Here is a 71,516-nt window from a genome sequence, read left to right on the forward strand (position 1 = left end):
AGTATAAAAGGAACGACCTCTAATGGTCCTACTCAATACACTCTAAGTGTACTAGTGTAATTATATAGTTAAGATAAACTACTATCTAATTACACTACGACCTTCCAATGATTTGTTCCTTTCCATCTTGGTCGTGAGCTGCTGTTTATAATTTATAAGGAACCGATAACATGATCTTCTGTGTGTGACACCACACACCATGTTATCTACAATATAAATTAATTGAACAACTACATTTATCATAAATGTAGACATTTGACCAATGTGATTCTTATTTCTAGATAAATGTTTATACCAAAAGCTAGGCTTTTAGTATACATCCTAACAATCATATTATATATTCATCTTGCTATTAAAAATAATACATACTATGCCATACACACATTATTTGAATATGATGAACTTTCTTTTGAAAAGTTATACATTTAATATATGGCATACTCGTTATCATGCATATTTTAATTCTTTGTAATTAAGGACAATGACATTAGTCGACATTTTAGGTAAGATGATCAAATTTAAAATGCTTAGTTAAAGATGCATGATCTCTTAGTTTAAGAAAAAAAATAACTTTACTTCTCACAAGAATAATAGGATTAATATGTGTGTATTGAGATATATTAGACACAAATGAGATATTAGGATGATGAACTGAGTTTTAGATGCAAATTTAGTATATTAAAATTGAGCTAAGTTTTTTTCAAAACACATGGATTTTATATGATCAATCATGCGAAAAGCTAATGTGCAAGTCATGTGTATTTAGCCTATAGATCATAGTTGAAAATTGATTTTGAAAACGATTTCAAAATATTTTGGAAAATCTTGGTAAAGTCTATTTGTTGAGAGAAATTACCATTGATTAGATTGATACAAAGTTTAAATGAAACATTGTAGTTTCAATGTATACCATTCTTTGGAAATAAAATATATTTTCATGGATAACTAATTTTTCTTAATAGTATTTGACATAAGTAATGTCTGGATGAAATTTTATGATTTTTCAAAAAAACATAGAATTACTTAAATATTTTTAAAATTTAATCTAAAAATTAAAATTGCAGTTTCCAATCAATCAATCAACTGATGTTAGTCATCAATTGATTGATGACAATGTTTTTGGCTAAATTGGTTATTTTAGTTGTTTAAACTCACTCCTAGGCATCTTAACTATCCTTAACCCTCTAATATGTTTGGACAAGCATTTAAAGGTGATTTTTTTTTATGAAAATGAGAAAGGAAAGTTAAAAGGAGAAGAATGAGAACTTGAGGGGGAAGTTTAGATTTAACATTGAATTTTTAACCTCATGACATAGATTTTGAAACTTTCTAAAGGTTTAAAACTTCAAATTATTATTGGTGTAATGATAAAAGTTGGAGTATACTTTGGAGGGGAGGTCTATCTTAAAGGAATGAATTATAAATGAAGAGGGGATATTTGAAGGATTGAGAAGAAAGATAATGGGTGTGTGCTTAAGGTTGAGCATCGAAGACAATGGAAGATAGAGAACCTTTATTATGTTGCTTGAAGTTTAAAATGAATGGATTTTGAGAAAATATTTTTAATGTGTGTCAAAGGGGGAGAATATAGGGTTTAAACTAGAAATTCCTCATTTATACTTTGGAATGAAAAGAAGGAAAGTTGGGTTAATGAGTTAGTCTTACTTAAACATATTGTCAAACATCAAAGAGGAAAAAATTATAAGTGCAATCGACCTTTTATCAAGGTTGACCAAGTTAACCAAGCTTGAGTTGACTCAAGCTAGGGTTTCGATATTTGATCAATATATAGTGCAAGTCCTAGTGAGACTAGACAGTAAAAGTCCTAATGGGACTAGGCAAAGGGAAGTCTTGATTGAAAATTAAGCAATGGAAGTCCTAGCGGGGCTAGATAGTGAAAGACCTAGTTAAGAACTAAACAATGGAAGTCATGGTTAAGAACTAGGCAATGGAAGTCCTAACGGATCTAGATAATGGTAGACCTAATTGGGAACTAGACAATAGAAGTCCTAGCAGGGATAAACGGTAGAAGACCTAGTTGGGAATTAGGTTAAGTCCAAAGTGGGTCAGCTAAGAGATGAACACTTGGCACGAGATGGAAAGTTCAAGTGGATCATGATTGACAAGGACACTTGGTGGTCAAAAGTTCAATAGGGAGTTGATATAAAATGAGGAAGTCTCGACAGAGCAAACTTATGAAGACCATAACTTTTGACTCGGATATTAGAATGATGCAATTTTCATTACAAAATTGAGTTCTTTTAGATATCTATATTTGTAAAACTCAAGTATTAGTTAACTGATGGGTTTGATCAATCGACTGATGGCTTTAGAAACTGAATAGAAGTAAGTTGATTTGATTGTTTGACTCAACTGATGACATCAATCAACTAATGGTTAATATCAATCAATTGATGGCTTTAGAAATCGAACATATGTGAGTTGGATTCGCTTGATTTAATTTGATTGATGGCATCAGACTACTGATTGTTCAAATCAGTCAACTAATGTTGATCATAGTTGAACAGAAGTGAGTTAGATTCGCTTGTTCGATTCCACTAATTAGATCAGTCGAATGATAATTTATATTAGTCGATTGATGTTTGAATAATCAACAAAATTAGACAGATTTAAGAAAGTTTAGTAGTCATTCAATAGCCAAATACGATCAATTGATTAATGGGTAAGATTAGTCAATTGATAGCTAAATATTAGCCTCGACCTAAAGGCTTTAAAGAAGGAATTTCGAGGAGTTTTTCAGATGTAGTTCTTGGGGATTTTTGAAGGATATTGTTGCTGTATTTCCGGACCAACAAGAGACATTTTTAAGGTATAAGAGATCAAACAAGCAAGGTTTTAATTGTAAAGTTATTTTCAATTGTATTTTTTTTTTTGCTTTCTTGTTTTTTTTTTGTGTTCTTGAAAGAATGAGTTTGTAAGAGGCTTCTCTATCTCTAGAAATCTTCTGAGAAGGAGAGAGTTCTTAGTGGAAGAGATCGCTAGGAGTGGACCCTTGGATTAGTCACCTCAAGGAGCTGAATATCAAGTAAACCAAGGTATTGTGCATGTAGAGTTGAGATTAAAGTAAGGTTTTCGCTGTGTATTCAACGACAAGCACAAAGCATTGAAAAGAAGTGATCAAAGCTATTCACTCCCCCTCTAGCTCATGGGTTCTAACATCTTTCACCACTTAAGCTTCACTCCCTCAAGATTTTCGCCATGCATTTGTTGGTGCGGTTTGCACTGACAGTCTAATTCAGGTTTTGATGAATGACAAAATAAGGTTAAGTTAGTTTCAATGTGATCTAACACTTTGACGAAGTGTGCAAGAGAAGTCCAGCTAGGTCGACGGGTTGACCTGATAGCTGGCACGAAGTTTAGCTAGGTCAACGGGCTGACCTGATAGCTGGTATGAAGTTCAGACGGGTCAACGGGTTGACCGGACGTCTGACAGGTAAGTTAAGTCACTGGAGGGGAGTGACTTGGTGAGGACGCGTTCCCCGTTTGAGGGAATAGTAGGCGTCGATCCAACTTAGAACCATTTCAGGAATCTAAGTTGAGATCGTGACTAGATTCCAATCTCGGTGAGACGGAATCTAATTACTACTCTTTTGCTATAATTGTGCTAACTTCTGTTTTGCAGGGTAGTTTAACTTTTATTTTGCCTTGGACTAACACTTTCTTGCAGGAGAAGGACTTTCTTGGGAAAGGTGGTTTGGGCGTCCGGAAGGGATCCGGTCGTCGGGAATCAGTCCGAGCGCCCGGAAGGCAAAGACTTATCACATCGCAACGTGGAGCGCGCTGGTTGGCCGGACCTACGTCACGATCTGGGCTCCCGGAGCGTCTTATATAAGGAGGTCTCACCCTGGAACAAACTACAACAACGTCTTCCAATAACTGCTCTACTGTGTTGTGCTCCTGCGATGTTGCGAAGCTTCTCTGACAACCTGCTGCTAAAAGTTTTCTTTCATGTATTGTTGTCGGTATTTTCTCTCTAAATTTCTTGTACTTAAATTTGTAATATGACCAAGTCTTGAGATTTCTTTTTTTTTGTTTTTTTTTGTGTGCAAGGTAAAATGTCTCAAATCGAAGGATTCAGCACAATCCGTCCCCCTCTATTCAACAGTGATAATTTCCCCTACTGGAAGAAGTGAATGGAGATCTATCTGAACACCGACTTCAACCAGTGGTTTAGCGTCACTAGAGGATACATGGCACCGGTCGACAACTTCAGAAATTCATTGGACCCCGAATAGTAGAATCCGGACATGAAAAAGAAAGTCCGGATGGACTTCAAAGCACTCAGCACTCTGCAATGCGGGTTGATAAAGGAATAGCTGAATCAGGTGGGCCCACATCAAAATGCGAAGGAACTATAGGACAAGCTCGTCGAACTACACGAAGGAACGAGCGACGCCAAGGTAACTAAACGTGATCTTTTTCTAAATAGATTATTTAATATTAAAATGCAGAAAGAAGAAACAGCAAATTAGCTCTACACGAGGATCAAAGACATCCTCAACGGACTTCACGCGATAGGCCACCAAATGGAAAATCGTGATTTCATCAGGTACGCTCGAAACACGTTTCCTCGAAATACATTGTGGGCATCCGTCGTGGACTACAAGATTTCGAAGAATCTTTCTAAGTTAAAATTAGACGAGCTATTTTGCGAACTTGAGCTACACGAGCAAACTAATGCTAGAACCGAGAAAGGTATCGCTTTGTTTGCAAGTTCCTCCAAGGAAAAGATAAAGACCAAGCCTGAACTAGAAGATGAGTCTGACCAAGATTCAGAAGATGAAGAGTGTCTGGTGAACTTTGCAAGGAAGATGTTCACCAGGAGGAAGAAGAACTTCAGCAGAAAAGACCTGCAGAAGATCAACTCCACAACTGAACCAAGAAATGTGACCTGCTTCGAGTGCAACAAGAAGGACCACTACAAGCACGAGTGCCCAAAATTGAAGAACGAGAAGTCAAAGACAACCAAGAAGAAGGCACTTAAAGCAAGGTGGGACGACTCATCTTCAGAAGAATCGAAGGTCGAAGAGCTGAAGCACCAAAGCCACCTCGCGTTAATGGCCAGCGAATCAAAATCGGAGGATGAATCAGAAGACAGGTCCGAATTCGAATCGAACCACGAGTCTGTACTCGTCTCCGAAGATCTCGATGCTCGAGGAGGTATATCTTTAAATAAGAAGTTTTTTAAAGTTATTGCATGTTTAGATAGAAAGTTAACTGCAATTGAAAATGAAAATAAAATACTTCTTGAGGAAAACCAACACCTCAAGGAGCAAATTGAAAATTTAAATCCAAATTAAGTTTTAACACTTGAAGAGGAAAATTCAACACTAAAAGCTAAAATTAAAAAACTAAAAGGGCTTTTAGAAAAATTTACAACTAGATCAAAAAATTTAGATCTTATCTTAAATAATCAAAAAGATGTTTATAATAAATCTGGACTTGGATACAAGTCAAATACAAATAAGTCATTTATATCACTAATAACTCAACATAAACAAAAAACTAAATCTTGGATTCCGAAAGCGCACTTAACCACGCAAGTAGGAATTAACCAATATTATATACCCAAAGATAAAATATTTTATGTAAAATCAGATAAACCAAATCAAAAGCCAAAACACAATCCTAGACCAACTAAATCTAAATCAAACTATTTTAGAACCTACCAAAAATATACTAACATCAAGTTAAATACAATTATAAAAATAATCGACAAAAACCCAAAACTAAAACCTAAATCAGATTAATAATTTAGGGGGAGACTCCAAAATAGTTGGCACCTCCAAAAATAATCTACCTGACAGGGTAACCAAAAACTAACCTACCCGTCAGGGTAATTAGGACTAGTTTAAAAATGGACAACGGTTTAACTTGACCTACGGTACTGATGAAGTTTTGGATGATAGTACATTAGGAAAACTCTATCTATGTGTGTCTAGGAAGATACTACACCATCCAGAAGTATCGACCGAACTACTTTGTCTCTCATCTTTAAGAAAGCTACTACACCATCCAGAAGTATCGACCGAGCTCAATCTACTACATATTGTCGGTATATTTTTTTAAGCTTGTATTGTTTTAATTTCCAAAAGATAGTAGTGTGTTACTATCTTATATTCATCATTTTGTACACATTATTTCTTTCCGAAGATTTTGAAAAGAAGAATTCTAGTGGATTGCCCAACGGCGTGATCAATAGATCGTGGGTCTTGGAGTAGAAGTCGACATAGGCTTTGAACCAAGTATCCAACTTATGTCATCTGTATTGCTTTCTTTTTTAATTTTCGGTGCTTATTCTGCTTGTTTTACAAGCAAAATAAAAGTTTTTAACATGCGATATTCACCCCCCTATCACATCTTTCGATCCTTCAAATACAACTCGAGAAAATTTTCACTAAAAGGAATTTAACAGATCTTTTGACAAAGGCTCTACCACAAAATAAGTTTGAGAGTCATGTCTGTGCTTACGGTTTAGGACACTAAGGTAATTGACATTAGGCCAAGTGAGAGTGTTAGATTTTAAGGGATGCCCTAAGGTATTAGGCCTTATGATTTTAATATTTATTTAATAAATATAGATTCACTATTTGAATGCATATTATATGTTTCATGGTCTTAAACTTATTTACTGAATATCCATAATACAATTCATAACATGAGGGAATTTATGATTGGATCATAACTTGTGATTATCTCTATATGTACAATTATGAACGTATTAGAATTTTCCTAGTCGTCGAATTGATACATTCAGACATCATCAAGCAGCTATTTTCTCACTAACTAGAGATATTGGGATGTCGAGAGTTAAACGTAGATGCTAATAATGATAATTAGTTTATTAGAGTAGCTTGCTGTAAGACTTCATATGGTTATCTACATATGTAGATATGTCTGTGAAGCTCTTACTACAGCTCGAGTGCAAGTTTCTTTTGACTTAAGGTATACAAGTCATCTTGGTCTTCGAGACTTATACTTTGACATCTTAAGTAAGCATCTCATCGAGGTGTGAACCTGAGATGATTGGGTATAAGTTGAAGTGCCCGAAGGTGTTTGGATAGTCCATAGAGGATTGATCATTCCTTGCGATGAGACGTATATCTTATGACCGCTCGTTAAGATTATTACTCAAAGTCTTTAGTCAAAGCATCACATGTTAAGAGTATGAGACTCTTAGACATATACGAGTAATTAGAATCTGTAGAACGATGAAGTATTACTTATGCTAGATGTGATGTAGTCAGCTTAGTGGGGACTCACACATATACTATGTCCTGAACTAAATGGGTATAAGACGAGTGAAATGAACGAGACACGACTTACTGTTGCTGCTGAATGGTTCAGAATTAATTCTGAAATCAACTCTGATTTTTCGACTAATTGGGGATTATGATGTACTATTAGGTGTCACTCATGATCGTTCCATAATTAAGTAGACAACCAAGATAAATCAAAACCTATTGAGTCATATGCACTACGAGTCTTTAAAAGACGTAAAATAAGTTAAATAATAAGATTCTTAGATCAAAAGATAAATATTTTGGTTGGACCATACATAAGACAAATATAGAAATATTTGTCGAATCAGAAACATGGATAAGCCACATCTCTTATGGAAGAGTTATACCCTATTTGGATTAGTCATGAACTAACTTGATTTAGTTGTGAACCAAACCAAAGGGTTAATGAGCTAATTTTTTGTTTAGGGATAGTGAGTTGGATTTAGGATTTCTAGTATAACTTATTAATGAGGGTTATATATTGATATGATTAAGAGAGAAACATATATCAATTTTCATTATTTGGTTGATTGAGTTTTTAGAAGCCAAATCTTCCTCTCCTCTCTCTAGCTCTTTCCTTGCCGCGCTGACCTCCAAGCAAGGAAGAAGTTCTTCCTTGTTTTGCTTCCTCTTATTGTCTTGATTTCTCTTCTCTGCACATGACTAGTAACTTCCGAAGAAGAGGTTTGTACTCATGGAATTGTCTTAAGGAGCTCGGCGTGGATACTAATAGAGGCGAGGTGCCCTTCTCGTTATAGGTCATCCGTAAGGTATACCTAGAATAATTGTTATTCGTTTTTTCGTTTTGTTTTATGATCATGTCTAGTACGATTGTATCATGCATACGTGTGGTATGTGTTGTAATAAATTAGATTTATTTATGTTTAATTTTTCACTGTGCATGCTTACAAAATGTATTTTAGTACATACTTCATCGGACATATCCCAACAATAATGATCTTGAACGAAGGAAGTGGGAGTTCTTAAAAGAGTGAATTCTAAGTAAAAAAATTTAAGTAGGTCAAAAATGATCGGATGATAAATTTATTTTTAGATTTTATTATAAAATATCTTATTTTAATAAAGATATCTTACATCTTTCCATGTATGATTTTTTAATATATTTTTAACACATATATGATTTAGTTATAGTTTAATCTTTTACTATAACTACTCGTTTTGCTGGTTTCATTTTGTGTTTCGAGAAGGGACTAGGAGCTTCAATCATTAATCTAGATATCCGCGTCACACTGATCGATGGGTTGCAATCAAACAAACGAAACAATGACATAGAAGACGAAGAAGAATACAAACGAGTGAGAAAGACTTGCGACATTCAAACAAAGAATGAAAACTTACTAGCATATTACGTCGTAGCTACTTGAGATTAAGGCTAAAGTCGAGAAAGAAGACAATTTTTTTTTTTTTTTTTTGATGAGACTCAAGGGTTTAGAGGTTTTACTCTTTACAGAGAAATTCTTCTTCCACCAAGACTTGTGCGATCTAACTGTGTACCGTTCCGTTATCTTCCTATGACTGTTTCGATATCTTAATTCTGGTTTTCTAAAGCCCACGCGTTAACTAAGTATCCGTGTCAATTCTTGAAACATTGGTCAACCAGTAGAATCCCAACACGTGATCCTATATACTAGTCGATGCGCGCATCTGTTTAGGTGAGAACAGGGGACAGACATCAATGCTTCGGACCCAGGCTAGCTCGCTTCATCCTTCACCTACGTGCCGGTGGATTTAGTCGATAAAAGAAAAATGGCGTTTCTTATGACGATGGAGACATCCGATCCGAATGGGAGCCGCAGATGCAGCAGTTACGTCCGCGTGGAAACGGCCGGCCAACAACCGGTTGTGCTCCACGCCGCGCCCGAACGCATTCCGTGCAATTGGAAGCTACATCCCTCCACGTGTCACCGCCATGCGTTTCTCCTCCGCTTATTAATACGACCGTTTGTTTCCTCTTTTGGGAAAATTGGCTTTGGAACCGCACCCCCTTCTTCTTCCTTCGTCCCCAAAAATTACTCCGACGCCGATCTTTGAAGCCGTTCGCCGAATCGAGACCATGAGAGATCGAGAGAGCGAGAAATCGCATAAATCGAAGCAGCTTTCAGATCTCTTCGACGCCGACTCCATGGTCCACTCCGAGGACGAGCTCCCCTCCGGCAGCGGCATTGCTCCTTCCTCCGCCGACGCCAGCCCCGGCTACTTCTCCGACAGGAATATCGCTGGAGGCTCCGTTTCCCCTTTGGATTTCTCTCCCTGGACCCCTCTTAACGCCGTTTCCCCGTTCGTCAAGTCGCCCTGGGCCTACCTCCCCCTCCTCGCCGACCCCGCCGCTGACCCCACCGACACCGGGCTTGTTGGCACCCTTGTCCGCAAGGAGGGCCACGTGTACTCCCTCGCTGCTGCCGGCGAGCTTCTCTACACCGGATCCGACAGTCGCAACATACGCGTGTGGAGGGGGCAAAGGGAGCTGTCCGGGTTTAAGTCCAGCAGCGGTCTTGTTAAGGCCATTGTCATCGCCGGCGACAGGATTTTTACTGGTCACCAGGACGGTAAGATTCGTGTGTGGCGGACGTCCGCCAAGAACCCCTATTCGCATAAGCGAGTCGGGACGCTCCCCAGATTCAAGGACTTCTTGAGGAGTTCTTTGAACCCGTCGAACTACGTCGAGGTGCGGCGACACCGGAGAACCCTGTGGCTCCGCCACTTCGATGCGGTGTCCTGCCTCAGCCTCGACGAGGAGGCCGGCATCGTCTATTCCGGATCGTGGGATAGGACCTTTAAGGCGTGGAGGATATCGGATTTCAAGTGCTTGGAATCCGTCAAGGCGCACGACGACGCCGTCAACGCGGTGGCGACCGGGTTCGGCGGCCTGGTGTTCACGGGCTCGGCCGACGGGACGGCGAAGGTGTGGCGGAGGGAGTCCGCCGGGCGTGGAGGAGAGGCCACCAGGCACGTGTTGGTGCAGGTGATGCGGCGGAAGGAGAGCGCCGTGACGGCGTTGGTGGTGGCGGAGGCGGCCGGGGTGGTGTACTGCGGGTCGTCGGACGGTGCGGTGAACTACTGGTGGTGGGAGGGGTGGCGGAGGCAGCTGGCGCACGGGGGGAAGCTCCGGGGGCATCGGATGGCGGTGCTGTGCTTGGCGGTGACGAGAAGGCTGGTCGTCAGCGGGTCGGCCGACAAGACACTGTGCGTGTGGCGGAGGGAGAAGGGCAGCGCCGGCGGTGCCGGGGGGCACACGAAGCTAGCGGTGCTAACGGGGCACGAGGGTCCGGTCAAGTGCCTAGCGATGGAGGTGGAGGAGGACGGCCCGGTCGCTTGGCCTCTGGGGCCGCGCTATGTTGTGTACAGTGGGAGTTTGGACAAGTCGGTGAAGGTGTGGCGCGTGTTTGAGTGGGAGGTATCAAGGGGGGCAACGCCGGCGGAATCGTGGAGAGAGATAGAAGCCTGCGACGGGGAGCGGCCGCCAACTTCTCCGTTTCCTGGGAGAGAGGGGACCAAAGTGATACGGCGGAGGAGCGGCGGCGACGGCGACCGCGGCGCGGCTGTGAGGTCGGTGCCTGCTCGTTTGCAAGCTACTGCATGATGATACATTGTACATACCATTTAAGTTTATTATTATTATTTTCCATTTTTAAAAAAATAAAATAAAGGTTATCGTGAATTTTTTATGCAATTTCATCTAAATTGTAATTATAAGGGCAATTTCCAATAATTAATTTTTAAAATCATTGATTTTAGATTAAGTATTTATGGAACAAAATAATATATATATATATATATATATATATATATATATTATAATTTTAAAGAATTCAAGACTTGCATTTATGGCTTGGTTATTTTCTAAAAATATATTTTTAAACACTTAATTATAATATTTGAATGCGGCACCAAGTTAACTTCACACCTTAATCATATCGAGTCACAAGCTCACGTGCACGCTTTCGTCTCTTCTCTCCTCTTCTCTAGACTAACATCGTTACATTGGATAACCAATATTCGATATAATATCATTATATTGGAATACAGGGTTGATCTTGACTTTTAGGGGTCTGATGAAAAGAAAAAATAAAGGGACTCTTGATGAAAAGAGAAAAGTGGTTCTATAGGATTTTTTTCATTAGATAAAGGAATGAATTATAAATGAAGAGGGATATTTGAAGGATTGAGAAGAAAGATAATGGGTGTGTGCTTAAGGTTGAGCATGAAGACAATGGAAGATAGAGAACCTTTATTATGTTGCTTGAAGTTTAAAATGAATGGATTTTGAGAAAATATTTTTAATGTGTGTCAAAGGGGGAGAATATAGGGTTTAAACTAGAAATTCCTCATTTATACTTTGGAATGAAAAGAAGGAAAGTTGGGTTAATGAGTTAGTCTTACTTAAACATATTGTCAAACATCAAAGAGGAAAAAATTATAAGTGCAATCGACCTTTTATCAAGGTTGACCAAGTTAACCAAGCTTGAGTTGACTCAAGCTAGGGTTTCGATATTTGATCAATATATAGTGCAAGTCCTAGTGAGACTAGACAGTAAAAGTCCTAATGGGACTAGGCAAAGGGAAGTCTTGATTGAAAATTAAGCAATGGAAGTCCTAGCGGGGCTAGATAGTGAAAGACCTAGTTAAGAACTAAACAATGGAAGTCATGGTTAAGAACTAGGCAATGGAAGTCCTAACGGATCTAGATAATGGTAGACCTAATTGGGAACTAGACAATAGAAGTCCTAGCAGGGATAAACGGTAGAAGACCTAGTTGGGAATTAGGTTAAGTCCAAAGTGGGTCAGCTAAGAGATGAACACTTGGCACGAGATGGAAAGTTCAAGTGGATCATGATTGACAAGGACACTTGGTGGTCAAAAGTTCAATAGGGAGTTGATATAAAATGAGGAAGTCTCGACAGAGCAAACTTATGAAGACCATAACTTTTGACTCGGATATTAGAATGATGCAATTTTCATTACAAAATTGAGTTCTTTTAGATATCTATATTTGTAAAACTCAAGTATTAGTTAACTGATGGGTTTGATCAATCGACTGATGGCTTTAGAAACTGAATAGAAGTAAGTTGATTTGATTGTTTGACTCAACTGATGACATCAATCAACTAATGGTTAATATCAATCAATTGATGGCTTTAGAAATCGAACATATGTGAGTTGGATTCGCTTGATTTAATTTGATTGATGGCATCAGACTACTGATTGTTCAAATCAGTCAACTAATGTTGATCATAGTTGAACAGAAGTGAGTTAGATTCGCTTGTTCGATTCCACTAATTAGATCAGTCGAATGATAATTTATATTAGTCGATTGATGTTTGAATAATCAACAAAATTAGACAGATTTAAGAAAGTTTAGTAGTCATTCAATAGCCAAATACGATCAATTGATTAATGGGTAAGATTAGTCAATTGATAGCTAAATATTAGCCTCGACCTAAAGGCTTTAAAGAAGGAATTTCGAGGAGTTTTTCAGATGTAGTTCTTGGGGATTTTTGAAGGATATTGTTGCTGTATTTCCGGACCAACATCTTCTGAGAAGGAGAGAGTTCTTAGTGGAAGAGATCGCTAGGAGTGGACCCTTGGATTAGTCACCTCAAGGAGCTGAATATCAAGTAAACCAAGGTATTGTGCATGTAGAGTTGAGATTAAAGTAAGGTTTTCGCTGTGTATTCAACGACAAGCACAAAGCATTGAAAAGAAGTGATCAAAGCTATTCACTCCCCCTCTAGCTCATGGGTTCTAACATCTTTCACCACTTAAGCTTCACTCCCTCAAGATTTTCGCCATGCATTTGTTGGTGCGGTTTGCACTGACAGTCTAATTCAGGTTTTGATGAATGACAAAATAAGGTTAAGTTAGTTTCAATGTGATCTAACACTTTGACGAAGTGTGCAAGAGAAGTCCAGCTAGGTCGACGGGTTGACCTGATAGCTGGCACGAAGTTTAGCTAGGTCAACGGGCTGACCTGATAGCTGGTATGAAGTTCAGACGGGTCAACGGGTTGACCGGACGTCTGACAGGTAAGTTAAGTCACTGGAGGGGAGTGACTTGGTGAGGACGCGTTCCCCGTTTGAGGGAATAGTAGGCGTCGATCCAACTTAGAACCATTTCAGGAATCTAAGTTGAGATCGTGACTAGATTCCAATCTCGGTGAGACGGAATCTAATTACTACTCTTTTGCTATAATTGTGCTAACTTCTGTTTTGCAGGGTAGTTTAACTTTTATTTTGCCTTGGACTAACACTTTCTTGCAGGAGAAGGACTTTCTTGGGAAAGGTGGTTTGGGCGTCCGGAAGGGATCCGGTCGTCGGGAATCAGTCCGAGCGCCCGGAAGGCAAAGACTTATCACATCGCAACGTGGAGCGCGCTGGTTGGCCGGACCTACGTCACGATCTGGGCTCCCGGAGCGTCTTATATAAGGAGGTCTCACCCTGGAACAAACTACAACAACGTCTTCCAATAACTGCTCTACTGTGTTGTGCTCCTGCGATGTTGCGAAGCTTCTCTGACAACCTGCTGCTAAAAGTTTTCTTTCATGTATTGTTGTCGGTATTTTCTCTCTAAATTTCTTGTACTTAAATTTGTAATATGACCAAGTCTTGAGATTTCTTTTTTTTTGTTTTTTTTTGTGTGCAAGGTAAAATGTCTCAAATCGAAGGATTCAGCACAATCCGTCCCCCTCTATTCAACAGTGATAATTTCCCCTACTGGAAGAAGTGAATGGAGATCTATCTGAACACCGACTTCAACCAGTGGTTTAGCGTCACTAGAGGATACATGGCACCGGTCGACAACTTCAGAAATTCATTGGACCCCGAATAGTAGAATCCGGACATGAAAAAGAAAGTCCGGATGGACTTCAAAGCACTCAGCACTCTGCAATGCGGGTTGATAAAGGAATAGCTGAATCAGGTGGGCCCACATCAAAATGCGAAGGAACTATAGGACAAGCTCGTCGAACTACACGAAGGAACGAGCGACGCCAAGGTAACTAAACGTGATCTTTTTCTAAATAGATTATTTAATATTAAAATGCAGAAAGAAGAAACAGCAAATTAGCTCTACACGAGGATCAAAGACATCCTCAACGGACTTCACGCGATAGGCCACCAAATGGAAAATCGTGATTTCATCAGGTACGCTCGAAACACGTTTCCTCGAAATACATTGTGGGCATCCGTCGTGGACTACAAGATTTCGAAGAATCTTTCTAAGTTAAAATTAGACGAGCTATTTTGCGAACTTGAGCTACACGAGCAAACTAATGCTAGAACCGAGAAAGGTATCGCTTTGTTTGCAAGTTCCTCCAAGGAAAAGATAAAGACCAAGCCTGAACTAGAAGATGAGTCTGACCAAGATTCAGAAGATGAAGAGTGTCTGGTGAACTTTGCAAGGAAGATGTTCACCAGGAGGAAGAAGAACTTCAGCAGAAAAGACCTGCAGAAGATCAACTCCACAACTGAACCAAGAAATGTGACCTGCTTCGAGTGCAACAAGAAGGACCACTACAAGCACGAGTGCCCAAAATTGAAGAACGAGAAGTCAAAGACAACCAAGAAGAAGGCACTTAAAGCAAGGTGGGACGACTCATCTTCAGAAGAATCGAAGGTCGAAGAGCTGAAGCACCAAAGCCACCTCGCGTTAATGGCCAGCGAATCAAAATCGGAGGATGAATCAGAAGACAGGTCCGAATTCGAATCGAACCACGAGTCTGTACTCGTCTCCGAAGATCTCGATGCTCGAGGAGGTATATCTTTAAATAAGAAGTTTTTTAAAGTTATTGCATGTTTAGATAGAAAGTTAACTGCAATTGAAAATGAAAATAAAATACTTCTTGAGGAAAACCAACACCTCAAGGAGCAAATTGAAAATTTAAATCCAAATTAAGTTTTAACACTTGAAGAGGAAAATTCAACACTAAAAGCTAAAATTAAAAAACTAAAAGGGCTTTTAGAAAAATTTACAACTAGATCAAAAAATTTAGATCTTATCTTAAATAATCAAAAAGATGTTTATAATAAATCTGGACTTGGATACAAGTCAAATACAAATAAGTCATTTATATCACTAATAACTCAACATAAACAAAAAACTAAATCTTGGATTCCGAAAGCGCACTTAACCACGCAAGTAGGAATTAACCAATATTATATACCCAAAGATAAAATATTTTATGTAAAATCAGATAAACCAAATCAAAAGCCAAAACACAATCCTAGACCAACTAAATCTAAATCAAACTATTTTAGAACCTACCAAAAATATACTAACATCAAGTTAAATACAATTATAAAAATAATCGACAAAAACCCAAAACTAAAACCTAAATCAGATTAATAATTTAGGGGGAGACTCCAAAATAGTTGGCACCTCCAAAAATAATCTACCTGACAGGGTAACCAAAAACTAACCTACCCGTCAGGGTAATTAGGACTAGTTTAAAAATGGACAACGGTTTAACTTGACCTACGGTACTGATGAAGTTTTGGATGATAGTACATTAGGAAAACTCTATCTATGTGTGTCTAGGAAGATACTACACCATCCAGAAGTATCGACCGAACTACTTTGTCTCTCATCTTTAAGAAAGCTACTACACCATCCAGAAGTATCGACCGAGCTCAATCTACTACATATTGTCGGTATATTTTTTTAAGCTTGTATTGTTTTAATTTCCAAAAGATAGTAGTGTGTTACTATCTTATATTCATCATTTTGTACACATTATTTCTTTCCGAAGATTTTGAAAAGAAGAATTCTAGTGGATTGCCCAACGGCGTGATCAATAGATCGTGGGTCTTGGAGTAGAAGTCGACATAGGCTTTGAACCAAGTATCCAACTTATGTCATCTGTATTGCTTTCTTTTTTAATTTTCGGTGCTTATTCTGCTTGTTTTACAAGCAAAATAAAAGTTTTTAACATGCGATATTCACCCCCCTATCACATCTTTCGATCCTTCAAATACAACTCGAGAAAATTTTCACTAAAAGGAATTTAACAGATCTTTTGACAAAGGCTCTACCACAAAATAAGTTTGAGAGTCATGTCTGTGCTTACGGTTTAGGACACTAAGGTAATTGACATTAGGCCAAGTGAGAGTGTTAGATTTTAAGGGATGCCCTAAGGTATTAGGCCTTATGATTTTAATATTTATTTAATAAATATAGATTCACTATTTGAATGCATATTATATGTTTCATGGTCTTAAACTTATTTACTGAATATCCATAATACAATTCATAACATGAGGGAATTTATGATTGGATCATAACTTGTGATTATCTCTATATGTACAATTATGAACGTATTAGAATTTTCCTAGTCGTCGAATTGATACATTCAGACATCATCAAGCAGCTATTTTCTCACTAACTAGAGATATTGGGATGTCGAGAGTTAAACGTAGATGCTAATAATGATAATTAGTTTATTAGAGTAGCTTGCTGTAAGACTTCATATGGTTATCTACATATGTAGATATGTCTGTGAAGCTCTTACTACAGCTCGAGTGCAAGTTTCTTTTGACTTAAGGTATACAAGTCATCTTGGTCTTCGAGACTTATACTTTGACATCTTAAGTAAGCATCTCATCGAGGTGTGAACCTGAGATGATTGGGTATAAGTTGAAGTGCCCGAAGGTGTTTGGATAGTCCATAGAGGATTGATCATTCCTTGCGATGAGACGTATATCTTATGACCGCTCGTTAAGATTATTACTCAAAGTCTTTAGTCAAAGCATCACATGTTAAGAGTATGAGACTCTTAGACATATACGAGTAATTAGAATCTGTAGAACGATGAAGTATTACTTATGCTAGATGTGATGTAGTCAGCTTAGTGGGGACTCACACATATACTATGTCCTGAACTAAATGGGTATAAGACGAGTGAAATGAACGAGACACGACTTACTGTTGCTGCTGAATGGTTCAGAATTAATTCTGAAATCAACTCTGATTTTTCGACTAATTGGGGATTATGATGTACTATTAGGTGTCACTCATGATCGTTCCATAATTAAGTAGACAACCAAGATAAATCAAAACCTATTGAGTCATATGCACTACGAGTCTTTAAAAGACGTAAAATAAGTTAAATAATAAGATTCTTAGATCAAAAGATAAATATTTTGGTTGGACCATACATAAGACAAATATAGAAATATTTGTCGAATCAGAAACATGGATAAGCCACATCTCTTATGGAAGAGTTATACCCTATTTGGATTAGTCATGAACTAACTTGATTTAGTTGTGAACCAAACCAAAGGGTTAATGAGCTAATTTTTTGTTTAGGGATAGTGAGTTGGATTTAGGATTTCTAGTATAACTTATTAATGAGGGTTATATATTGATATGATTAAGAGAGAAACATATATCAATTTTCATTATTTGGTTGATTGAGTTTTTAGAAGCCAAATCTTCCTCTCCTCTCTCTAGCTCTTTCCTTGCCGCGCTGACCTCCAAGCAAGGAAGAAGTTCTTCCTTGTTTTGCTTCCTCTTATTGTCTTGATTTCTCTTCTCTGCACATGACTAGTAACTTCCGAAGAAGAGGTTTGTACTCATGGAATTGTCTTAAGGAGCTCGGCGTGGATACTAATAGAGGCGAGGTGCCCTTCTCGTTATAGGTCATCCGTAAGGTATACCTAGAATAATTGTTATTCGTTTTTTCGTTTTGTTTTATGATCATGTCTAGTACGATTGTATCATGCATACGTGTGGTATGTGTTGTAATAAATTAGATTTATTTATGTTTAATTTTTCACTGTGCATGCTTACAAAATGTATTTTAGTACATACTTCATCGGACATATCCCAACAATAATGATCTTGAACGAAGGAAGTGGGAGTTCTTAAAAGAGTGAATTCTAAGTAAAAAAATTTAAGTAGGTCAAAAATGATCGGATGATAAATTTATTTTTAGATTTTATTATAAAATATCTTATTTTAATAAAGATATCTTACATCTTTCCATGTATGATTTTTTAATATATTTTTAACACATATATGATTTAGTTATAGTTTAATCTTTTACTATAACTACTCGTTTTGCTGGTTTCATTTTGTGTTTCGAGAAGGGACTAGGAGCTTCAATCATTAATCTAGATATCCGCGTCACACTGATCGATGGGTTGCAATCAAACAAACGAAACAATGACATAGAAGACGAAGAAGAATACAAACGAGTGAGAAAGACTTGCGACATTCAAACAAAGAATGAAAACTTACTAGCATATTACGTCGTAGCTACTTGAGATTAAGGCTAAAGTCGAGAAAGAAGACAATTTTTTTTTTTTTTTTTTGATGAGACTCAAGGGTTTAGAGGTTTTACTCTTTACAGAGAAATTCTTCTTCCACCAAGACTTGTGCGATCTAACTGTGTACCGTTCCGTTATCTTCCTATGACTGTTTCGATATCTTAATTCTGGTTTTCTAAAGCCCACGCGTTAACTAAGTATCCGTGTCAATTCTTGAAACATTGGTCAACCAGTAGAATCCCAACACGTGATCCTATATACTAGTCGATGCGCGCATCTGTTTAGGTGAGAACAGGGGACAGACATCAATGCTTCGGACCCAGGCTAGCTCGCTTCATCCTTCACCTACGTGCCGGTGGATTTAGTCGATAAAAGAAAAATGGCGTTTCTTATGACGATGGAGACATCCGATCCGAATGGGAGCCGCAGATGCAGCAGTTACGTCCGCGTGGAAACGGCCGGCCAACAACCGGTTGTGCTCCACGCCGCGCCCGAACGCATTCCGTGCAATTGGAAGCTACATCCCTCCACGTGTCACCGCCATGCGTTTCTCCTCCGCTTATTAATACGACCGTTTGTTTCCTCTTTTGGGAAAATTGGCTTTGGAACCGCACCCCCTTCTTCTTCCTTCGTCCCCAAAAATTACTCCGACGCCGATCTTTGAAGCCGTTCGCCGAATCGAGACCATGAGAGATCGAGAGAGCGAGAAATCGCATAAATCGAAGCAGCTTTCAGATCTCTTCGACGCCGACTCCATGGTCCACTCCGAGGACGAGCTCCCCTCCGGCAGCGGCATTGCTCCTTCCTCCGCCGACGCCAGCCCCGGCTACTTCTCCGACAGGAATATCGCTGGAGGCTCCGTTTCCCCTTTGGATTTCTCTACCTGGACCCCTCTTAACGCCGTTTCCCCGTTCGTCAAGTCGCCCTGGGCCTACCTCCCCCTCCTCGCCGACCCCGCCGCCGACCCCACCGACACCGGGCTTGTTGGCACCCTTGTCCGCAAGGAGGGCCACGTGTACTCCCTCGCTGCTGCCGGCGAGCTTCTCTACACCGGATCCGACAGTCGCAACATACGCGTGTGGAGGGGGCAAAGGGAGCTGTCCGGGTTTAAGTCCAGCAGCGGTCTTGTTAAGGCCATTGTCATCGCCGGCGACAGGATTTTTACTGGTCACCAGGACGGTAAGATTCGTGTGTGGCGGACGTCCGCCAAGAACCCCTATTCGCATAAGCGAGTCGGGACGCTCCCCAGATTCAAGGACTTCTTGAGGAGTTCTTTGAACCCGTCGAACTACGTCGAGGTGCGGCGACACCGGAGAACCCTGTGGCTCCGCCACTTCGATGCGGTGTCCTGCCTCAGCCTCGACGAGGAGGCCGGCATCGTCTATTCCGGATCGTGGGATAGGACCTTTAAGGCGTGGAGGATATCGGATTTCAAGTGCTTGGAATCCGTCAAGGCGCACGACGACGCCGTCAACGCGGTGGCGACCGGGTTCGGCGGCCTGGTGTTCACGGGCTCGGCCGACGGGACGGCGAAGGTGTGGCGGAGGGAGTCCGCCGGGCGTGGAGGAGAGGCCACCAGGCACGTGTTGGTGCAGGTGATGCGGCGGAAGGAGAGCGCCGTGACGGCGTTGGTGGTGGCGGAGGCGGCCGGGGTGGTGTACTGCGGGTCGTCGGACGGTGCGGTGAACTACTGGTGGTGGGAGGGGTGGCGGAGGCAGCTGGCGCACGGGGGGAAGCTCCGGGGGCATCGGATGGCGGTGCTGTGCTTGGCGGTGACGAGAAGGCTGGTCGTCAGCGGGTCGGCCGACAAGACACTGTGCGTGTGGCGGAGGGAGAAGGGCAGCGCCGGCGGTGCCGGGGGGCACACGAAGCTAGCGGTGCTAACGGGGCACGAGGGTCCGGTCAAGTGCCTAGCGATGGAGGTGGAGGAGGACGGCCCGGTCGCTTGGCCTCTGGGGCCGCGCTATGTTGTGTACAGTGGGAGTTTGGACAAGTCGGTGAAGGTGTGGCGCGTGTTTGAGTGGGAGGTATCAAGGGGGGCAACGCCGGCGGAATCGTGGAGAGAGATAGAAGCCTGCGACGGGGAGCGGCCGCCAACTTCTCCGTTTCCTGGGAGAGAGGGGACCAAAGTGATACGGCGGAGGAGCGGCGGCGACGGCGACCGCGGCGCGGCTGTGAGGTCGGTGCCTGCTCGTTTGCAAGCTACTGCATGATGATACATTGTACATACCATTTAAGTTTATTATTATTATTTTCCATTTTTAAAAAAATAAAATAAAGGTTATCGTGAATTTTTTATGCAATTTCATCTAAATTGTAATTATAAGGGCAATTTCCAATAATTAATTTTTAAAATCATTGATTTTAGATTAAGTATTTATGGAACAAAATAATATATATATATATATATATATATATATATATATTATAATTTTAAAGAATTCAAGACTTGCATTTATGGCTTGGTTATTTTCTAAAAATATATTTTTAAACACTTAATTATAATATTTGAATGCGGCACCAAGTTAACTTCACACCTTAATCATATCGAGTCACAAGCTCACGTGCACGCTTTCGTCTCTTCTCTCCTCTTCTCTAGACTAACATCGTTACATTGGATAACCAATATTCGATATAATATCATTATATTGGAATACAGGGTTGATCTTGACTTTTAGGGGTCTGATGAAAAGAAAAAATAAAGGGACTCTTGATGAAAAGAGAAAAGTGGTTCTATAGGATTTTTTTCATTAGATTTTTCTTGGAATATAATTGAATGATTTTATCAGTTTTAATTTAGAAAATTTTATTTCTATTAATACTACTGTAATTAATATAGTTAACAAAATTTTATAAGTAATAAAATATTAAAAAAATAATCTATGATTTTTACTAACTCAAAATTTTCAAAAGCTACTTTATTTTTATTGGTAAACACATATGTAACCTTTACAATTTAGAAAATAAATTATTAGCACCAATATTTGTCACCATATTTTTTGATTTTTTTATTAAAATAATTTAATCATATATAATATATGTATATCAAATTTAAAAACCCTAAAGTCGAACCCATATGCCGTTGCCCCCTGACTTACCTCAAGGTAGACCCGACCCCGGGCCGAGTCTGGCACGGACCCGGGCCGGTTGCCCGTTGACCCGGTTCGCCGGGTCGAACCGGAACCGGCCCGGCAAGTTGTCGGACCGGTTCCGGTTCATTGATTGTAAAACCGGCGGGTTTAACCGGCGGTTCAGCCGTAAATATATATATTTTTTTTAAACGACTTGAACCGTAGGTTAATCGGCGGTTCATAGCCGTTGGAACCGCCGGTTAACCGACGGTTTGTAGCCGTTGGGAGAGTTTTTTGGGTATTTTTTTCAACGGTTAGGATCATTTGACCGTTTTTTGATCAATGGCTATGATTTAGTGTCTGTTACTATCAAAACTCTATAAATAGATAGCTCATTTCATCATTTTTCACACACATCTTCTCTACTCTTAATCTCATTTTCGTATTCTCTAATCTCTACACGCTTTCGTTTTCAATTTTCAATTACAATGGAAGGAGGCCGCGGAGGTGCATCATCTCGAGCTCGGAAGGGAAAGCAAATAATGAATCCCCGGGAGGAGGACCCCAACATTCAATCCACCGATGATGAAATCGAGCATCTTCCGAATCCGACACCCGAAACACAAGGAAGTACCGATGCAATTACTTCTAAGGTTCGGGAACTTCCTCCTCTAAAGTCTTCTATTTTTACTAAACATTTTGAGAAGGTCACTCTTCCGTTGGGAGAAATGCGTGCAAAATGTAAGCACTGCAATGCTTCCTACAAATTCCAAGCCGACAGCGGCTATGGGTCGTTGAAACGACATGTAGAAACGAAGCACCCGACGGAATATGGACTCGATCGTTCTCAAACACAATTATCAAAATTTTCTTCAACTAGCGGTAATACCGATTCCGGTTTATTTTTATATTCGGATAATAAATTAAGAGAATCATTAGCTAAATTTGTTTCCGTAGAACATCTTTCTTTTAGTTTTAGATCTAAATGCACATTTGAAGATTTTTGTAAAGAATCTCTTAATCCATGTGCTAAACGTGTTCCTAGGACTACACTTATTCGTACAATTAAAAAATTAGTAAAACAAGGAAAAAAGAATTTAATTGATGAATTTAGTAAATTAGATAATAAAATTTCCTTATGTTCCGATATTTGGAGTGATCATTGGCAAACACATTCGTATATGGGTGTGACTTGCCATTGGATCGATAACTCTTGGAACCTCCAAAAAAGATCATTAGCTTATAGAGTTTTTGATGAATCACATAATGCTCATAATATCGCACAATTATTATGTTTAATTTTAGAAGAATATGGTTTAACTCATAAAATATTTTCAATATCATTAGATAATGCTAGTTCTAATACCGCTTGTATAGATGATCTAAAATTTATTTGTCAACCTATTATTAGAGGTTTATTTTTTCATATTCGTTGTGTATGCCATGTTTTAAATTTATGTGTTCAAGATGATTTAAAAATTTTAGAAAGTTATATTAAACCAATTAGAATTGTAATTTCTTATTTATGGTCTCATCCTTCTATAATGAAACAATGGGGTAGGTTTTGTAAAATTAATGGAATGAGACCTAAAAAATTTATGGTCTCATCCTTCTTATTAATTTTTTTTGCACAAAACACTAATACTAATATATATTTATTTTCACAACAATGGAATATTTGTAGTAGTATTTGTGAAATTTTAAAAGTATTTAATGATGCAACCGAACAACTTTGCGTTGTTTATTATCCCACTGCTCAATTAGTTTTAGAAAATTTTTCTAATATAGTATTAGTTTTAAATGAACATATTAATAATGAATCTTTATCTCCTTGCATCTTAGCTATGAAAACTAAATGGAAAAAATATTTTTATTTAATTCCTGAAATTTATTTAATTGCATTTGCTTTAGATCCTAGATTTAAATTAGAAGTTTTACACGAAATGTTAACTTTATATTATGACGCTTTAATTCCAATTAAAGATTCTTCCCCTGATCCAGTTAATATTATATATAATGTTAGAATTTATTTATATGATATTTAGAATCAATATTATGCAAAATATGGAATACAAATTAATATTTTTGAAATTCAACAAACTACTAGTAGCAATTTCAAACTTACAAAAGCACAACTATTATTAAAAGAACGGAAAAAATGTCCACGAGGATCCTCAAGTTCCACACAGGAACTTGAGAATTATTTTACGACTTCTTTTGATTTTAATGAAGCAAATAGCGAAAACTTCGATATCTTAAAGTGGTGGTCACATAAAGCTCAAAGCTTTCCCGTTCTCTCCGTGATCGCGAAAGAAATTTTAGCTTGTCCAGTGTCAACTGTTGCTGTGGAGCAGACGTTCAGTGCCGGCGGCAACATATTAGATGAACGACGATCAACTTTGTCTCTCGACTCATTGGAAGCCCAAGCATTATTAGACGATTGGACCAGAGCGGAGAAAAGAATCCAAGGAATGCAACTTTCAGATGACGAAGTTGAAGATTTTGATACTGAAGGAACAAATACGACAGGAACAGGAAATGGAAGTGAATGAAAATGTAAAAGGATAAAAATGTAAAAGAACTACGTGAGCTTTGATTCCCCTAAACGGATACGTAGGCAACTTAAATAAGTGCAAGCCCTTTTTTCAGTAGATTTTAATTTCTAATTTTTAATGTTTAATGTTTAATTTTTAATTTTTATTTTTTTTAACATATTAATCTTGAATCGTGGCGAACCGTGACGAACCGTGAACCGGCGGTTCTGAACTGTGAACCGTAACCGTCTTGGGCGATTAAGATTAAGGGTCGACCTGCCTGGAACCGTCGAACCGACGGTTCCGAATCGTCGAACTATCGATTCCGAATCGTGATTAGGTCTATCTCAAGGCCGGTTGAAATATTATGTTTTATTCCTCCTAGTTTATAAAATAGAATCAAAATATATTTTTGACTAGGGTTTTTAGTTATAAAGATGTTCCTGTATATAAAAATTTTTATCAGAGGGGTTATTTGACAAAATTTATGCCTAAGAAGCGTAATTCTTAGCCAATGGAAAAAGTGCCAGCCCACACCCCACCGACCACGCGCAGAGGTCCACCAGATCCACGAAGTCAGCCAGGGCGCGCGTCGCGGCCAGCCCCTTCGGCTTCCGCAGCCACCACCTCGGCCTCCTCCGTCTCCGCCCTTTTCCGGAGCCCCAGCGCCGTCGGATCGTCCTCAGTCTTCGCTCCACCGGACCCCGCCGCGGCGCGAGGTTGAGGTGCCTGGTTGAGTCTAAGCTAGTACTTATGGATTGCTGATGGAGTTCAATTATTGTTTATCAGGATGAAATTACTGTTATTTCGGAGCTTGAGATACCCAAAGAGAATGTTAATTTGCCAGTATTTCCAAATAGAAATGTAAATAGACGGATAGCTTTGGCTTCCAGCCTTGCTGCAGTAGGGTTTTTCTCATCGAGAAGGCTTGCTTTTGGTGCTTCTTTGAAAGATCTATCTGCTAATGCAATGCCATATTTTAAAGAGGTTAGTTTTTCTTCCCTCTTGATGACCTACTAAATCTAATCAAATGGTAGATGTAAAGCTCAGTTTCTCTCTCTCTTTCTTTACTTTCATATTTCTGTCTATAGAAGGAAATGAAATTTGTAATGCAGTTGCTTTATGCATGTAAATATATCACTTCCTCTGGTTGTGAATTCTGTGTTAGTGTAAGCCCTAAGAGTTAATGAAGAGTTGATTAACTTAGGACATATTGAATCATACTTATCAATAAAAGATAATGTTATGGTTATTATGGTTGAATTGATAGTGGGAAACTGTAGATATATATATAAAACACTACTCTTAATTATTCCTAGTCAATCACTAATATTTAAGGACAATATTAATGTGTTGAAACTAGTATGCAGGTCAATTGATGACTTAATCTCACAAGTATATAAGATATCAAGTTGACACTATACATTAGAGAATATGTACTAAATTGACCTAACATGAGAATGTTTCATGAATCATTATATGAGTGTTGATCCTGTTCGAAAGATGAGATAGATAGAATTGCTGGTGATGCGGTTGGAATGCTGACCAAGTTGCCATGACCCAGAGGGGGAGGGTGTGATGAGCTATCATCTAGGTTGACCAAGTCATCAGAAGGTCTCTGGTCAACGCTACTTGCAGATATCGATCGGATTGCCCTGTCCCTGGTACCCGATGCTCAAGGTAGGCCCCCAAAATATATAAGGAGTCGAATAAATAGTAGAATAATGAAGTGCGTAGAGAATAAGCATGGAAAACGTGTCTTGCCCCATGGGGCTCTCTTTAGTAGATCGGTGAGCTGATCGTGATGCTGATCTAGTCGTCGTGACCCAGAAGAGTAGATGAATGCGAACTGGATGAGGGGCTAGATCTGATGGCACGAAGCAGGACGCGACATGGATCCGGAAAGTGGCACGCAGGCTGACATGAAGATCGGAACATATCCTCGGCTTGAAGGACAGAACAAAATATTGGCTCGAAGGCCAGAACACCATATCGGCTCGAAGGCCGGAACACAATAGCGAGGTGCACGAACTCGATGACTCGGAGGAGGTTGGATTGCATCAAAAGCGCATGCCAACGCCGATCGAGGGTTGGATCGACGTCGAAAGCGTATGGCAGCGCAGATTGAAGGGCGACAACATGCGTTGGGCGGCTTCGACCACTGGAGGCGACATCTGAGGGCGGCAGCGGCCACTGGCGGTGGTTGCGGAGGCCGCTGGAGGAGGCGGCGATGACGGGCCGCTAGAGGCAGGGCGTCACCCATGCAGCATAAGAAAAAATCGAGCTTCTTTTTTCTCTCCATCCACCGTGCCCTAAATCAAAGGGCTATAGTAAAATGTCCAGAATGCCCCTCTTTCCTATGCGTCTCCCTCTCTATCTCACCGCATCAAGTGTCATAAACATTTATCATAACGACTATTGGTATGAATAGTTCTTAGACATGAAGTACTACGGTTCTCTACATAAGGAATTATGTACTTTGGTATTAGCAAACACCACCTATAACAAAGTGGACTATAAAGTCGATCACTGAATATGCAATAAGTTATGTGGAGGGATGTCAGTAATGTATATGAGATCTATCCCTTCCATATGACAAAAGTGATATCTATGAACTCCTTAATTAAGTAGAACTACTAACATGCATGACCATGTCCAAATAAATTAATATAAGATATTGAGCTCATTTGATTAAGTGAGTCTCCTTAGAGATCAAGAAACACAAAGATTGATAAGAGGACGACACAGTCTATGCCTCATTGATCAATCTAGATATTGAGGGTAGAAAAACTAAGTTATACAATATAATAGACATAGAAAGGTTAAGTCGGATCTCGACATTTTCATCACTTGGGTAGCAATGATCCATTGCTAGATGCCACTCTTATGTATCTAATTTTACAGAAATTGTTAACGTTACGAGAACCAATTGGGTCACACACATAGAAAACATGTTGATTTGGAGATAGGTTTATTTTAGTTTGACTAAAATACTATGACCTTAAGATTAGTGGGTTAATCCAAATGAATCCGGATTAGACTCAAATCGATTTGGATTAGACTTATTAGATTAATGGGTTAAACTCATTGACTTATTGGATTACTAGTTAATCCAAGATATTAACATCCAACCCACTAAAAGGATTAATGTCCATTAATAGAGATTAATGGAGCATTCATGAAGAGGGAAACCAAAAGGAAAAAATCTTTGGTATTCATTGGATGAGTACAAAAGGATTTTACAATGCATTTTTGTTGATGACTTGTCTTTTTTTCTTCCTCTTATCTTGGCTGAACACCACTTGTGATTGTTGCTAGCACAACATAGTTGGTGCTTCTCCGAATATTGAGTTCGTGTGACAAACAAAGAGCTTGTTCGTGTGTATACCGTAGAGTTGCGGACGTTTTGATTGCATTGAGATCTACCAAAGTCAAGTTGCTACTGGGATTGTTTTGTTCACACAACAAAGGTAACTATTCTATTTGATAGAGTAGTAAAAACATGTATACCGTATTCGCATGGATCTCTGGAGGGATCGCTTTTCCGTTGCATATGTTATTGCTTTTCGTAAAAGATCCCTACATTTTGTTTGTCTAAGAAAATGCAAAAGTGATATACATGCATGTGAAAACAAATTCAACTCCTTCAGTATATGCAATGCTATCTTCGTTTGAAACTTTTCTTTTTCAGATTACTAATTTATGCATGTATAGTCTGAGCTTTAAATTGCATAAGTGTCCTATTTGAAGTTAGAAATAAAAAACATAATTGTAATACAAGGATAGACTGAGTTAAGATAATAGGTGCATGACCATGAAATGATACTGTGCCACATTGGAATTGAGACTATTCCTCGTCTAGGACCGGAGCAACAAGGTTAAAGTCCTCCCGACAATGCTATTATTTGAATTCAAACTCACACAAGTGCTTCAGATTTAACTCACTTACCACTAGACTAAGCAATTGTTAGTGCCAAGCAATCCTTCTTAAGTATTCAGTTATCTAGATCATCCACAATATTTCATTCTTTACATTTACCCTTGCTGTTGGATTGAACATTATGATTGCTCTTGTAGCTAGCTGATCACTATTTCTAAATTATACAATCTCCTTCACGTACATTTTCATGTGACCATCACTTAGTTCTTTGTTTTTGTTGCATTAAATTTTCACTCGAACATTGTTAGAACAGTGATTCCTGTCTTGTTCTGCTTATCTTTTGAGATGGTTAAGATTACTGTAATTGGCTCTACACATGACCAAGACAATAACAGATTAGACAATTTCTTCATGCTCCTACCACAACCAAACTCAAGATATCTATGTTGTAAGCACAAACCTGCTAGGATTCTCTGTTATATGATTAAACTTTTGTGGGTTGTTGTATAGCAGGGGAAGGTGCATAAATTAGTTGTGGGCAAACATCTAGCATCAACATTGACCATAGCTATGGGATCTATGCCTGTGAGAGATTATATGGGGCATGATTTTCACCTTTAAGACTACAGTACTTATAATGGAATATTTATATATAAAAAATCTCCTAAATGCTGGTTTTGTATTTGACTAACCTTTTCACTGTTACATCCTCTACTAGAATGTGATAGTTGCATTAATGCCCATAACGTAGCACCAAGACCGACACTAGCATCACGCAAAAGGAAATTTCACACGGAGGGAAAGCATAATTCTTATTAATCAAGTGCTTTTACATGAGACATTGGGACACTTATACTCTATGCTATGAGAACTAAGAAACAACTAAGAAATTTAAGAAATGTAATAATCACCATTAGTTGACTATCAAAATAGATGAATTACTAAATAACTCAAAATTCAAAAGTAGAATATATTTTCCCAGTCTGCATCACCCCATCACTTGTCCTTTTCTTTAGCACATGTTGTAACCATCAAAAGTATGACTGCCGAGCTAAATGAATAAGTTGCCATTACACCTCCTATACAGTGGCACTAGGTTCTTTGCCAGTTATAGCTGCTTTGATCTTGCTATTCTACACCCATTATAAGTTTGTTATATCCAAAAATTGACAGTGAGTTAGATAAAAGATTAAGGGACACATGCAATGATCTCTTGAAGTTCGGTTGACTAGAAGCCATCCAAAGAAAAAGAAGCACAGGGATGGGCTAGTTTATCTATCTGTAGATGTTCAGTATTTAGTTTATTTTCACTGAACATCTTACACGTCATTTGTGTGCTTATATCACATGTGAAAATTGCTGCTTTGCAGGCTCCTGCCCATGGAAAACCCACTGTCGTGGAGTTTTTATGCAGATTGGCGTGAAATTTGCCAAGAGTTAGCTCCTCAGATCTTTCAAGTAGAGCAGCAGTACAGGTTCTTTCTTGACATCTACATTCAGTGCCGCTATAGAATTTCTAATGAGGCAACCTCTAGACTATTAGTTAATCTAGTTGAATCAGTTGCTGTTGGATTCATAATGGGTAAATAAAACCAAATAAAAGTTTACCTCTCCTAATTAAAACATTTAATCGATTTAAATATTACTAGGGATTGACTTTACATTGTATCCTAGTCAAAGAGTCAAGTATTAGAGTGTTTGAGTCAGAGCATGAAGTGTCAACTTGTGGGTATCTTACATTGGTACAAAGTTGTCAGGTGAAGATTGATCAGAGATCGAGTAACATTCTGCGTCCGTATTAATAAATGTAGCGAAGTAATAAATGCCTATGATATATTTTCTTAGAAGTTTTTTTTTTTGAGGGTTGTTGTGAATGTATTCCTCAAGGCAAATCTATAAATTATTTCCTCTGGAGTATTCCATGCTTCCAAAAATTCCAAAATCATGTCATAGAAATGGAAGCATCCTATTTGCTGAATTGATCCTGTTTACTCTTAGCAACATACTGACAACTGCTAATTATGGACATACAAACAGAAATTCAACAAAGTACCTTCATTGTATCAAGTTTAGAAGATAGTCTACACTTCAATTTTGTTTCTTTGTGTTGAGGGAAAATGTGGTTAAATTTTATAACTGTCTTCTATACTGCTTTAATGAGTCATAACAGGTTACTTTTCTTCCAGAAACAAGGTAAATTCTGTCATGTTAAATGTTGACAACACAAAGTGGGAGCAAGAGCTTGACGAGTTCGGAGTGGAAGGCATCCCCCATTTTACTTTCTTGGACAAGGAGGGTAATGAGGAGGCGATATTTTCTTGAAAATGTTGTTGCGCTTGCTAACGGTGAGTCAACAATATCCCATGCCTGAGTCGTGGAAGGTGCATCAAGTTGTTGATCCTAGGTACACGAAACTCCCGTCAATGTTGGATGATCCTCAGGAAGGATTTATTGTTCACCGTACCTTCGATCAAGTTGTTGATCCCAGATACACGAAACTCCCGTCAATGTTGGATGATCTTCGGGAAGGATTTATTGTACACTGTTTTTCTCTGCTTTATAAGAGGCTGTATCCGAGATTTGAATGTGTGACCTGTAGATCACACGATAACAACTTCACTGTCGTGCGAAGGCTCCCTTAATTGTGCTGATTGGCTAAAAGGTTTGCTTTATAATAAGTGCAAATTAGGTTTTGTTTTGTAGTATTTGTTCATTTTGGTATTCATGACCATACATATTGGATCTAGTTGCTTTGGAGTCTGCTTCAGATTTACACCCATAAGAGTGATCATAAATGCTCACATTGTCAACAGTTATAGCAGCCACATGGTCGATGAATTATTTTTGATAATTCAATTTATTAGTGTCTCATTCGACTGGTTCATCAGGAAACACGATGCTAATTAAGACCACGTGATTTTATATTTTAGATCACACACTGAGGTCCCAAACATTAAGAACAAGTACCACTCAGATTACTTATATGTTTTATATGTTTTTTTTCCATGGTTAGTTGAATCAATTTTGCAGCCGGATTATTCAAGCTAGATCTAGATTTAAGATGGTAAATTAGCCCAGCTTTATATTGTTAACCGACTATAAAATGAATTTGAAATGATTATTCAAATTTGAATTTGTTATTATAAATTTATTTATTTATTTTAAGAGTTTATTTGTTGAACATGTTTCACAAATTTTATTCTTAAAAAATATTTATAAATAATTCATATATATATATATATATAAACTTATTCATTTAGTTTAATAAGAGTTTTAAGTTTTGAGTTAATGAATTTAGCATGTTAAATCAAAAGTGGGTTATAGTATAAATGACTTAGGAGGGATCAAAGGCAGGTCAAGGGATTTGAGTGAGTTAAGCTGGTTGATTGAGTTGATCATAGTAAAAGAAAAATTAAAATTGATTTATATGATTTATTTATTGTTTTTAACTCATGTAAGAATTATTTACATCTTTGATCTGCCGACACTCCATCTGGTCCTTTCCTTTGCAATTGCCAACTGGACTAAATGATATGATTATAATATATAATTAAGGATTGGACCAAAATGCAATCATTATTCTGTTTATTGGGTCCCATCGTTAATAGCAGAAACCATATTATTATCATTATCCACAAGTTGACATTATCAATTTATTTATTACTGGGAGAAGTGATCTGGAGAGTTATTTTGTTTTTAAATATTTTGGAAATTTTAAAATAATAATTTTGTATTTATTAACATTATTATAGTTCTGCTCAAGCTAAATCCAATTACAAATTGGTATTAATAATAGTCATTTATTTATTTAAATGGAATTTTGGGGCATATGGGCCCCACCTGTATCCGATTGTTTAATGGTGTTGAAAACAAGGGGCTCTTTGGAAAACTCCCCGCCATGTGTTTAACGTTCCAAGGACCATGAGCGTGCACCAATCACATCACGGCAGCAGTACTTACTTGTCTTCCTCCGCTTCCTTCTGCTTATCTATTTATTCTATAAAACTCCCTCTTTGAAGAGGAAAACCTGAGCAGAGAGTGACAGAGAGAGACAGAGGGAGCGGCAATGGCGAAGAGCGCTTACCTGAGAACGAAGGCGGACTACTCCACCAGTGTCGTCGAAGAGCTGATCCAGTCGGATCTGAACGAGCTCGGCGTCGCCGCACGGAAGCTGGCCAATCACGCCATAATGCTCGCTAGCGGCTTGGGCTTCGGCACCATCTTCCTCCAGTACCTCGCTTCCTTCGCCGCCATGTCGGTTCCCTTCGATATCATCAATTTTTTTTATCCTCGACTTCGATTCGTCGTCTAATCTATCAAAGTTCTGGTTTCTAATTTAACAGTGAACAGAGTGATCTCCCGATTTGTTTTCTTTTTTTGACATGTCTAGTTTTGCTTCGTTCAATCTTTAATCGCTAGATCCTGAAGAGACGGAGGTTTTTTTTTTAAAAAAACTGAGCAAATCCCTATGACGGTTCTACGATGAGTCAAGTTTAGGTTCTGGCGTTCCTTTCGCTGCGACCTTCCTTAGGATTTCCTAGTCACAAAAAACTTGATAAGCTATTCAAGGATCAGTATGCTATCAGACCACCTACAAGAACAGTCTATTTATTTATTAAATTATTTAAAAACGGTTAGGTCTAGTCTATGTTATAGTATCATCAACCAATTTTAGCCTGCAATTTTAGTTAACATAATCATGATCGGGGGAAAACTTAATCTGACTAATCCATAAGTAAGCAGTATCCTATATGATGGTAAATTGTGTATTCTACCTCAATTCTGAATTCTAAGTCAAAGTTTCACAATATGACTTCTAGGTTAATTAGCTATGCAGTATTTAGCTTCAAAATCATACTTAGTCTTTACCAGTAAAGCTTTTCTCTACTTGCATGTCTTTCAGCTTAAATCACCTTGATTTTGTATCTTGCTGTGCAGATATTTGTTGATACTGGATCGCACAAATTGGAAGACAAACATGTTGACTTCGCTTTTAATTCCATATATCTTCTTCAGCCTTCCATCGCTCATATTTTCTTTTCTGAGGTGATCTAATTGCCCTATACTGGGTAAATTACTATGTTGCACATATTGTCTTCATTGTGTGAATTCCACATGGAACGTACAGAAGAGAATCAGTTATAAGATATATTGACCAATAAATTCACTTATTTTCACTTAAATTAGTAGCTTAAGGACATTTTTATTCTTGATTTTTCTTTATTTCAGCCATCTCTCATTCGATTTATGATCAGATGTTCATAAGCAAACTTGTCACTCAAACCTGTAAGAACTCATTTTAAGTAGATCAAACAACAGTTGACGAACTTGTACATTTCGTTTCAAATTAATCAATAACCAATGGAGCAAGAAGGTTTTGTTTGTGCTCATGAACAAAGCTTGTGAAAGTCTATTTGAAACCCATCATGTGGCAAGCTGATACATTTTGGGGAAAGCATTTGGAATTTTGGATGGCCATACAAAATCCTTTCATCATCACCCAAGTTGTCTTTGTTTTGTATATTTTCAGTTATCAGAAGGGTATTATAACTTAATTTTGCATTGACAGACGAACTGGATAGTTACTTTTTCCTTTAATGTTGGGACTTCATACTGGTTACTTGTAGTTTGTTTTTTCTGTTATTTGTATTGCTTTATCTTTTCAATATCTCGCAGAGGGGAATTTGGGAAATGGGTTGCATTGATTGCTGTAGTTTTGCGCCTTTTCTTTCCTCGACGCTTCCCTGGTACGTATTCACTCTACTGTTCTAAATGCAACTTGCGTTGTCACATCTATATTTTCACATCCTTAGTTGAGTAACTAAACATGGCATGTATGCTTACTAGTGTGCCTATATACATCCATTTTTTTTCCATGAAATGCTTAATCCATACATATGCTCGAGGGTTGATATTCCTTCAATTGCCATTTTATAATGGTCGTTATACTAACTATATGGTATCAGTAACTCTGGAATTCTAGTGAGGTATTTGTGGAATTTTATATTTTAGTTAATTTTCCATTAACATCTGGATGAACTCATTATTTCTGATGCATGGAATAAACATTAGATAGTCTTAATTTTACTTATGACCTTAGCACCATCTTTACTACTAGTAATTTTACTTATTACCACTAATATATAGTACATAAAACAGAGTTGTTTTAGCAATTGGTATTTGTTACCTTTTCATTCATTCCCTAAAAACCATTCTGGTCCAATAAGCCAAATGTAACAACTGTGAACAAATGATCCAGCTACCGTTCCTATTATTAATTATTTTTCATACCAAATGCAGCGCTCTAGGGGAAAGTTGAGACAGTGTAATGAAAAGTTTATTCATTCCACTGGACCAGTCTTAATTTTGTTTTAGTCAGGCATGATAGTTTCATGAGTTCCTTGTACATATTCCAATTTTAGGAGATACTTGTGTAATCTATGCATATGAAGAGAAAAATCCATATACCGAGTCTGGTTCATCAGAAAACTAAGTTGGTCAGTAGAACACCAGGTCAAGTCGGCATAAAGTCTGATTCAACAAACATTGGATCGGCAGTATGTCACCTAATTTTGTTGGAATTCCAAACAAGAACAGAAATGACTATAAGTTCTAGCTGCCAATGCGATCAAAACAAGTAATTGGGCATACAAATTCAACAGATAATGATCAGAACCTTGAATTAGAAACAAGAACAAAAATAGACTTGCTCATGGAATTAGACTTGTCATTTGTCCAACTTGAATGATGTTCCCATCTTACTGAAGCTACAACATGATGCTAACCAACTCGATATCATTAAGACTATGATCACTTCGTTTCATTTCTTGCTGTGCAGACTGGTTGGAGATGCCTGGCGCATTGATCCTTCTATTGGTGGTTGCTCCTGGATTCTTTGCCAACACTATAAGAGGTGGTATCGTGGGCTACTTCATATGCCTCGCCATTGGTTGTTACCTGATTCAGGAGCACATCCGAGCATCCGGCGGCTTCAGAAACTCATTCACCAAGAGCAATGGTATCTCGAACAGCATAGGCATCATTCTTCTCTTCATCTACCCGGTTTGGGCCTTAATCCTCTATTGGTAGACACTCCTACTGTCATTATGATCTTCAAAGAGGGAGTTGGGGACTGTTAAAGATTTGGGTGGGTGTTCATTTGAGCATTTCATTTTCTGGTGTTGTAAGATTTGTGTTCCTTGTTTGTAAGAGATGATCGTTGACCTCCCTAAACTAGTAGTCAAGTAGTAAAGTTCAATTTTATATGTTTGTTATAATTTCTCCTGTTCTTAGAGTATTGATTTCGGTATGTATATATTTCACAAATTCATATTTTTCTATATTTTTTAAATGATTTTAAATTAAAGGTACCTTTATTTTGCTTTTCATAATTTAATTACCTTTTAAAATACTTTTGTTTTACTTTTTTTTTTTTACTTTTGACATTTTACATAATATTATTACAATTAACTATAGTTAATGTGACATAATAATAATAAATTATAATGGGTTAAAATTAAAAAGGCACTTTTAATTATCATTTTTTAATTTGATTAAAATTTATTTAAATTTATCAAAATTATTTAAATAATTAAAAATACTTTAAAACTATTATAGTAACTATTTGTAGGTGTTAAATAGCTATTACAAATTACTAAATAATTACTATAATATTATAGCAACTATTAAATACAGTTGTTTTAAATGATTGTAAATATTGTTTATTAAGTTTAAATAATGTAAATTAAATTATTAAAGAGTTTTTTATATAATATTTTTTATATATAATATTTTTGATAAGTTTGGGGTTTTTATATATAATATTTTTGATAAGTTGAACCAATTTAATTTAACACTTATACTAATTATTTTATAGTAATATTTTTATATGTTGAACCAATTTAATTTAACACGAACATAAATATTCGAAAGAAATATTCAAAAAAAATATTCGTTCTTATACTCTTATAGTAATTATTTGATCGTCATTACAACATTAGATGCTGTTTTTGAAAAAAGGAGCCTTTTAATGATTTTAATCTCTTTTAATTTTTGTCCAAATATAATAGTATTTTAATAAAATTTAATGTAAAGAAGAGAAGCCGTTTGCGTCCGCTTTCCCACCTTCCTCTTCATCCAAAAGGGCAATATTTCATCTCTCTCTCCTGCCTTCGATTCGATTCGATTCGATTCCGAGATCGAGAGGAAGGTCAGGAAGGGAAGGCGGAGGGCACGAGATCGGATGGAGGAAGAGGAGGAAGAGAGGCCGGAGTAAGGTGAGAGCCGACCGTCGACTATCTCATGCCCTTGCGTCGATCCTCACTGTGCGATGGACGAGACGCCCGGTTCCGTTAGTTTATTCCTGAGATTAGGTCAGGCGATCTTCTCCTCCGCTGCCCTACTCCTCATGTCCGTCGGCGTCGAGTTCTTCAGTTACACCGCTTTCTGGTATGCACCTAATTCCTCTCCTTCTATTCGATCATTTCGATCTAAAATCGAACCAACTTCCTGGGTTTCTGACATCGATGTTGTTCCGTATGAATAAAGTTTTGTGTGGTAAAATTTTGATTTTATGCTCTGGTTTGTGCTAAAATTGATAACATCGATCCGTCTCTGTTGTTCATGATCAGTTTGATTTTTCAGCGATGACAAATTAAAAAGATGAATAATGTATGAAGCATGGAAAAGTGGAAGGGAAAGATGAAATGGAAATCAATAAATTATTCTTCGAGTTTTGAGGGCGGATGATCATCATTATTTGGAAAGGGGAACAACAAAAAGCTGATCCATCTACTCCGAATTCAACTTACTACTCATCCATACAACAAAAAATTAAGAAAAAAAAACTTCTGATTCCATCTTCCTTTTACCATTACCTGGATGATTAGTAAAATTTACTAGTAATATTTTACTGACTAAGCAAAAATCCAATCTTTCAGGATTATGTTGATGCAAAAATAACTGTTTAGGTCTGCTTGCATCTAATTCATGGACAAATAATCAATCAAACTGTTTAGATGCTGTTTTGTGCATCCGAATGCAACTAGTGAGTCTACATTATTTGATCACTGGATATTCATTCTCCTCATAGAACTAAAATTGACCTGAAATTTAAGTTAGAGTAGCCTGATTGAATTCATGAAGGAAGTTATATCATCATGATCTTTGTGATCAAATAATTCTAATCAGAGTGCTATCTTTTGCTTTGAGGTATCAGCATTCACATATGAGATTGAAAGAGTTTTACTTTATATCAAGGAGATTGAGGTATAGACTAAACTAGTTTACAAATATAAAAAGCTAGTGATTTGGGTTAGATATTTTCGTTGAAGTTGTGTATAGTAATCCTGGATTTTTAAGTTTTAGAATTTACAATAAGTTTTCGGCAAGAGTAATTGAATCTTTCTTCAAAGCAGTGTTAAGTTTTGAAGCAGTTTTACATGTGATTTTTTATCCTTCAGCTTTCTAGTCACGATCATGGGATTGGTAATTCCTTGGAGCTGCACACTAGCAATGTTCAACATCTACTCAGCTATTTTTCCTCGCTCTCTACGACATCCTGGCCTGATAGTGATTGTTGCCATTGGAGATATGGTATGTATTCATCGTACAATACTGCAATCATCTCCAATTTCTTGTTTTGCGTCCATCGGTGATCCATCATGTACTCTGTCAGGTTTTGTCCATCCTCTCCCTGGCTGCAGCTTCTGCATCGGCTGGTGTTGTAGATCTCCTCCTCCACCTCGATGGGACTCACTGCCCTCCAAAATTTTGCGGTCGGTACCAGTTATCTACCACGATGGCATTCTTTGCTTGGTTTCTAACTGCTGCATCATCTCTTTTGAATTTGCGGCTCGTTGCTTCTGGGTGATATTATTTGGTAAATCATAAATTGTATTTGTCGAACTCAGAGACTATTAGATTCCCTTGATAGATTTTCTTTCGTGTAAAAGTTCCTATGAATCGATTCATTCCATCTCAAGATACCATGAACATCTTTCATTTTTCTTAATTTTTTTTTATCAAAACATTTCATCTTCTTGGACAACTCTAAGTGGTTATAGAGTAGAATATGTTGAAGTGAATGAATGGAAGTTTACATGATAAAGGCCAAACCTTCAAGGAAAATAGAACAACTCTAAGTGGTTATAGATTTTTTTTTTTAACTCACTTTGAGCAGATTCATGTTGTCTATAGATCAACTTTCATGATGATTGTGGAGGAAAAAGAGAAATGCCAAATTTGGATTACTTTAGAATTGCTTTGTTTCTCAATGAATGCTTTATCATTGATTAGTTAATTAAAGTTTTGTTTTTCTTTGTTTATTAGAAGTGGAGGATAAAATTAGTCTGTTCAAGATTGAATTGCTTGCAAAGTGGAAGAAAGTATATGTTTATTTAGTAAAAGTTAAAGGTCTGATTATTTGATTGAATGAAAGATATATAGAAGAATAAAAAAAAAAGATCGTAGAAGTATAAACTTTGTGATCCTTTCACTCCTCTCCTTTGTATCTTCCATTCAAGTAATCAGACAGATCAATGATCACTAGGCTAGTGGAATGCAAGAAGAAACAAACTCAAAGAACTAATCACTGAAGAACTGATGGAATTACTATCATTCACTAAAAGAATGAAATAATTATCACTATTTTTACAGTTCTAACTATGTCCAAATCACCTCTTCCAGTTTCAGTTAAGGAGATGACTCGAAAAGAATTGTGATGAGTGTGAGTTGCCTATTTAAGCATTGAAGGATTAACTGGTTTGCCTTACAAGAGGTTTCACCTTGTGTGTATGCCCGATACTGTTTACAAGGTCCTTTCTGGTACATACGGGAAACATATTTAGTCGAGGGATTTTTAAACGTCGGAGGACATAGGGGAAGCTGAGTTGATCTCTTGAGGTGAATCGAACGACCTCATTGAACCAGAGACACATGAACATGTTTGTCAACGGAGTGTGCTCCCTCACTATGACTGATGCTTCAGCAAGAGCTGCAAAGTGATGACATTATCAGTAATCACCAATCACTTCACAATTTGACGCGTTGAAGTTATCAGTAGTCATTTATAGTTATGGGTAGGAGCAGACCTTTCTTTCCATACAGTCTCTTCTCGTCGGGAATACCATCTAGTTGATACTGACGCAGTTGAATCTCCACTTCCTCTGGTGTGGCTTTGTGTTTCTTTACAACAGCCTTTGCCTCATCGTACAGGCTGCTACGAGCTCCATGTTCAGAAATGGCAAGCATAGAATTAGTGCGCCAAAGTAAAGCTTCAAGTACACCTATTGGATCCCTTCGAAATTGGGATTTTGAGTCGACCCAAATTGAAAACCTTGTGTTAGGGAAAAGTCGATGGCTCAACATCTGAAGCAAACAATGGGTGATTAACATACAGATCTCGTAGATGCAATGTAAATGCAGTATATTCTCAGACAAAACCATTATCTGGCCAAACTGACCAATGAGAAGTGAATTTATTTGTTTATGAATTACCACTTAGTACCTTGGGTATTTTTCCATTCAACCGTTGATCCGAAAAAGGAAGATCCTTGACAACCACAATGCGCCACTTACCGATCATGTGGTCTTCACCAATTACTTTCCCATTCTTTTCCTGAGACGAAAGAGTAATGTCATCCCAGAATGCCACATAGCAAACCTGCACGTGAAGTGGATCGATAATTGATTCCAAGAATACAGAAAATTGTCCTGTGTAAGAAACATTTTCACGACCCAAACCTTCTCAAGTGATGCATTTGTCATTCCTATAGGTTGGAACAGATCATCCCCTCCGCCAAATGCACAAGTTGAGACTGCTACTTTGCATGTTTGCATGTAATCTTTGTCGACACCAGAAATTTTAAAGCCTCCTTTTTCACTGTAAAAGCCACAATGCACGACAGCAGTTTCATTAACCTGAAACAAGAATGTGCAAAAAGTAAATATGACATACAAACACTAAACAGTTTGAGCCTAGCTGCTAATGAGCCACCTCACCAAAAACTAGTTTGAGCACGATACAATATCTTAGTTGCCAATTCCTAAATGAGTCTTAGACTAAAACATAATTCTTCTTATGTAACCTCGTGAGCAGAGTTACAATTTCTTAATAACAAACTTGTCCCTTATAAGCTCATGAATTGCATTAAATATAAATCTTTTCATCAAGCCTACATATCCAAACATCAATAAGCTGATTTTTAAGTTCAATGTGACATGAGTTGCAAGATAAGTTCAAGCTCGATGCCTAAATAAGCCTTGATGTAACATGGAGAGAGGTTTTGAGCTATCACTTATGTTTGTGTTGAATTCCAACACAGTTGAGTTTGAGTTTGTTTAGATACCTAAATAAGCACAATTCATTTAGTTACCGAAACGAGTTAGACACATCCTTGAGCTTGGCAAAATTTAGAAGAGCAAACTTCTAGCTGAATCAAGCTCAAGCTCGGTAATGATTTGTCAAGCTGAGAGATTGAAGAAAGAGCTTCACTTAGTTCGACTTGTTTAATACGTGTTTAAAATGTAATGGAGGAAGTAGAAAGTAACCTCTCATATAATAGTGGAAGAACAGGGAATGCAAACTGGAAGTATCATCATTAAACACTGAAGATTACTAGGGAGTAGAATAAGACCTTGAAACTTTGTTCTCTTTCGTCGAGTGTTTGATATCCAGTAAACGAATTAAACCTTCCAGTGCCATTGTTCTGCAGAAATGTAACATTGCCTTCAACATGGTGTTCACCTGAATCTACTTTATATAGCAATCTCTTGGCAGGGAAATCTACTTCTGCAGATGCAGGAAACCCTAAATTTTCAATCTGCTCTGGATCAAGGATCTTAAGACAGGCTGCCAAATCAAGAGAATGAATATTAGTGACAGATCTAAATTTGACAACTCATGGCGAACACTAAATCAAAGACATCCCAGAATGATGAGGATTATGGAGATACAATCGCCCATGTATGATTTCGTGGTGTGCAGGCATTTCAATGGATGGACTACATGCTAACAAAAAAAAGAGAGCAATTTGTTGATTCTTTCGCATTGTTATAGGGAATTTGTCAATTTTCTGGTTCATTGCAAGATCAAAATTTTCATCGAAGCATCTCCTAAATGGAATAATTACGAAGAAAAGTATGCAAAGATCTGGATTTTATCGCGGGAAATGAAGAGACTTCAAGAAGCATACGCTCTCTGACGCCGTGAACGACTCTGGTCATCGGATCGAGGCGATTAAGGTTCCGCGGAGACTCTTCCTCCTTGGCGGAAGCGGTCAGATTGGGTCGATCTTCGTCGGAAAGCTTCTTCCCTACCCGCATGATCTCGAGGAGAAGAACGAAGGCTGGGAGGAACAGCAGCACACGCCAGCATCGGATCGCGGTCCTCACCACCCGCCGGAAGAACTCGCGACGCCATCCGGGCCACGGCTTTTTGCGCTTGTAGCGGGCACGGGCTCGCGTCCTCCCCGCGACATCGCCGTCGTCTTCGGAGACTGAGATGGAGACGCCGTTCAACATCGAGAGAGAGCGAGAGACAGCGTGCTTCCAATGAGGATCAAATAACGGTATCAATAAACCGGTTTAAATCATTGTCACAGTTATGTGCTTGATACAATGACCGTTCCGTTCATAAATCGTGATATAATACATCTATATCGGTGGTTGAATCTCAGTTCAAGTTCAGTTAGGGTTTCGTAGCTCATTTGAGAGCAGTGGGACGATGGCGCTGACCAACTTCATCGTGACGGTAGTGGGTGTAACCGCCGCCGTCCTCCTCCTCCGAAGCGACGTGAAGCAGTCTGCCTCCATCTTCCGACGCAACGTGCGCCACATCCGCCAGTGGCTCGAAGAAGAATCCGCCTCCGCTTCCAAGTAAGGAAAAAAAATGCAGCTTTGGAAACATAGGCACTCGGAACCAACTGTTTTCCTTAATATAATTTGATTCCTGAAACAGATTATTAAAATGGTTGTCTATGTGCATATATATTTGCTGATTGCTTCTTTGCTTGATCGATTACCAGTTGAGCTGTGAGGTTCCTTTAGGTTTCTTCTGAATACGAGATAGGTTTTCACATATAAGTCATCACTCCATGTTTAGATATTTGGACCATATATTTAAAATTAGGTAGGTTAATCATATTTCTAGATGTCGAAATATGGTACCTTTGGTGTTTGTCATCTCCCTTCTAGATGCCAATCGTAATGCCATGTTTTGCACGTTGCAGTTAACAACTTCATTGACAACTTTAAATTTGTTTGAGACACATTTTATAAGAATGCAAAGCATGTTTTTTGATTAACATGCCTTTATAGCCTCAGAAGGATTGAGAGTTTAAAATATTTATTGTTAATGGACTTTTTTACTTTCAACTGAATAAACAAAAGCAATTTCCAAAGAGTGGTTGCAATTTTGCCAAGCTTATGTGAATAGAATCCAATTTTGAAGTTGTCATAAGATTGAGTTCATAAGATTGAGTTCGATGATAGTGTTAAGAATGCAAAGCATGTTTTTTGATTAACATGCCTTTATAGCCTCAGAAGGATTGAGAGTTTGAAATATTTATTGTTAATGGACTTTTTTACTTTCAACTGAATAAACAAAAGCAATTTCCAAACAGTGGTTGCAATTTTGCCAAGCTTATGTGAATAGAATCCAATTTTGAAGTTGTCATAAGATTGAGTTCGATGATAGTGGTTAGGCTTCTCCTTGCAATTTCCTAACAAAACTTTAGTTAGATTAGATCTACCCTTGGACTAGACCCAAGCCTTGAATTAGATTCCAAATCCACAACCTCCCCTCTCCTTTTTTTTAAATGCTGGATTTACTTGAATATAATATAGATTTGGTTTCTGGCTACACAGATGGACACAGGCTTTGCCTTCTCTGTAAGGATGGCATAGAATACGCTTGCTGGAACAGACATGTCGGATGAATCAGGACAAGAGTTGGTGCTGTCAGGATGAGGAAGATGTGGCCGATGGTGGTCACAGCTAGCGTGATAACAGACTGTGGCCTCAGAGAATCTGTGTAGGGATGGTGATGCCAGGAGATCATCTTGAGATGTTGCATAGGGAAAAGACAGGTTGGGATGTCATGGGTGATGCAGATCACAGTGATAGAGGCTGGGAAAAAGTCGAAGATTGGGATGTTGTGCTTCTTGGGGGTTGATGGCATCACATACAATGGAAGATGGAGCATGACGGTGGTGATGATTCAGGCCTTCAATGGTGCTGACCAATTCTGTGGGGGTGCGCATTGTGGTTTGCAGTAGTAATTGTGGAAGGAATACCATGATCAAGGTGTGGTCAAACAGCCAGCATGGAATTTTGCAATGCAAATCAATGGCACTAGGTGTGGGAACAATGTTGCTTGGAATTGCACTGGCAGAAGACAGATGCAATGCAGTTGGGAAATGAGTACATAGAGGAATCTCTTTGATGTTGGTGCACATAGTGAGGGTGGCCAATGACAGAAGGAGGGTCGGTGGCATTAGTGTAGTGTAATAGAAATATCAAACATTGAATCAGTTAAGAATTCAACTATGATATCAATCAACTGATGCAACATTAGAATTAAACCATTAAATCGCACAGAAACTTGAGATGAAATTGATGAAGAGATAAGTTTAAATTGCAAAGTTGTGTCTAGAGTTGGAAGTAACATTCACTTCACTATAACTATATATTTTGGGTTTGTTGACAACAAACAAGAAATATCTTTATTATATTTTCCACCTAAAACCAATTGTTTATATGACTGCCTCTGGTTTTTGACACACTAGTAAAGTTGTGCATGACAATTCTGAATAGTGCCCTCTAATGATTCATTTAAGTGCATCATGGAGGTTCTAATGCTCAATCTCCCTTTATAGTTTAATGAAAATGTTTCCATTTATCGTTGTGTTTCTGGTCTCTGCCTTTACGTTATACATCATCTATCTTCTACAGATCCATGGAACGATCTGCACCAAAGGAATTGGATTCTCAGGCAGTGAAGAAAGACATTCCCAAGGATGAGAAGCATTAGAACAAAAGAGGCTCCAATGGATATAGTTCATAACTTCATAGTGTTTTCTCAGGCAGTTTTGTTCTTTGCTTTTTCCTCTCAAATAAGAGTTATTCAGAGATTCTTGTGTCATAGAGAATAACTACTGGCAAGACCTTTTCAACAAGGATCAAACAATTCGGTATTATTATTTATTTTTGGTGATGTAGGTGTCCGGGTTTCAGTTGATTAATTCTGAAAAAAGTTGGCCTTTATCGGTTTGTCTATCTGACAAATTATATATATATATATATATATATATATATATATATATATATATATATATATATATATATATATATATATATATATATTGGTAAAAAGTTGTAAGAGTTGGAATGGTATGTTATTTTTCTTGCTGTCAAAAAAACTTGAGTTGAAGAAACTTTGGAAATAAAATGCTTTGTGGAATTGTTATATTAGGAGAGTTTCATATAGTATTTGAGATATAGTAGTTCGTGAAATTGTTTTTATTTTTAGTTTTATTTTGTAAAAAATAAAATTTCAAAATTTTAAAATATAAATACATAAATCTTTACACCATTAATAAATTCAAAGGTGTTAAGACTTTAAAATACTTTTATGTATAAATCCTGTATATGTTTCTCAAATGAATTATTTTTAAAAAATCTAGTATAACATTTGTAATTTATCTTTTTAATGTTTGAGCTATTTTTAAAAATAAAATTTGCAATTTCTTTATTTTTTATCTTCGGAGAAAATGAAATCGTTAGAATAATCACAGGAAAAAACAAAAATTCCATTGCCGGGATTTGAACCCGGGTCGCCTGGGTGAAAGCCAGGTATCCTAACCGGACTAGACGACAATGGATTTGTTGTACGATTATTTATTTTAAATTATTTTAATATAAAACATCTATTCTGTTGTGCAAAAAGAACTTTATTTTTCATAGAAAATTAATAATTGTTTTATTTAAAAGAAACAAAACTATAATAATACTCATAAAATATTAATTTTTTTTTTTAAAAAAGAAATCAAATATGAGGCTTTAGTTTTATTGACTTTCAAAATTATAAGCAAAGTGAAAGGCCAATTAAACAACGAAAGATCACAACAACGTGATAGAACTTGCAAAAGCTTTGTGAAAGGCAACTCATTCTGTCACTTATCATCTCCACAAAGAGCTTTATTTTTCATAGAAAATTAACAATTGTTTTATTTAAAAGAAACAAAACTAATAATACTCATAAAATATTACTATTTTTTTTTAAAAAAAAGAAATCAAATATGAGGCTTTAGTTTTATTGAGTTTCAAAATTATAAGCAAAGTGAAAGGCCAATTAAACAACGAAAGATCACAACAACATATCACACCAACGTGATAGAACTTGCAAAAGCATTGTGAAAGGCAACTCATTCTGTCACTTATCATCTCCACAAAGCTTTTATGACCCCCCAAAAAAAAATTGCACAAGTTTTTTTTTCCGACAATTTATCAAAAGATGTACTTAGAGTTATGAATTGATCAAAAGACGTATCATACTTTGATATTTATCAAATAGCACACTCAAGTTTTTATTCTTTCCATTCTACCCCTCAATCATTTGTCAATCTCTTTCCTTTTTTTTTCATGCAATTTTTTTTTCTCTTCCCTCTCTTCAATGCACGCATCCTCTCTTCTCTTTCCTTCCATCTTCTCCTTCCTCACTCTTTGGGAGATATGCATGCATGCAAAGCATAACATGTGCTTGATATTATTTTATATCAGGCTCACGGGATTAGAGTTTAACGTGCTTTCTTTAATAACATTTTAACAAAACCCACTGATGAACCTAGATACCTCGGATTAGACTCATTTCAGGTCCTATAGATTTCTGAGACTGCAAGGAGTCCAACGGTACTGTCCATTTCATATTTTGACTTCTCCGAAGGTGTTAAAATATGATCAAAAGAATCGGTTAAAACAACCTAATGTGGACCTGATATGAACGTTGGGCCTGATATGGTTCCATATCAGGCCCAACGTGGCCTGGTATGAACCATATCAGGCCCATGTTGGATTGTTTTAGTTGATTTTTTCTATAACATTTTAACACCTCCGAATTAGTCAAAATATGCAATGGATTGCACCATTTGATTCCTTACAAGCTCATAAATCCACAGGACTTGAAATGAATGTAATCTGTGGTCTTTAGGTCCATCAGTGTGTTTTGATCGAAACCCACCGATGGACCTAGAGACCTCAGATTGCACCCATTTCAGTTCCTATGGATTTATGAGATTTCAAGGAGTTAAAATATGTTATCAATTGTTTATTTCGACTTTTTCGGAGGTGATATAATATAATAAGAAAGAATCTATACAAATTTTCACGTTGGACCTTAAACATATATCAGAAGTTAATTCTTTTCCTCTATCAGATATCAACAACTAGTCAATGCTTATTTACTAGGGTTGTACATCAATTATTAGTCTTCAAGTTCATCTTTCAATAACATATTGATTATTACTTTAACTTGGGATGAAAATGAACAGATCTATTATGCTACATAATTTTTTAGCAACACAACAAAAGCAACATTTGCTAAGATAGCAGGCATAGGTGAGGAGCATAAGATGCTGATCCTCTTTCACTAACGAACTTTGAGGAAGAATCATAATACAGTAAATATGTATCAGCAAAGATAAAAATCACAACACAGTAATCATGGAGATTTTTCCATATTACATTATATCACCTCCGAGAAGTCGAAATAAACAATTGATAGCATATTTTAATTCCTTGAAATCTCATAAATCCATAGGAATTGAAATGGGTGCAATCTGAGGTCTCTAGGTCTATCAGTGAGTTTCGATCAAAACCCACTGATGGACCTAGAGACCTCAGATTGCACCATTTTAAGTCCTGTGAATTTCTGAGGTTGCAAGGAATTGAATGGTGTCGTCCATTGCATATTTTGACTGATCCGGAAGTGTTAAAGTGTTATAGAAAAAATCAGTTAAAACAAAACATGAGCCTGATATAAACCATATCAGGCCCATTGATGCTGCACACCTACGAAAACTGCATAGGGTTTGCCAAAAACTATGCTAACAGGATTGGTGTGTAGCATAATAAAACCAGCTCTTATACAATCTTTTAGTGACACCAACCTCTCTTTGTGTTGGAGTAAATTTCCATGGCATTCCATCAGCAACATCAGCATTAAACTGAACAATCACATCCCTGCCAACTTAGCTATTTCTTTTACATTTAAGCTTTCATTTACAACACTGTTGCATGTCCAACTTAATTATTTCTTTTTTTCTTATCATTAATGTTTGACTAAATAAATCCTCATTCTAATTAACTTAAAATCTTTAATTTCCTATGGTTTGAGTTTACTTCATCTAAATTCATCGATTAGCAAAATATGCTCAGCAGATGATACACATCAAAGGGTTTAACATTAACAATCTAGTAAGTCTGCTTAGTACTAATGTAAAGAACTAAAAGAAAAATGACATAAGCATACAGTTGAAAGCACTCAACAATTCATTTTTTTTTTCTTTTTTTTGAAGTTTTAACACATATTCCTTTACTCAGATCCAACACAAATAAATTCTTTGTAAACAAAACAAACCATGTGCATATATCCAAATACTATTATTTTCTTGGCATTTCTTGATGAGTTGCCAAATTAAATAAATAGCATATCTAGTTAATTCTCTATTATAAAATCTTAATTGATTCCAGAAATCTTTGTTTCCCTGCTTATTTTCCTCTCAAATTAACTCTTGAATTTTGATAATGAATCATTCATGTGATCTATTATTAAACAATTTGTGAATTTTATTCATATAAGAAGAATATCTTCCAATCATTAGACATTTTATTAATCACCAAAATTTTGAAAAAAAAATTGATTAACAAAACTAACTTGATCTACTATGCTTTCCAAACTTATTCAGAACTAAGGAGAACTATTCTATAGGAAAATAAATAGTTTTCTTATTTAATTCTTCTAAAATCAATCTATCAATGAACAACAACTACCTCAATTGTAGTTTTCTAAAGATAAGGAAAGAATGATCACCTCGAATTCCCTCTGCAGTTTTTGACAAACCCTTTGTAGTTTTCTTAGGTGTGTAACATCAATGGGCCTGATATGGAACCATATCAGACCCATGGTGGGCCTGATATGGTTTCATATCAGACCCACGTTAGGCTATTTTAATTTATTTTTTTATAACATTTTAACACCTTCGGACTAGTGATGTATGCTTCAACTGTATGCTTGTGTCCAATACAGTATGCTTCAACTGTATATTACTGGTGTTAAAACTTCAAAAAAGAAAAAAGGGAAAAAAAAAAGTGAATTGTTGAGTGCTTCCAACTGTATGCTTATGCCATTTTTCTTTTAGTTCTTTACATTAGTACTAAGCAGACTTACTAGATTGTTAATGTTAAACCCCTTGATGTGTATCATGAGCATATTTTGCTAATCGGTGAATTTAGTTGAAGTAAACTCAGATCATAGGAAATTAAAGATTTTAAGTTAATTAGAATGGGGATTTATTTAGTCAAACATTAATGATAAGAAAAAAGAAATAGTTAAGTTGGGCATGCAACAATGTTGTAAATGAAAGCTTAAATGTAAAAGAAATAGTTAAGTTGACAGGGATGTGATTGTTCAGTTTAATGTTGATGTTGCTGATGGAATGCCATGGAAATTTACTCCAACACAAAGAGTGGTTGGTGTCATTAAAAGATTATATAAGAGCTGGTTTTATTGTGCTGCACACCAATCTTGTTAGCATAGTTTTTGGCAAATCCTCTGCAGTTTTCGTAGGTGTACAACATCAATAGGCCTGATATGGTTTATATCATGCCCACGTTGGGCCTGATATGGTTTATATTAGGCCCACGTTGGGCTTGATATAAACCATATCAGACCTATGTTGGATTGTTTTAGCTGATTTTTTCTATAACACTTTAACACCTCTGGATCAGTCAAAATATGCAATGGATGACACCATTCGATTCCTTGTAATCTCAGAAATTCACAGGACTTGAAATGAGTGCAATCTGAGGTCTTTAAGTTCATCAGTGGGTTTTGACCGAAACTCACTGATAGACCTAGAGACCTCAGATTGCACCCATTTCAGTTCCTATGGATTTATGAGGTTTCAAGGAGTTAAAATATACTATCAATTGTTTATTTCAGCTTCTCGGAGGTGATATAATGTAATATGAAAAAATCTTCATGATTACTGTGTTGTGATTTTTATCCTTGCTGATACATATTTACTGTATTATGATTCTTCCTCAAAGTTCGTTAGTGAAAGAGGATCAACATCTTATGCTCCTCACCTATGCCTGCTATCTTAGCAAATGTTGCTTTTGTTGTGTTGCTAAAAAAATTGTGTAGCATAATAGATCTGTTCACTTTCATCCCGAGTTAAAGTAATAATCAATATGTTATTGAAAGATGAACATGAAGACTGATAATTGATGTACAACCCTAGTAAATAAGCATTGACTAGTTGTCGATATTTGATAGAGGAAAAGAATTAACTTCTGATACATGTTTAAGGTCCAACGTGAAATTTTTTACAGATTCTTTCTTATTATATTATAGCATCTCCGAGAAGCCGAAATAAACAATTGATAGCATATTTTAACTCCTTGAAACCTCATAAATCCATAGGAACTGTGATCCTGTCCGAACCAGAAGTCAACAGACGCTGGGCACGTGGCGCTCCAAGGCTCGCTGATGTAGATCTCCAACTAGTGTCGAGATGCTCCGGCTATCCTGCACAGAAGTCGAGCCGGGAAGGGGATTCCCAGCGACGACCCTCCGACGCTCAAGTCAGGTAAATCACGATGAACAAGGTGGCTCCAGAAGTCTCAGAGTACGTACCAGAATCCTCCTGCCGGTGAAACCTGAGGTTCTTTATATAGAGCGGTGTCAAGTTTGGGCACGCGTACCGAAGTGCATAAGTGTCCTCTGTCCTTTCCTCGGTATGTGGCTGTCAGAAAGCTTACCTGACCCATATCGCTACAGTCAGAGCATGCCCTCGATGGGACAGCGGAATCCCGAAGTGCATAAGTGTCCTCTGTCCTTTCCTAGGTACGCGGCTGTCAGAAAGTTTACCTGACCCATATCGCTACAGTCAAAGCATGCCCTCGATGGGACAGCAGAATCCCCTGTCACAAGATTTGGAGCATGGCACACACGTGAAACCTACAGGTTGTCAAAGAAAGAAATCCTCTGACCTTTTCCTTTGCTCCAAACTTGTAGTCCGAGCGGACGGATACCTAAACATCCGACCGGACATCCGCAATGGTTTACTTGTGCTTTGTGGAGACTAACAAACAGGGGTGCTTTATGACTGTGGTCGGTCAAAAGGTCAGCTCGGTCCATGACCTTTTTAACTGAGCGTCGGAACCCCGATTTGACAGGGTGCCTCCCAACTATAAGTGCTAGCCGGCCGGACCCCTCCAGGTACTCGATTCCATCGGCCGGCCGGCAGTCCAATCGAACCGGCCGTCTACGGCCGTCCGTCCGGTCGGACCACACTCTCCTCTGGGTGGGTGGCTGTTCCGGTGACTTCCACTTGGCGTTGACTTTGCAAGAAAAAGGGGGGGCCCACTCTTACTACCGGATCACTTGCCTTCCCTTCAAGTCTAGTCGAAGGAGGCGCATAGTCCGACTGACTGGACTGTGAGTCTAGCCGAACGGCTCATTCATGATGGTATTCTCCGCCCGGTCAGCCGTAGAGATGTCCTTGAATGAGTCAGTGATGGCCTTCACCGGATCTCCTCGCGTTCTGCGCCAATCTTCGCCATCAAGGTTGATCATACCTTCATTAAATGCTCCGAACGATTGACTGCCACGTGGAGCGATGCCCTCGGAATACGGAGGCGGCAGCGTGATATTTTGATGTGACCGAAGCAATTCGAAATATACGGCTAGATGTATGCTTTGATTCCCGTGACCTGGATCCGACGGTGGAGGCCGCCCGGCCCTCACCCTATAAATTCTTCATTTCCTCCTCACCTTCACACGCCTCCGTCACCTCTACTGTTGCTCTCTGCGCTCTGGAGCTCCGGCGATCTCGCTTCTGCCCTTTGACGCTATCCGGCGCCTTTCTTCGATCCCTCTTCCCCCAGTAAGGTTTTAGATCTTTCCTTTTTCCTTTCCGATATCCAATTCGCACTTCTGCTCTAGTTTTTGAAACTCCATTTCCTCGTCTTTGAAACTTCCTTTTTGATTTCTTCTATCCCGATCATGGCCAGTTCTTCTCATCCCGAAGAACAATCCTTAGGCCCATGGTATACTACCATGCGATCTCGTTTCGAACAACGGGATTTTGATATTTTGGCTGACAATTTCGAAATCCCCGAGGATATCGAAGTTCGCCTAGCTGGTCCTGCCGCTCGGCCTCACAGACCACCGCGTGGCGGTTTCTGTGTCTTTCGCGACCAATTCATCGCCGGTCTGCGGTTCCCCGTACATCCTTTTATAGTAGACGTTTGTAACTATTTTAGCGTGCCGCTCGGAAGTTTAGTACCAAATACCTTTCGTCTGCTCTGCGGCGTTGTCGTTTTGTTTAAGATTCACAACATCCCCCTCCGACCGGAGGTCTTCTTTTACTTCTATTATCCTAAGCAAGCTGAGCCGGGCACCTTTATGTTCCAAGCTCGGCCCGGTCTGGTCTTCTTCAATAAACTACCCACTTCCAATAAACATTGGAAGGACTATTATTTCTATATCCGCATGCCCAGTCAGCCAAACTTTCCGACCCAGTGGCAAGTCAGTCTACCTCCCCCTCCCGAACTGAAGAAATTCAAGACCCGACCGGATTATCTTCACGCCGCAAATGTACTAGCCGGTCTACGGCTTGACATCAACAAGCTTCTTCACGAGGGAGTGATGTACATTTTTGGGCTGAGTCCTATACGGACCCCACTTCCGACCGGCTTCGGTAAGAACTTTGCTTTGGCACTTGCTTTAATTGCTAACTGATTTCTTTTTCTCTTCCTGCAGCTGACATCGTCATGGACTCGGTGATGGCCGGCGTTCTAAAGAGAAAGGCAGCGGCGCTTTGGCATTCAACCGGTCGGCTTCAACGAAGGAGAAAGCGGCACAGCTGAATCGGCCGCTCAGGCTTCTCTCCCAGAGCCAGCGGCTGGAGCTACTCCTAGCCAAGAACCTTCCGTTCCGGAGGAAGGGTCCGTTCCGGGAGGAGAGCGACCTCTTCAACAAAAGAGGCGCCGAGTGGAGACCCCTCTCCGCTCAGCTACTTCCGCCGTTCAGCCCTCCGCTCGGGCTACTACAAGCGCTCGCGGGAAGGCGCCAGTGGTCGAGACCATTTCATTCGATCAGACCCCCTCTCGACTGGAAGCGCCAGTGGACCCTCTTGAGGCCGTTCCAGTTAGCGTCCTTCCGCCTGCTTCCCGCCGCGATCCCTGGTCATGGCCGCACAGTACGGGCTACTCTTCATCTCCCTACTGAAGAGTTGCTGCCGGAGTGACCGGACAACCGTGCCCGAGCCGCTCGGGCGCGCGTAGCACTGATCCCTCTCCAGAACTTAGCCAACAGCCACATGCAAGCGGCTACGGGGGTAAGTTCTTCGTTGTTTTTTGTTTTTTGTTTTGCCTAAAATATTTCCGCTCGGCTTCTAACAACTGCGCCTTCTCGTTTCAGAGGTGGGTGGAAGAGATAGCCGTTTCCAGCCGTCTGGCTATGGCGGACGAGGAGATAAGGCAACTGCGGGCGGCAGGTGGTCCGAGCGGCTCCCAAGGACCTTCCTACTCTGAGCTGCAAAAAGAGCTGAAGACAGCTCAAACTCTGTTGGCTGCTGAGCAGAAGAAAACAGCTGACCAGGCCCACGCCCTAGCCGAGTCCGAGCGACAGGTCAAGTCGCTTGACACAAAGATAACTCTTGCCACCACTCGGAAGAACACAGCCATCTCCGATCTGGAGAAGAAAAACGTGGAGGCCCGGGGCCTGGAGTCGAAGATAAAAGAGCTGACGGAGCAGCTCGATCGGGAGAAGGCAGGCCGCTCGGCTGATGCGGAGAAGATCGAACGTCTGAATGAGGCCCTCACAAGCTCCCAGGCAACCTTCAAAGAATACCAGGATGCCGAGCCGAGTCGCCGCTCTCCGACAAAGCCACATCCGATCGCCCGAGTTCTCGGAGAAAATTTGCGAGCGGATGTACTCGGCTTTCGACTTGGCCATTACGGCTACTATGACCTATCTGAAGTCGAAGGGCCTTCTTCCGGAGTCCACCAATATTCCGGCCGGTGATCAGGTGGAGCTTCTGAGCAATATTCCGAGGGACCTCTACGACTACATCGAGTAATTCTTGTAATTTAGCCGCTCGGCTGATCATGAACCTTTTTGTATTTAGGCCACTCGGCCTAAGGTTTTAATTTTAATGAAATGCTTTCCTTTCGTGTATTTTATCTTCTTGCACTGTCCCCTTGCTAACACTTGTGCTGTCCGCTCATCTCCTGTCACATCACACCTTTGGAGAATAGCTGGAGTATTTTCTCCAGCTCTTCCGTTCGGCCGCACATAATTCTGTGTTGCTACCAAGAATCGCTGGTTATGAGACGATCCGAACCTCTCGATGTTCAACCTCGGAGCTCGACGGTTGGCCTGCTCGGATTATTTATAGACGCCGACTCGTCTCTCGATTTTTAACGACGGAGCTCGTCGGCGCGATTATTTATAGCCGGACGGCGTGGCTCTCGATCTTTAACGACGGTGCTCGTCGGTCTTCCGCTCGGAGAGTTTATAGACGCCGGCTCGTCTCTTGATCTTTAACGACGGTGCTCGTCGGCGCGGATATTTATAGCCGGTCGGCGGGCTCTCGCTCTTTAACGACGGTGCTCGTCGGTCTTCCGCTCGGAGGGTTTATAGACGCCGGCTCGTCTCTTGATCTTTAACGACGGTGCTCGTCGGCGCGGATATTTATAGCCGGACGGCGCGGCTCTCGATCTTTAACGACGGTGCTCGTCGGTCTTCCGCTCGGAGGGTTTATAGACGCCGGCTCGTCTCTTGATCTTTAACGACGGTGCTCGTCGGCGCGGATATTTATAGCCGGACGGCGCGGCTCTCGATCTTTAACGACGGTGCTCGTCGGTCTTCCGCTCGGAGGGTTTATAGACGCCGGCTCGTCTCTTGATCTTTAACGACGGTGCTCGTCGGCGCGGATATTTATAGCCGGTCGGCGCGGCTCTCGATCTTTAACGACGGTGCTCGTCGGTCTTCCGCTCGGAGGGTTTATAGACGCCGGCTCGTCTCTTGATCTTTAACGACGGTGCTCGTCGGCGCGGATATTTATAGCCGGTCGGCGCGGCTCTACGGTTTAACGTCTGGGCTAGACGGCCGTTAAGGCTAATTTTGACACTTCCGTTCGGCGTAGCTCTTTGCCTTTCCCCCAGCTTGGATAATGCCCTCCTGGCCGCACGGCTCAGGATCTACTTCATCGAGTATTTTGGCTCGGATAATATACCTCCGTCCGAATGGCATGGGGCCTTCGATCTTCGAGCGTTTGGCTCGACCCATTTACCTCCGGCCGAACGGCGCGGGGCCTTCGTTCCTCGAGCGCTCGGCTCGATCAATTTGCAGCTGATCGAACGCCTTCTTGAATATGATGTTGACCGAGCTCCCTGTGTCAACGAATATGCGATGAATAGTGTAATTTGCTATTACCGCTTTAATGAGCAGCGCGTCGTCATGGGGCACTTCTACTCCTTCCAAGTCTCCAGGCCCGAAAGTGATTTCCGGTCCACTTGCCCGCTCTTGGCTACAGCCGACCGTGTGGATCTGCAGCTGCCGGACGGCCGCCTTTCGGGCTCGGTTGGAATCTCCTCCGGTCGGTCCGCCAGCAATAACGTTGATCTCGTCCCGGGAAGTATTGCTCCTATTTTCCTCCTCCCGAGTGGGCGGTCGGGACCGTTCTCTGGACGTCCGGCGACTCTCCTGTCTTGGGGATCTATGCCGATCGGACATCTGGTGATGTCGCCTCTCTATGCGGGTCCGGTCGGCTTCCTGGGTCCTTTGCCTCCTGTCGAGGGGAGGAGACCGTCGTTCGGCTCTCCGGGGAACAGGATTGGACACAAAGGGAAGGCTTCGGCAATCCCTCGTGTTGTGCGTATCCATTTGGTGGAATTTGCAGAACATAGGGGTCCACCTCTTCTTTGGCTTGGGCCGAGCGGCAGCCACTTCTTGTACGTGCGATCTGACGTGAGGGGATCGAATTGCTTCGGCCCTCGGTCCTCTGGGTGGCTGCTGAGCGGTATGAACAGGTGCGCGCTCGGCTGGAGTTTCCTTTTTCCGAGCGGCTTGCGCTTCTTCCACGTTTATGTATTTGTTGGCCCGATGTAGCATGTGATCATAGTCTCGGGGCGGCTTTCGGATGAGCGACCGGAAGAAGTCCCCATCCACAAGGCCTTGTGTGAAGGCGTTCATCATCGTCTCCGATGTGGCCGTTGGGATGTCCATCGCCACTTGGTTGAATCGCTGGATGTAAGCTCGAAGCGATTCTTTTGGTTCTTGCTTGATGGCGAACAAGCTAACACTTGTTTTCTGATAACGCCGACTGCTAGCGAAGTGGTGGAGGAAGGCCGTTCGGAAGTCCTTGAAGCTTGTGATGGATCCGTCCGGCAGCCTACGGAACCACCGTTGAGCCGATCCCGAGAGAGTGGTAAGAAAGACGCGGCACTTCACTCCATCGGTGTATTGATGGAGCGTGGCTGTATTATCAAACTTACCCAGATGATCATCCGGGTCCGTTGTTCCATTGTATTCGCCGATCGTCGGAGGCACGTAGTGCTTGGGCAGAGGGTCTCGTAAAATATCTTCCGAGAATTGGCGATTGGTCCGCTCGGGAGATGAGTCTGCCCGGGGGGCTTTCCCTTTTCTGTCATCCCGCCTTGGCATTTCATCTGAAGAGGAGCCTCTATCTCTTCGAGCTGGTGCGGCTTCAGGAGTGCGAAACAAGGCTCGGTGGAATGCGACGGTGGCTTGAGGTGCTTCCGCTCGGCCACCAGACGCAGATGTCGCTTGTTGCTCCGCCCGCTCGGCGGATGCTTTTTGTTTTTGCTCCATGAGTTTGGCGGCCCTTATCTCGACCAGGGCGTCGAGTTCCTCTATTGAAAGCGTCACCGTGTGTTGTCGTCCAGCCTCGTCCATTGTCCCCGATCGGATGCAGGAGCGTTCCCACAGACGGCGCCAATTTGATCCTGTCTGAACCAGAAGTCAACAGACGCTGGGCACGTGGCGCTCCAAGGCCCGCTGATGTAGATCTCCAACTAGTGTCGAGATGCTCCGGCTATCCTGCACAGAAGTCGAGCCGGGAAGGGGATTCCCAGCGACGACCCTCCGACGCTCAAGTCAGGTAAATCACGATGAACAAGGTGGCTCCAGAAGTCTCAGAGTACCTACCAGAATCCTCCTGCCGGTGAAACCTGAGGTTCTTTATATAGAGCGGTGTCAAGTTTGGGCACGCGTACCGAAGTGCATAAGTGTCCTCTGTCCTTTCCTAGGTATGCGGCTGTCAGAAAGCTTACCTGACCCATATCGCTACAGTCAGAGCATGCCCTCGATGGGACAGCGGAATCCCGAAGTGCATAAGTGTCCTCTGTCCTTTCCTAGGTACGCGGCTGTCAGAAAGTTTACCTGACCCATATCGCTACAGTCAAAGCATGCCCTCGATGGGACAGCAGAATCCCCTGTCACAAGATTTGGAGCATGGCACACACGTGAAACCTACAGGTTGTCAAAGAAAGAAATCCTCTGGCCTTTTCCTTTGCTCCAAACTTGTAGTCCGAGCGGACGGATACCTAAACATCCGACCGGACATCCGCAATGGTTTACTTGTGCTTTGTGGAGACTAACAAACAGGGGTGCTTTATGACTGCGGTCGGTCAAAAGGTCAGCTCGGTCCATGACCTTTTTAACTGAGCGTCGGAACCCCGATTTGACAGGGTGCCTCCCAACTATAAGTGCGAGCCGGCCGGACCCCTCCAGGTACTCGATTCCATCGACCGGCCGACAGTCCAATCGGACCGGCCGTCTACGGCCGTCCGTCCGGTCGGACCACACTCTCCTCTGGGTGGGCGGCTGTTCCGGTGACTTCCCCTTGGCGTTGACTTTGCAAGAAAAAAGGGGGGGGGGAGGCCCACTCTTACTACCGGATCAAACTGAATGTTGGTACAGCGGGGCTGGCAAGAGGGAGGTAAATTGCCTGCAAAATAAGATTATACCCTCCTCAAGGCTTTCAACTTAAAATAATAGCAACTATAAAAATAATGAAATAACATAAAAGAAAGGGAGACCAGAAATTGACTTGGTTACAACCAAAACGGTTGTTAATCCAAGGCGGTTGAACAGCTCCACTAACAGAGTCACCTTCACTGTAGGTGGAGAAGCCTTTTTACACTTTGAACGCTCACTAGTTGCTAGGAATTGATTACAAATTTGATTGCTTGAATGAATGAATATTTCCTAGCTCCAGGGGCTTTAAATAGCTCTTGGAAATCCTATCTCGAAGGTCCAAGACACCTCCAATAAGGTCCAAGGTGCCTCTAACCAAGTCAAGTGGATAAAACTCTATCTGTGCTCAAATGGTCGAGTTGACCAGCTTGGAGGTGTAGGACCATTGCGGCCGGTTAGGAGGGGGTTGTTGGATAGCCCTGTAAACACAAAAACAAACAATCCTTCCTCGAACTCTTTAAGCTAACACTTGCATAAATAAAGTAAAGCAGTAAATTAAAAGCAGAAAAGAAAGAGGCACAATTGTTTACTTGGTTACAATCGGGGAGGTTGTTAATCCAAGGAAATGATAAAGCGCACTATCAATCTCCTTCAGGCGGAGAAGCCTCTTACAACGTTGAAGCACAAAAACAGAAGCTTCACTACAACTAAAGCGTACAAGTGTTTGGAAATGAAATGCTCTGAATTGATGAAAAGCTTCTGGACCAAGGCTATATTTATAGCCTTGGTCGGGGCTCCTGGAAGGGGTTCCGAGCGCTCTGGGAGGATAAAACTTTATCCCCAACGTTCAGATCGCGTTTGACGCGATCTGGTCAACAAATCAGGTCCCGACGCCCAGAAGGGTTCCGGGCGCCCCGGGCTGCTCCGGGTGCCCCGGATTGCTCCGGGCGCCCCGGACTGCTCCGGGTGCCCCAGAGCCTAAAGTCAACCGATGTTGACTTTTTCATCCGGGGACCACTGCTCCTGTTCAGTTCGTCTCGGTCCGGGTCTTTTACTCCGGATCCGTTCGCTTGGGTGATCTTTGCCATCCAGAAAATGGCTCACCCGACCCAACTTCCGGTCTTCTCGAGGGGCTTCCCTCCGGCTTCTCGTCACTCGGAATCGCCCCGTGTTTCCTTCTCGTCCGCCGACGTAGTCATCCGCAGTCTTCGTTCCTCGGACGTACCGCGTGTCGTCCTTCTCGCTAGCTGCGTCTCTTGCTCCCCGAGCAATCTTCCACTTCGGCTTTCGTCCCTCGGAACCACCGCACGCTTCCTTCTCATCCGCCGGTGTACTCTTCCGCAGCACCTTGTCCCTTGGACTGGTGTCCTTCTCGCTTGCTGCGTCTTCCGCTCGACTACCTGTGCTCCTAAGCTCCTGCACACTTAGACACAAGGTTAGAAACACACATGACCTAACTTAACTTGTTGATCACACCAAAACAACCTTGGGGTTCCAACAATCTCTCCCTTTTTGGTGTGATCAACCCAAGTTAAGCTAGGGTTAAAAATAGACATAGAATAAAACAATTTATTGCAATAATATGCAACAAGATAGAAAAAAAATTAAATTTCAAATAAAATTTTAATTTTCAATTTCTACCTCCCCTAGACTTATACTCTTTTTTCTCCCCCTTTGATCACATAAAAAATTGGGGTGTTAAGAAAAATCTAAGGGTTAAAGACTTAGAAAATTTAAAAATTTTATCTTTAAAAAACTTTTGAATATTTTTTTAAGTTATAAATATCACAGAACATTTCTAAGTTTTTATAAAGATTATTTTCGAAGATAAAAGGAAACTTAAGCAGAAATTTCTAACTCCAAAAAAAAACTTTTGACTTAGGAAATATTTTTTTTAATAAAAAAAATCATTCTCAAGTTATTGTCATTTCTTTAACATAATCATGATATCTAAATTTCCATTTTAGTTTATCATAATTTTTTAAATCATAATTTTTCAGATTTAAGGTAAATAATATTAAACATACAGAAAATTCTTTTGACAAAATATTTGGTAAAAGATCTTTCAAACATGTTTCAAGTTTGCAAGATTCTTTTGATAAAGTATTTTGTAACTTGTAAGACTCTTTTGACAATACTTTTATTTGGCAACATTCGTTAAAAAAATCTTTCGGCAATTTTTCTGTTTTGCAAGATTTGTTCGACAAAGGATTTTTTAATCTGAATTTTTTTTCTGACGATTCAATTTCTAATTCGTAAAAATTTCTAGGCAACTTTTCAATAGATTTATCTAATTGCTCAGAAAGTTGAGACCATACCTGACTTACCTTATCAGTTATTGATCCTCCCCCTGTTGTGTTGCTGTCTTCTGAAGACTCTCCCCCTTTCCCGATGCTTATCTGGGATGAGCATTTTGTGTCTTCGGGATCGAATTCAGCTGTTGCGCCAGTTTCTTCATTCTCGGACTGTTCTGTCGGAGGCTTGGTGTCCATTGAGTTGTCGGCTTCCAAAGGTTCTTCATAGAGCTTCAAGAACTTCTCCCAAAGTCTTTTGCGCTTTTGTATTCTCCGACTCTGTCGAGATCTTCTTTTGGTATTGTGCTTAGGAGGTGAAATTTAGCTCGCCCGTTTGCCATAAACTCCTCATGTTGCTTGTGGGTCCAGAGACGTTTATTGATTTCTTCTCCGTACGCGTTCTTCGATTCTTCATAACCAAATTTCATTATTAAAGAAATACCAAAATCTGAGTTAAGGTATACCTCCATTTTTTACTTCCATAAAGTAAACTCCCCCTCGAATGTAGGTGGGTAGACGTTGGTTCCGGCCATCACTTCGTTGCTTCGTTCGGCGGTTAGTCCTCCTGAAGCACCTTTGCTCTGATACCACTTGTAGGACCGTTGCGGCCGGTTAGGAGGGGGTTGTTGGATAGTCCTGTAAACACAAAAACAAACAACCCTTCCTCGAACTCTTTAAGCAAACACTTGCATAAATAAAGTAAAGCAGTAAATTAAAAGCAGAAAAGAAAGAGGCACAATTGTTTACTTGGTTACAACCGGGGAGATTGTTAATCCAAGGAAAGGATGAAGCGCACTATCAATCTTCTTCAGGCGGAGAAGCCTCTTACAGCGTTGAAGCACAAAAACAGAAGCTTCACTACAACTAAAGCGTACAAGTGTTTGGAAATGAAATGCTCTGAATTGATGAAAAGCTTCTGGACCAAAGCTATATTTATGACCTTGGTCGGGCGCTTGGAAGGGGTTCCGGGTGCCCTGGGGGGATAAAACTTTATCCCCAACGTTCAGATCGCGTTTAACGCGATCTGGTCAACAAATCAGGTCCGGGCGCCCGGAAGGGTTCCGGGCTGCTCTGGGCACCCCGGACTGCTCCGGGCGCCCCGGAGCCTAAAGTCAACTGATGTTGACTTTTTCATCCGGGGACCACTGCTCCAGTTTAGTTCACCTTGGTCCGGGTCTTCTACTCCAGATCCGTTCGCTTGGGTGATCTTTGTCATCCGGAAAAGGGCTCACCTGAACCCAACTTCCGGTATTCTCGAGCGAGCTTCCCTCCGGCTTCTCGTCCCTCAGAATCGCCGCGTGTTTCCTTCTCGTCCGCCGGCGTACTCATCCGCAGTCTTCGTTCTTCGGACGCACCGCGTGCCGTCCTTCTCGCTAGCTGCGTCTCTTGCTCCCCAAGCAATCTTTCGCTCCGGCTTTCGTCCCTCGGAACCACCGCACGTTTCCTTCTCGTCCGCCGGTGTACTCTTCCGCAGCACCTCGTCCCTCAGACTGCCGTCCTTCTCGCTAGCTGCGTCTTCCGCTCAACTACCTATGCTCCTAAGTTCCTGTACACTTAGACATAGGGATCAAAAACCAAACATGACCTAACCTAAACTTGGTTAATCACATCAAACTAACCACAGGGTCCAACACTGAAATGGGTGCAATCTGAGGTCTTTAGGCCCATCAGTGGGTTTCGGTCAAAGCCCACTGATGGACCTAAAGACCTCAGATTGCACCCATTTCAAGTCCTGTGAATTTCTGGGGTTGCAAGGAATCGAATGGTGCGTCCATTGCATATTTTGATTGATTCGGAGGTGTTAAAATGTTATAGAAAAAATTAGCTAAAACAACCCAACATGAGCCTGATATGGTTCATATCAAGCCCATGTTGGGCCTGATATGGAACCATATCAGGCCCAACTTGGGCATGATATGAACCATATCAGGCCCACATTAGGTTATTTTAGCTGATTCTTTTGATCACATTTTAACACCTTCGGAGAAGTCGAAATATGAAATAGACAGTACCGTTGGACTCCTTGCAGTCTCAGAAATATATAGGACTTGAAATGAGTACAATCTGAGGTATCTAGGTCCATCAGTGGGTTTACCTCGGATTGGACTTATTTTAGGTCCTATAGATTTCTGAGACTGCAAGGAGTCCAACGGTGCTGTCCATTTCATATTTCGACTTCTCCGAAGGTGTTAAAATATTATTAAAGAAAGCACGTTAAACTCTAATCCTGTGGGCCTGATATAAAATAATATCAGACCCATATTATGCTTTGCATGCATGCATATCTCCGAAAGAGTGAGGAAAAATAAGATTAGAGGAAAGAGAAAAGAGGATGCGTGCATTGAAGAGAGGGAAGAGAAAAAAAATTGCATGCAAAAAACGGAAACGGGATTGATAAATGATTGAGGGGTAGAATGAGAAGAATAGAAAATTGAGTGTACTATTTGGTAAATATCAAAGTATAGTACATCTTTTGGTCGATTCATAACTCTAAGTACACCTTTTGATAAATTATCATTTTTTTTTTTCAATCTCGGACGTCAATAAAACTATGTTATTATTGACACATGATTCTCAAGGCTCAAGATTGCAATTAAACTATGTTATTATTTATTTGTGGTAGCTAGTACATTGACATGTAACAATTCCTTATTGAATCGGCCATCTTATTTAAATGCTTAGGTAATATTGATATAACTATTGAACAAAGTTTTTAGGTGTATATATATATATATATATTATACACTAAGAAGGGATATGCTGTCGATCGGGTAGATGCCACACCGGCAGCGAGCTAAAATCTTTAGCAGTCGGGGAAGACAACACCGGCTGCACGTACGGTCTCGTTCGTCGTCCGTTCCGCTGTTTGCGTATCACAAATCATCGATTGCATGCGATAAAAGCAATAGAAGCACAACAAAAATTAAAAGGAGATCGATGCCCTACTGTGCTGAGATACTCCACGACCATAATTTACGATCTTCTCCTCCAGAAATTAATCCAACTCTAAGTTACCTCTTTGCTTAGCTCGATGAGATCTTTTAAGCAACCCTACACGATACTACTCTTGCAACCCTATATGATACTACTCTATTTATATCTATATATGGCAGTTTGGATCAAGGACTAGACATCCAGTTTGTCCATTTCTTTAATCTCGATCTCGGTTGACTTTATAATGGTTAGATTCGAGTTTGAGTTTCGATATTTGGACAATATGTGAGACAATATATGAGAAAAGGTCAAATAGGTCAAGGTTGACCGAATATTTGATGATATGTGAAGGAAAAGTCAAGTAGGTCATATAGGACCAGATACTTGACTAGAAAGTCCTAACTCGAGGGTTAGACAAAAGTAAAGTCCTAAATGGAGATTAGGCAAGGGAAGTCCTAAATGCAGTTAGGCAAAAGAAAGTCCAAGTAGATCAAGGAGGACCACATGTTGGTAAAGGGAAGTCCTAACTACGGCTAAGCAAAGGAAAGTCCAACTAGATCAAGGAGGACCATACGTTGGCAAGAAGAAAACCCTAACTATGGTTGGGCAAGAGAAAAATCTAAGTGGGTCAAGGAGGATTGCACTTGCTGATCGGAAGTTCAATGGGAAGTTGGCACGAGATGGAAAGTCCCAACATGTCACGGATAACCATATGTCGGGAGAGGGAACCCTAGACTTGGATTAGGTGAGTTAGGGTTAGGGCAATCGAATGGGTAATTAATTAACTCAATTTCAATCGATCAGTGGATCAATTGGGAGTGCTTTCACACAAATGCATGGGTAATCGATTAGCCCAAAGTTCAATCGATTAGGTAATCAATCGAGAGCCTAAATCGCTAGCATAGAGAGATGCTAAATGAATTGGACAATCGATTCAACACTCTCAAATCAATTAGACAATCGATTGAGAGGAGTTTTTCATAAAGAACAGTAAGCGAGTGGATCGATTGGGTAATCGATCCAGAGCATCCTCAATCGATTGACCAATTGATTAAGGAGAGTTCTTCGTGACACATAGTGGGCTTCGTAATCGATCAGGTGATTGATTAAAGTCTCTTAATCGATTATGTAATCAATTGGAAGAAGAAGAAAAGAGTTGTTGCAAGGTTTGGATGGATGGATGTGCTCGTATTTGATGTGACAATCGATTGGGGATAAAGTCAATCGATTGAGAGCCCTAATCCGCGAGATATAAGGTTTCACAAAGATTCAAATCGATATCTCTTCTTCTCCGCTCTTTATCGCCAGTTCTTGAAATTTTTTGGAGACAAGTATTGCTGCACTTTCCAAGTATCAAGAGGCAATTCACAACAACAAGAGATCAAGAGCAAAGGTCCTTCATTGTTGTATTTAATTCTTTGTTCTTGTTGCATTTCTTGTTGTATTTCTCATATTTATTTGTGTATTTGCTTGTATGAGGCTTCTCCACCTCCTAGAAGGAGGTTTTCATAGTGTATTGTGAATGAGAAGAATGAACCCTTGGATTAATTACCTCAAGAAGGTGAATACTAAGTAAAATTAAGGGTGTTAGCATTCCTTCTAAGTTTTTGCTGTAAATTATTAACAATATGAAGCGATTGGAGTGAATCACCCCCTCTAACTCCCGAAGTGTCCTAACAAGTGGTATTTGAGAGAAGTCACTCTTCATTGAACTAATTGCCAAGAGAGCAACGAGCTAGAGGAAGAAGAAGAAGTTGAAGCTTGAAGCCCTAATTTCAAAAGGTCAAGGACATATCATTCAAGGAGCTCAAGTTAAAAAATGAAGTGCCAAAATGAATTCGGATATAACATCTGAGCACCTCCATCATTTGGAATTGGAAGCTTCGATCTTTGAAAATCAAGGGTTGAAAATTTTTTCATGATGGAGATAGAGCAATAGTTTGCTCTAATGGAAGAATTTCAAGTTCCGGTGAATAGCAAAGGGAAGCTTCTCAAGAAAAGCAAATGGACCGAGGAGAAATTAAAAAAATCCGAGGTAAATGATTAGGTAACCAAACTTTTGATTAATTTATTGCTTTACAATATTTTATGCAAAATAGGAGATTACAAGAGTATAAACGAATTACGGAGCAAATTGGAAAAGCTCCATGAAGTTCCATTCTCAACGGAATGTAACAAGAAAGGCAAAGAGGGAAACTCTTTGTTTCAAATACAAGAGGATTGGGAGGTTGAGAGATGCTCAATATCCGAGGATGGAATTGAAGAAGCATCCACCTCATGGATTGGGAGGGAGAGATCATTGACATCAAGACAACAAGAAGCCTCAACATCCAAGGTCAATGAGAAAGAAGATGGTGTCATTTCCACAAGTCAACAAGCATAAATTGTGAAGGTATATCAATTTCAAGTTGCAAAAATAAAAATCACATTATATACTTTGAATATAGGAAAAAAGGGCAATATAAGAGCAAGTGTCCCAAATTGGTAAAAAAGAAGGCTCAAATAACTCTCAAGTTGAAGGAGAAGTCAAAAAAAGGTCGGCCCCATGACACACAAGGGCAAGAAGCACATTGTGTAATTTTCTTGCAATCACAAAGGATATTATCAGAGTTAATATCCAAAGGAGAGAAATTTGACCAAGAAAAGAGGAGGAAGCTTAAGTCAATGGGGAGCTTCCAAGGGCAAAACTAAGGTACCATTAGTAAATGATACTTGTCTAAATAATGATAACAAGCATGCTAGAATAGTTTTTATCATTTTAATGTTATTTATCATGAAAATAGAAAACATGAAAAACCTAAGGAAAATTACAAGTTATTTCATGCTAAGACTATTATACCTAAGGTTAGGAAGACAGATAACAGTTTAGGCAAGAAACTGAAACAAGTTAAATATGTGCCTAAAAATAAAAATGTTCAAGGAAATAATAGAAAAATCCAAATTCGAGGATTTAAGGATAGAAAATTAAATCTTGAGGTCAAAGTTTGATAAATTAAATAAGACCTTTAAGAAAATGACAATTATTGTTCAAGGACCTAAGAAACAAAACCTAGGTTTAGAAGAACAAGAGCCATTTAGTGGCAAGAGAGATTTGAGATACAAACCAAAAGCCAAAAAGAATGTGCCCTTATACCATAGAGTTCTATACGGTTATGGCACTAGCCCTAGGTCTAGGAGTCAAGCTAAGGTGACAAGGAAAATTATCCCTAGAGTTAACATTAAGAACATCAACATGGCTAAAGATTCTAAGAAGCTTAAGAAAGTCATTAAAAAGATTGCAAGGGAATGTATCCCTAGAGTTGACCTAGAGGAGACTAATGTGACTAAAGCTTCTAAGAAGCCTAGGAAGGTTATCAAGGGAAGTTATCTGTAGTGAGTATCTAAAACATCCGAAGATCACCAATACCTAGGTTTTGAATTCCTAAGAGTGTGTTCTCTATACTATAGATGAGTTTAGAGTATGCCAACTCTAAATGGAAGGATGATTAATCGAATCATGATAAAGTTGATACTTTAGGGCATTTTCAAGGTAATGTTACACCTTGAAAATGAAGGTTTAAATATTTACTCTTGAAGAGTAAAAGTGTGTTAATCTTTTTGATGAATTGATGATTAAATTGACACAATTTGGTTAAAAGTCAAAGAAATGTTAAGTTAGGATTTTGACATTTTTTTAGGAAGATAAGGCCAACTTAGGCTTATTCTTAATTTAGCGATTAGTTAAGTGATATTTTGATAGAGAATTTAGGTATTTTATTTATGATAAAATTATCATATTTTGTGTGTCCTATCACATGCTATGACATCATATTTTACATTCATATCCATATGAAAAATATCATATATCATGTCATACATGCATCATTATTTATGATAGTTTTCTTTTAAAAATATTCATTTTGATGTATGCTATAATCATTTTCATGCATTGTTTTAATTTCTTAAAATTAAAAGCAATGATATCAATTGACATCCTAGGTTGGATGATCAAAATTTAAATGCCTAGTTAAAAATATATGATCCTTTAGTTTTAGGGAAAACCCATCATTTTACATCTCACAAGACCATATGTTTGACTTGTATGTGTTTTTGAGACCAATTAGATACAAGTGAGATGTTAGAAAGATGAACAAAACTCAAGATATTGATTTAATGTATTTTTTTAGAGTTTTAATTTCAACAAAATAATAGATTATGCGAAGTTCAATCATGGGGAAAACAAGTATATAAGTCATGTGCATTTAGCTCAAAGAACATAGTTGAAAATTTATTTCAAAATTATTTTAAAAAACCTTGGCGAAGTCTACCTTTTAATAGAAATCATCATTAATTAGTTGGATACAAAGTAGAGTGAAATATTAAAATTTTTTAATGGTTTCAAGCTTTGTATCCATCTTTAAAAATGAAGATTATTTTCATATAAAACTAATTTTTCATAATAGTATATGATATAAATAATATCTACACAAAATTTTATAATTTTTGAAAAATCATAGAATTATTTAAGAATTTCTGAAATTCAGTCGGAAAATAAATTCAGAAAAATTAGAAACTCCAATTAATCAAGTGATCTATTGGGACTTGAGTGAATCAATCAGATAATCAATTAAAGGGGTTTTCCACAAGCATAGAATGTCATAGAATCGATCAACCAATCGATTGAAACATGACTTGATCTATTGGTTCAATCGATTCAAATGCGTTTTCACAAGCACAGAGGCTTGTAGAATCGATTAGGTGATCGATTAACAATGCCTTAATCAATTGGAGCGATCGATTAACACTGTGTAATTGATTGAATACCAACTTCAATCGATTCAGAGAGGTTGGAATCAATTGATAGCTGAGACCAATCGATTTGGAAGGTTGTTTTTAGTTTAAGTGGTCTAATTTTAGTCCATTAAGTCATTTTTAGTCAAGTTAACTGTTCGTAACCCTCTAAAATACTTTGATATGTTTCTAAGGGTAACTTTTCTTGATGATAATAAGAAAGGAATGGTCAAAGGGGATTAACATGAGTTTTGGAGGAGGTTTAGATTCAAAGTTGAATTTTGAACCTTAAAACTTTAATTTTAAATTTCCTAATAGTTTAGGAACTCCAAATCATTGTTAGTATAATGATAAAAGTTTAGTGCATATTTTGTAAGGGAGATCTTCCTTAAAAGTATGATTTTTTATATATAGATGAAGAAACAATAAAAGGTAGGGGACCTTTATTGTTATGAATGCTAGGGGATAAGCATTTGAAACAATAAAAGATCAAAAATATTCATTGTGATGGAGTTATGCTCAAAGTTGAGCATAGGATACAATGAAAGGTATGGGATTTTCATTGCGTTCCTTTGACAAAATTGACTCTTAAGGTGAAGAGTTTTTGGTGTGTGTCAAAGGGGGAGAAAATATAGGGTTTAAGTTAGAAACCCTCATTCATGCTTAAGCATGAGATGAAGTTGGGATAATGAGTTACCCTAACTTAAACATATTGTCAAACATCAACAAGGAAAAGATTGTTGGTTCAATCATCCCCGATCAAGATTGACTAGTTTGACAAAGTTCGAGTGAGTTTAAGTTTGAGTTTCGATGTTTGAGAAATATGTGGGATATGTGAGAAAAGGTCAAATAGGTCAAGGTTGATCGAATATTTGACGATATGCTAGAGGGAAGTCAAGTAGGCCATGCAAGACCGGATACTTGACTAAAAAGTCCTAACTCGAGAGTTAGACAAAGGTAAAGGGAACTGAAGATTAGACAAGGGAAGTCCTAACTGTGATTAGATAAAAAAAAGTCTAAGTGAGTCAAGGAAGACCTCACGTTGGCAAAGGAAAGTCCTAACTATGGTTAGACAAAGGAAAGTCCTAACTACAGTTAGGTAAAGGAAAGTCCAAGTGGGTCAAGGAGGACTACACATTGGTAAAGAAAAGTTCTAATTTTAGTTAGCCAAAGGAAAGTCCAAACGGATCAAGGAAGACTGTACATTGGTAAGAGAAGCCCCAAATGCGGTTACGCAAGAGAAAATCCAAGTAGGTTAAGAAGGATCACACTTGGTGATCGAAAGTCCAACAAAAAGTTAACACAAGATGGAAAGTCCCAACAAGTCACGATTGATCGGATGTTGGGGAGAGAACCCTAGATTCAGATTAGATGAGTTAGGGTTGAGGCAATTGATTAACCTAAGTTCAATTGATCAGTGGATCGATTGAGAGTGTTTTCACATCGAGGCATGGGTAATCGATTAGTCCAAAGTTTAATCGATTGAGAGCCTAAATCGTGAGCACAGAGTGGTGCTGAATCAATTAGACAATCGATTTGGAGGAGTTTTTTTTGCAAAGAAAAGTAAGCCGTTGGATCGATTGGGTAATCGATCCAGAGCATCCTCAATTGATTGAGGAGAGTTTTTCACGACGCGCAGTGGGCTTTGAATCAATCAGGTGATCGATTAAAACCTCTTAATTGATTAGGAGACGAAAAAAGAGCCATTTTGAGGTTTGGTCGACTGGATGTGCTTAGATTTGAAATGGCAATCGATTGAGAGCTCTAATCCGCGGGATATAAGATTTCGCAAAGATTGAAATCAATATCTCTTCTTCTCCGCTCTTCATCGCTAGTTCTTGAAGCTTCTTGGAGATATGTATTGTTGTACTTTCTAATTATCAAGACACAATCCATAGCAATAAGAGATCAAGAGCAAAGGTCCTTCATTGTTGTATTTAATTCTTTGTTTTTGTTGCATTTCTCGTTCTATTTCTTGTATTTGCTTATGTATTTTCTTGTACAATGCTTCTCCACCTCCTAAAAGGAGGTTTTCATAGTGTATTGTGAGTGAAGATAATGGACCCTTGGATTAGTTACCTCAAGGAGGTGGATACCAAGTAAAATCAAGGGTGTTAGTTTTGCTTTAAAGTTTTCACTATAAATCATCAACAAGACAAAGTAATTAGAGCTAATCACCTCCCTCTAGCTCCCGGAGTGTCCTAACAAATTCTCTTATCCTAATTCTTCCAATTTCAAAAACCCCTATCACTTTCAAAAGGAGTGGTATGAAGATAGTAGGTTTCCAATTGATCTTCCTGAGTTTTCTGGTATGTCACAGACTGAGGGATTCGTTGATTGGTTTAACGAAGTGGAGATAATTTTTCATTATAAGGAAGTACTGAATCAGGTGAAAGTAAAATTGGTTGTTATCAAACTTAGAGGTCTTGCATTAGCATGGTGGGAGAAATTGCGACGCTCACGAAACCAACAAGGTAAGGCCAAGGGAGAAAATGAAAAAAAAAAAGATAAAAAATCACTTTCTTCACTTAAGTTAAAAAAGTTGCAATCTATTGACCATCTTTCTTCAAGAACACAGAAGGTTGTCGAATGACCAATCGATTGGAAGGCATTGTTTGCGATGAAAGAAGGCTTCCAAAAATCGATTAAGCTTACCAATTGATTGGAAACTCCCACTAATCAATTAAGATTCAAAATGGACTAATCTCAGTCATTGATCTAGAGTCAGTGATTGTTCAATGGATACTTTAGATGATTAGTAATCAATTGATTGGTGGCGATCAAAAAGTAGAGAAATTACTCGATTCCAAAGTCTTATAAAAAGGGATTAGGGCACAAGAAGGAGTAACTGTTCAATTGTTATTCTTCTGCTCTTCTCAGTGGCAAGTTCTCATCTACAATATCTTTAAGCAACCAAGAGAAGGAGAACTAAGTTAAAACTTGTAATCCTTATTTTCTTCTTCTTTGTTGCTTTTTATTTGAGAGCTTTATAATCTTACTGTAAAAGATTTTTCTACCTTGTGTGTTATTCTGAGAAAGAGAGTTTTTAGTGAAAGTTGTGACTATTGATGTGGATCCTTGAATTAGTCACCTCATGGAAATGGATACCAAGTAAATCAAGGTGTTAGCATTGTGGTGTGCTTATATCTAAATATCAGGTATAAAATCAAGAAGAATTAAAGCGAGATATTCACCCCCCTCTTTATCTCCATTGATCCCGACATTAATGGCATTCATCCTATTAGGTCGGATAGGTGGAAGTTGCACAGGAACATCCAAAATCAATAGGGGCAATTGGTTTTTCTTTAGGTTTATCCTTAAAATTTTCATCCTATGTTCCATATTGCTGGTCCTCGTCACACACTGTATCTTCTGGCTTTAGATCTTATTCATAGTTTGTTTCCTCCTTTGCAAGAGATCTATGTGAATTATGCACAATTTAGATCTTGAGAGATATACTAATTTTAGACAATCTTGTCATCAAATTTGTTATCATCCATCTCATGTCTACCATAATCTGTGTTAGGATAAGATATTTGATGAACTTCATCCTCCTCCAAGTTATTACAACTTTTATCATCCTCATCTAGAATCCTAGATATAGAAAGCAGATTAGTAATCTTGGCTATTGGTATTAGAGTGGTTCCTTTTCGATGTGGTGCCAACACAATCTTCTTTTCCTTGATGTTAAGGGTATATATATATTCTTCTGCCCATCGTGGATAACATTATGATCATACTGCCAAGGCCACCCCAATAGTGCATAGCATGTATCCATGACTCCCATATCACACCAAGCATTATCAAAATATTTACTATCAATTGAAAAAGACATGAGACATCACCTGTTTACTATTATCTCTCTATTTTTATTCAGTCATGACAACTAATATGGCTTAGGATGATGGTCCATCTTTAATTATAATTTTTGGGCATCCTCTTTGGATACTACATTCTCACAACTGCCACTATCAATGATTATCTTGCAGACTTTATTCGCAACGATGTAGGTAGTGTGAAAAATATTAGTTCTAAATCATTCATCCCCTAAATCGTCCTTGGGAGTCAGCAGACTTTTACAAATGACCAAAGACTCATGGCCATCATCGTAAAGTACATCATTAGCTTCATACACTGGTTAACCAATTGTTGCTATCTCTTCTTTCATGTCTTTCTCAATCAATAAATTTTTACCTTCATGATCAGTAGGAGCATATTTC

At 39.2% G+C, this 71,516-nt stretch overlaps 6 protein-coding genes, 1 non-coding gene and 1 pseudogene across 7 annotated transcripts; 6 read left to right on the plus strand and 2 right to left on the minus strand.

The window, feature by feature from the left end:
- The first annotated feature begins 9,266 nt into the window (after positions 1-9,266).
- Positions 9,267-10,947, plus strand: LOC122008430 (protein JINGUBANG-like). The gene has a single exon (XM_042564158.1). It carries the CDS (start codon positions 9,379-9,381, stop codon positions 10,903-10,905), a length of 1,527 nt encoding a protein of 508 aa, XP_042420092.1. The 5' UTR covers positions 9,267-9,378; the 3' UTR covers positions 10,906-10,947.
- An 8,213-nt stretch (positions 10,948-19,160) lies between these two features.
- On the plus strand, positions 19,161-20,841 carry LOC122008433 (protein JINGUBANG-like). The gene has a single exon (XM_042564159.1). It carries the CDS (start codon positions 19,273-19,275, stop codon positions 20,797-20,799), a length of 1,527 nt encoding a protein of 508 aa, XP_042420093.1. The 5' UTR covers positions 19,161-19,272; the 3' UTR covers positions 20,800-20,841.
- A 3,787-nt stretch (positions 20,842-24,628) lies between these two features.
- LOC122010681 lies at positions 24,629-30,776 on the plus strand (annotated as a pseudogene).
- Positions 30,777-32,069: 1,293 nt separating this feature from the next.
- Positions 32,070-35,348, plus strand: LOC122008434 (cold-regulated 413 plasma membrane protein 2-like). The gene is made up of 4 exons (XM_042564160.1): positions 32,070-32,325; positions 33,010-33,117; positions 33,748-33,818; positions 34,910-35,348. The coding sequence occupies exons 1-4, from the start codon at positions 32,138-32,140 to the stop codon at positions 35,158-35,160; spliced, it is 618 nt and encodes a 205-aa protein (XP_042420094.1). The 5' UTR covers positions 32,070-32,137; the 3' UTR covers positions 35,161-35,348.
- An 819-nt stretch (positions 35,349-36,167) lies between these two features.
- Positions 36,168-38,083, plus strand: LOC122008436 (CASP-like protein 5C1). The gene is made up of 3 exons (XM_042564163.1): positions 36,168-36,519; positions 37,533-37,665; positions 37,748-38,083. The coding sequence occupies exons 1-3, from the start codon at positions 36,401-36,403 to the stop codon at positions 37,940-37,942; spliced, it is 447 nt and encodes a 148-aa protein (XP_042420097.1). The 5' UTR covers positions 36,168-36,400; the 3' UTR covers positions 37,943-38,083.
- A 709-nt stretch (positions 38,084-38,792) lies between these two features.
- On the minus strand, positions 38,793-41,592 carry LOC122008435 (probable hexosyltransferase MUCI70). Its single transcript, XM_042564161.1, has 6 exons — positions 41,265-41,592; positions 40,707-40,921; positions 39,814-39,990; positions 39,578-39,733; positions 39,162-39,438; positions 38,793-39,064 (listed from the first exon to the last, which is right to left on the minus strand). Exons 1-6 carry the CDS (start codon positions 41,590-41,592, stop codon positions 38,826-38,828), a joined length of 1,392 nt encoding a protein of 463 aa, XP_042420095.1. The 3' UTR covers positions 38,793-38,825.
- Positions 41,498-44,334, plus strand: LOC122008437. Its single transcript, XM_042564164.1, has 3 exons — positions 41,498-41,639; positions 41,748-41,946; positions 44,023-44,334. Exons 2-3 carry the CDS (start codon positions 41,795-41,797, stop codon positions 44,099-44,101), a joined length of 231 nt encoding a protein of 76 aa, XP_042420098.1. The 5' UTR covers positions 41,498-41,639; positions 41,748-41,794; the 3' UTR covers positions 44,102-44,334.
- Positions 44,335-44,877: 543 nt separating this feature from the next.
- TRNAE-UUC lies at positions 44,878-44,951 on the minus strand. Its single transcript has one exon. It is a non-coding gene; the product is annotated as a tRNA-Glu (tRNA).
- Positions 44,952-71,516: the final 26,565 nt, after the last annotated feature.

The sequence above is a fragment of the Zingiber officinale genome, chromosome 8A (assembly GCF_018446385.1).
Source record: "Zingiber officinale cultivar Zhangliang chromosome 8A, Zo_v1.1, whole genome shotgun sequence".
Taxonomy (NCBI): domain Eukaryota; kingdom Viridiplantae; phylum Streptophyta; class Magnoliopsida; order Zingiberales; family Zingiberaceae; genus Zingiber; species Zingiber officinale.

Bases quoted from the DNA above. Each gene is read 5' to 3' on its own strand.
- LOC122008430 (XM_042564158.1), top strand. From the start codon at position 9,379: ATGAGAGATCGAGAGAGCGAGAAATCGCATAAATCGAAGCAGCTTTCA.
- LOC122008433 (XM_042564159.1), top strand. From the start codon at position 19,273: ATGAGAGATCGAGAGAGCGAGAAATCGCATAAATCGAAGCAGCTTTCA.
- LOC122008434 (XM_042564160.1), top strand. From the start codon at position 32,138: ATGGCGAAGAGCGCTTACCTGAGAACGAAGGCGGACTACTCCACCAGT. The intron at 32,326-33,009 runs GTCGGTTCCCTT...CTTGCTGTGCAG, and splicing joins CTCGCTTCCTTCGCCGCCAT to ATATTTGTTGATACTGGATC. The intron at 33,819-34,909 runs GTACGTATTCAC...CTTGCTGTGCAG, and splicing joins CTTTCCTCGACGCTTCCCTG to ACTGGTTGGAGATGCCTGGC.
- LOC122008436 (XM_042564163.1), top strand. From the start codon at position 36,401: ATGGACGAGACGCCCGGTTCCGTTAGTTTATTCCTGAGATTAGGTCAG. The intron at 36,520-37,532 runs GTATGCACCTAA...TTTATCCTTCAG, and splicing joins TTCAGTTACACCGCTTTCTG to CTTTCTAGTCACGATCATGG. The intron at 37,666-37,747 runs GTATGTATTCAT...GTACTCTGTCAG, and splicing joins TTGTTGCCATTGGAGATATG to GTTTTGTCCATCCTCTCCCT.
- LOC122008435 (XM_042564161.1), bottom strand. From the start codon at position 41,592: ATGTTGAACGGCGTCTCCATCTCAGTCTCCGAAGACGACGGCGATGTC. The intron at 39,991-40,706 runs GTCTTATTCTAC...TTCTTGTTTCAG, and splicing joins AAAGAGAACAAAGTTTCAAG to GTTAATGAAACTGCTGTCGT. The intron at 39,439-39,577 runs GTACTAAGTGGT...TGTTTGCTTCAG, and splicing joins TGAATGGAAAAATACCCAAG to ATGTTGAGCCATCGACTTTT.
- LOC122008437 (XM_042564164.1), top strand. From the start codon at position 41,795: ATGGCGCTGACCAACTTCATCGTGACGGTAGTGGGTGTAACCGCCGCC. The intron at 41,947-44,022 runs GTAAGGAAAAAA...TATCTTCTACAG, and splicing joins GAATCCGCCTCCGCTTCCAA to ATCCATGGAACGATCTGCAC.